Raw genomic sequence first — 72,089 nt, 5'->3', positions numbered from 1 at the left:
GCTTGAAAACATAGACAGCTTTGAACTGTTTTTTCAAGAGTCTAGTCTTGGAGTTTCCGCAGCCAAATATATTAAGGTACTTAGAAATTTTGAAAAAATAGTCCATGGTTTTTTTGGAAAATCATTAGGCTCCATATATGTTAAAGAATTAGAGGAGTTCTCTACGAGCCATAGAAATTTATGGGCTACAATTCCTTTGAAGATACACATAGTTGAGCAACATGTTATCGAATTTATCGGCATGAAAGGTGGAGTCTTCGGTATGATAAATAACTTTTAAATTTGATAAAAAATAATTTATAATCTTAGTAATTAAATACTCAATGTCAACAGTTGAATCGTAAAGTTTGCATAATTTACGACGAATATTTATTAAATAAACTTGCATTTTTTTTGTACTTCTCCAATTCTATAGGCTTAGGTTACTGGACCAAACAAGCTCTCGAATCCATTCATCAGGATTTCAAACAGTTTTGGCGAATAAGAAAAGTTGGAGAGCACAACCGAAACAATATAAAGGCGCTAAAAAACGCGATTGTTGCTTACAACTACAAGCACTTAAAGTAGCCTTCTATTTGCAGGAATTTTTTTTGAACAACAAAATTCCTGGGCACTCCTCTAAAATATGCGATTGTTGCGGTAGTGGTGTAGTGGTAGAGCGCTCGCTTCATGAGCGAGAGGCTCCGAGTTCAATCCCTACCACTTCCCCGGTAGTACCGCGCTCAACTTGTTTCTCCGCGCAGCGGCCTTGTTCATCAAGGTTCGTGTTTCGGATGTATAGAGTTGAGAGAGGGTTATAACTACAATTAAGTAGCCTCCTCGTCTGTAGTGGTCTTCTGGGCCTTGGGGAGGTGAATTAACAAAAACAAAAAACAAAACAAAAATTTCTCACTAGGCCCCCACTAAATAAAGTTGTCGTTTATATTTTTTGAATGAGGAAATGTTCTCTAATGAAAATCAAAAAAAAATTTCTGGGGATGTGTTGCAAGGTCTTAGAGTATGTTCCTATGCACCGTGATACGCTGATGTAAGTTTTATACTTTGGTGAGAAATAAACCAAAAGCTTGTTTTCGACAAATCGAGGTTTACTTTGTCGGCAGTTTTTAAAGACTGTTTTCACTGAAAGTTTTTGTCTTTATCAGTGACTGAAATAATTATTTTCTAATTTTTATGGCCGGTTTTCACTGATTTTTTTGTTGTTGTTGTTGTTGATAACAAGAAAAAATTAATAAACGGGGGAGGGGGAGGTCTTAATAAGCTTGGGGTGGGTAGGAAAATTTTCCGAAAATTAATAAACGTCCCTCCTTCTTTTTTTTATTAAGGACTCGAGAGTACCAAACTTGCTATGCCACTAGGGCTCTTAGAGAAAATGTTTAATCCAATATATTTGAGTGGGATAGTCAGATTAGTAACAAGTAATTTTATTAGTAGGAACCCTGATATTTTGTTATATGCAGCAACAACATTTTTAAAGTTCTTAGAAAATACTTGGTGATTGATGTCTTTATATTTTGAATTTTAATATACTTTTAACATCACATCACACACATAAAGTAATATTATCAATATTATTTACTGATCTTGAAAAATAGATGTTTAAGGCATTCAAGTGGGAATTTTTGTTGCTTGGCAACGTTACCTTTCTTGTTAGTGAATGACATCTTTTTATGTAGTTTCATTTGAATCTTTACTATTCAGTACCTTTCATTATAGACACTTTATGAGGTTTTGAACTCTAGCTTTTTATTTATTTTTTGAATAAGCTCAAGTTCATACATTATTTTTTATTCATCCTTTTATTTCATGTTTGTAGTACAAGTAAATTTTAAATAAAAATTAAATAGAATAGCAAGGTAAAAACATTTTCGCATTTTTTGCATAAGTTGTGGTATTTCCACGAAAGCTTTTTGCTCATTGCTCATTAGAGAAATCTTCAAACTTTTGTTGTTTCGCTAGAAGGTTTCCTTTTTTCATTATAAGCCTAATAAAAATCATCCAATAAAATAAAATAAAACAAATCAAAGTCAAGAGAACAATCACGTGAAAAATTAAAAGAAAATGTCTATTAATTATTGGTTAATTGGTTAAATCATTTCTACACTGCTGAAAAAAAGGATCAAAATTTGCAAACTTTAATTTTAAATGATTCAAATGGAGCTGAAAAAATTACATAGTTACTAATTGCCACCAAGGAAAGATTACATTTCGGTATTATAAGATTCAGCCAAACCACCACAAGCCACCACAGGCAAACAATTTAAAGCAACCTCAAGCAAGAGATTTTTGCTGAAAGTCTCATTTATGTTTTTATATTAAGTCATAAATACTAAAAATTCAAAAAATTATAGTTTTTAAATAAAGTGACACTTTGATTTAGTCAGAATAGTTTAAATAACGTATTTCGTTGACTCATAAATCCTAAGCCATGGTCAATGTCTTAGGCAATCAGCCTAATACTGGTCCAAATACCAGTCTTAATCTTTATTCTTTGAATACCGCTCTTTCAGAAACCAAATAAGAAAACTTTTTTAAACATTAAACATGTTACCAGTTTTGGATTGAGCCATAAATATAAAAAACCAAAGATATGGAGTTGTTGAACAGAGTGAATCCAACCCAAGTGATACCACTGGTGGATATTATACAAAGGTCGTATAATATGTTAACAATTAAAATGAAAATAAAAATTGGATGTAATTTTAATAATTAGTATTTTTATTTAAAGAATGGTAATTACGGACTAGTAAAATATATAACCTACCGGTTAATTGATGAAATAATAAGTAAATTAATTAAGTATACGAATTTTTTTTTAAATATAAAATGTTAACATTGTCATTTAAAAAAAAAGTTAATATAGAAGACCAGAAAAAGTTTTGAAACATAAAAATAATTCAAATTGATAGGTTATCTGCACAAGCCGAAACTCTCAGTCAATATATGTATTTTGCATATCTACACTCCTTGCATGTTTTACCTATTTAAGTCAGTTGATGTATGTGCATTTACTGCATGTTCTACCTATTTAAAGTTATTATCAAAGGTTCAAATGATTCAAGATAATTTTATTCAATTTAGTAATTGTTTTTTATCAATTTTACTGTGCAAAAATAACTTAAATTAATAATCAAAACTTCCTGAATAAAAAAGTACTGATTCTTTTGTTAAAAGTACTGATCATTTATTATTGTTTGATAACAATTGTAGTTTTCATTCATAATAACAAAATAATGTTTCTCATTTGTTTATTGTTTCCTCAAATTACAATAAACGTTAATAAAAAATAAATAATAATAAAGTAATAATAAAAAATACATTGCTACAATATTCATTGCTAATTTAACCTTTGTATTTGACACAAGAAATTAATGAAATTCCTTTTATTTACTTAGTTATTGTATTTGACAAAAGTGAAATCAGTAAATTGAAAAATGAAATGAAATTAGTAAATTATTTTTTTTTACTAAGTTATTGTATTTAACAAAAGAGATTGACGATTTAAAAGTTTGAAAACTTTCTTTAAAAGTTAAAATCAGTAAATTAATTAGAATGAGTAGGTAGCTCATTTTTTTATTGATAACATTCAAGTCTAAAATTTTAAAAGAATGGTTCAACCCGACATTTCAAATTTCTTTGTTTAATGCCTCTCGAGCCTCTTTTGAGAAAATATCAGTTGAATGTTTTAAGGATTTACGTATCTAAACTTTGTACTTCAGAAATTTGTAAACATAAGGTACAACATACCAATTATAGAAAGTGAGAATTAAATCAGCGGTTTCTATGCAGTAATTCTGAAATATTTTAGGGTCAATATAACTAGGCTCGTAACCAGAACAGATGGTCTTTAGAATATAGGAAGTTATGTATTTTGCTGCAGAGCAGTAACCCTAACCCTAACCCTGACTAAATAGAAAAACACAATGCGAACCTCTCTTACGTCAGCTTGGAGCTTTAAATATTTATAAGCTTAATATTCATCAAGTAATGTTATTTATGTTTAAAGCAAAATTTGGGTTTTCTCCGGTAACATTTCAATCCTACTTTAATGAAATCTCCCATAAATATCCAACCAAATTTTCAGTGAATAACTTTGTGGTTCCCATAAACCTTCTTAAATTAAGTTCGTACCAAACTCAATATCGGGGACCTTTAGTTTGGAAAAAATTTCTTCCAATATTTAGTAAAAAACAAAACTTCGTTTTAAACTGCACTTTGCAAAGTTTTAAGGATGATTCAAAACGGTATTTACTGAACATGGAATTCGATATATTAGATTTCAAATACCTTTTTTGAAAACAATTTAAAGGTTTGGACTGAATCGCTTGAAAATAAATTAAATCTTTATCACTTTCTTTAGCTTTTATTAAAATTGTTTCTAACCATTAGTAAAAAAGATAACGAAAATAAAATTGTCTTTTTCGTTCATATTTTTGATGATATTAAATAATAAGCCCAAATACTTATGTTTACATATATTGCTTTTTTTTTTTTATTTGATTTAATTTTGTTTTTGTATTTATACTGTCTTTTTGTCTTTTATCATTTATTGTGCATGTAATTTTTTGTGTGACGGGGCTTGGTGATAAGACAACCTGTCTTCTTCTTGCTCCGGCCAGTATTTTTCTTTTATTGTAATCTCTTTTTTGTAATATTCATCAACGGCAAAATAAATAAATAATAAAAAAAATAAAAAAAATAATACCTTAATATCATTATTAGTATATTAGGGGGGGGGGGGCATTTTTTGGTTTATAATTTGTGATTAGAGGATTTATGATTATGAATTGTGATTAGAGGAAACACTTTATAATACTTTAGTAGATTTAGACTTTGTTGAGGGAACACTTTTGTTGTTAGTTTGTCAACCAGTCATAGTTTTTCTGTCACTGCAACTCCCACATTTAAAGGTATGAAGTATTATTACAGGGCCTTGAAGCACAAAGATTTTTCTCTAAATAACATTTGTATTTATATGCATTTTCTCTAATTACATGACTAAACTATGAGCAGGCAAGCCAAAAAATCATAAAACCTTTTAAGTTATTTTTTTTAGAATATTGGTCTTACACAGTCTTAAACTATGTGAGTATGAAACTATGTCATTTAATGATAAACAATTTTATTAAAACAACTTTTGAACAGTTTCCCTAATTGATTTTAGTTGTCAAACAACATATTGTGTTAAATATATATAACTAAAAAAATTAAACTGATAAATTATTGTCAAAGTATCTACGGACGAGGAGGGGGCGGGTTTGATTACCCTCATCTATGGATCTGCCCTAGGAGTAGAGATGTCTAAAATGTTCAAAAGGTAAGAAAAATAATTTTTTATACCTCAAACTCTTATTTTAAAGCTTTATTTATTTCTATCTATTTTTATTTATATATATTCATCGGTTACAGGGCCGGATTAGGACATTTTTAGGCCTGGGGCTGTAAGTATAGGAAGGCCTAATGTGGCGGTAAGGTAAAAATGAGGCTAAACCCGGGGGTCAGTGGGCCGGAGGCCCCAAGCCGGGGGGGGGGTGGGGGCCCCCAGACCCCTTAAGTAGGAGGGTGAGGGGGGCAGCTGCCCCCAGAATTTTTTTTTCAGTCTTGCTAATAAAAGGACACAATCTAGGTATGTTTTAGAGCATTTTTTTAATAATTTTTTACCAACTGGTTAGGTACAGCTACACCCCTTTGGCCCAGACACCCATATATATGTAAACTGACAAAAGGTCTTGAATCATGACTTAAGAAAGCAACTGCTGAGCTGTAGGTATATTTACTATTGAGACAGTGGAGTACGTGTATCAAATTGATAATGTGTTCACCTCCAATAAAGGAAGAAAATACCAATAATATTGGTATTTAAATGAAAAAATTAAAAAAATAAAAATAAACAATATTTCAAATACACAAAAATTCATTCTATAGGGATAAATGTCACAAAACGTTCAACTGGTCCTTTAGAAGTCATGTAACGGAATATAATGGTAAGCTGATCTACATGTGAAATATCTGGTGTTGAGTCAACACTAACTGCAAAGTATTTTGCTTCTTTAATCTCAGTTAAAATGTGGTTTAAAACGTCACGACTTAACACATGAATAAATTCATCACATATAGTTGATGACAGATATGACACATGACCTCGGCCTTTGTTTGCTCTTTTCTGAATATGTTCTGCAAGCAATGCACAGTGGGCCAGGTGGTGGACAAAACCTCAAAAATGAAAGTTTATTATTTCAAAAATCATATTATAAAACATAATCGCAATACTCTACTGACTAATTAAAACATTTGTTTGAGTTTAATAGTATCTTTCAAAACCACAAAAATCAATTGCGGTTCCATGTATAATAATTTTATTTATTTTTTTTAAAAAGCGCGATTTTTTTTTATTTTTGTGTATATCTTTTGTTAACAGTAATTTTAAAAAAAATACGTGTATGCGCAATTAGTTTATTTATTTTAACTATTAAATTGTATAGCTTTATGAAAAAAATAAATAGAAAAAATCATTGTTTATAAAACATTTGTAAACTGGCTTTATTATAAAAAGGTAAGTTTATAACATTTAATACTTTTATTTCGTACAAAAAGTGTCAGATAAGTTAGGGAACCTACGAGAACCTATATCGAGTGCTTGAGCTAGTAAATGCTACATGTCTATAACCTATTAGAACTGTATACATCGCCCATTATTTCCCATTTTGAGTTTATTTGATACTTTAAAAATACGAGTTTCAAATCGTATTATTCGCTTGAAATCGAAATACTTATTTGAAACGTCGTGTTTTTTATTCAACCAAACAATAACAGATGTTATTTTTCTCCAATACAATTCAATGCACATTGTATTGTTTGAATAATACTTTTTTTGTTTTTTACTTTAGTTATAATATGAAAATTGGTGAGATTCACACACTTATAAGACAAAACAAACTACTTCCTAATGATAAATCATTTTTTTCATCAGTATTAACTCTCCTATCTTCAGTAGATATTACACTAAACGATTGTGAGTGTAAAAACTTTATAAAAGTATATCGTAAAAAGTGGATAGCTGCAAATAATGATGCAAATTACTTTGAAAAAAGCAATGAAAAATGGTTAGCTCAAGATTTTCAGTTTACGTACATTACGCTAAATTCTACAGTTAATGACGTTGGAAGACCTTGTTGCTCTTTTAAAAACTCATGCAACAAAACAAAAAAGAGAAAGCTTAACAATGTTATTAACAGTTTATCTGGCTCTGAATTACTTCATGCAACAAAATAAAAATTTAGAAATGAGTTTAAGTACGAGACTGCTAGAAAAATTGCCGAAATTTCAGATGAAAAACCAGTTAAAAATCTTATGAATAACACACCGGATGAAGGTCTAGCATTGGTTGTTGATGGTGGTTTATCAAAATCAACATACCAGTTTTTACGAAATGGCGCAGAAGAAAAAGGCTGCCACATTTATCCTTTATATAATGATATACGGTTTTCAAAATCTAAATGTTATCCCAAAAACGTTTATGTAGATGAGTATGCCGTAAACATACCGCCAAAAGACCTTCTTATGCACACTCTTGAAAGACTGTGTGACGTACAAGCTCCTGTGCTAATAACAATGTTAGAAGAACTAACTAAACTGAAATTTAGATGCAAAGCTGGGTTTGATGGTGCTACAGGGCAAAGCGTTTACAAGCAGGTTAGCCATAATGAAAACATTGAACGAAATCTAAAAAATGAAGAGTGCTTATTTATGACTTGCATAGTACCATTAGAACTCAGCGGATTTTATAATAATAAAAACGTAGTAGTGTGGAGAAACGAAAAGCCGTCATCAACTGCATATTGTCGACCCGTTAGATTTTCTTTTCAAAAGGAAACTAAGAATGTTGTGGAAGAAGAAAAAAAAACTATTGATTCCGAAATTGAGAACTGTGATGTTATTAACATTACTTTTGCTGGGAAAGAATTAGCTGTAAAATGTTTTATTGAGCTGACCATGGTAGATGGTAAAATTCAAACAATTTTATCAACTATGACAAACTCGACACAGTGTTGTCCAGTTTGTGGTTTATCTCCAAAAAACATAAATAACTAGGAGAAAGTTATGAATTTAGACACCAATAATTTAGAATTTAAATATGGTTTATCTAGTTTACAAGCTTGGATAAACTTTTTTGAACTAATACTTCATGTTAGATATAAAAAGGAAACCGGAAAATGGCAGGCTAGAGCCGTAGCTGATAAATTAGCGGTAGAGCAAGTAAAGTGCCGAATTCAGACCGATTTTATGAACCAATTAGGATTGGTTGTGGATTTTCCGAAAAGTGGAGGTTCGGGTAAGTCAAATTTTGTATTATATAAAATATATATTATATATCCATATAATATAAATCTATATATAATATATATATTATCGCTATCCATATGTTGGCATGATAAAAACCCATCTGCACTTTTGCTGAAATACTCACGCAGGTCGTCGGTTATAATCCACTCAGCCACATCGGTGTTGACAGTGTGGGTCGTCAGTGCGGACATAGATGGAAACATAAATAACTTGAATGTTCTCAAAACATCTTTATGCGGAAAGATAATTTAAAAAATATTTGCGAATACCAAAATTCCGCCAAATATACGAAGATAGAGATATAGTATATCTCTATTCATTTATTTATTCACAACGCCTCCGCAGCTCTCAATAAATTGATTTAAAAAAACTGAGAAACATAGGAATATTTATCTGGTTCTCTAAAAAAAAAAAAAAAAAAAGTAAAAAAAAAGTCACGGGCCTTAGGGCCTATTTTTTTTATAAGGGCCTGGGGCTGCAGCCCCATCCGCCCCCGCCTTAATACGGTCATGATCGGTTAGGAGAGAGGCATGAACTTCTTAGTTAAAATTTTGTGGTGCTTTGAGACAAGACCGTTAGGCCTTCTTAGGGCACCTAAAACAAAGATTAAAAATGATAATTAAAAAAATCATGAATAGCTTTAGATGTAGAACGTAATGATGAATGCACATTATATACACAGCATTTTCTGGATTTAATGTGAATAATTATGTACAAATGAGTGTCTTATAGCACAGTATGAACATAAGAGAACCTCCAGCTTTCATCGTAATTGGTATCCTACATTAACATCCACACTACGTTTAAGCCAGGATATTTTAAGTTAAAGTATCCTTATACTTAGAACCGCTCCCAGCTTACACGGGGCCTGATCCAAAGTTAAAGTTTTTGAGCGGAGCGACCAGTTTATGCTAACATTTCTTTAAAGCTTGATACTTGTTTTTTTCATCGATTGTAAATGATTGTTATTTTTAGTTCCATTAAAGGATTATCATTTTTAATTTTAATATACAGAATTAATAATTTGTTATTTATCACGGTCTACTTTAAAAAATTATTAATAAATTTAAAATATAAAAAGATAATTTTAAATAATTAAAAAGAACTTTCACTCAGATAAAACACAAATTCTTAACAAAGCAGAATAATTAAAAGGGACAGGGTTATTCATAAATGAAGACTACGCGAAGGAAACAATCGAACATCATATGAAACTTAGTCAAAATGGGTAATGAAACAATAGGTTTTGAAACGCTGCGTTTGAATATTTTTAAAACCGTGAATAAATTTTTACCGCTTAATCATTATGACGGTAATAGTTTTTTAACCAAAAAATGCTTTGATTCTCCATAAATCGATATCAAAATTTTAGATCCGAGCTTCAAACTTTTAAAGATAAATTTACTGTAACAGACATAAACATTAAAAGTTTAATAATAAATATAGACAAACCAAAAAACTTTCTCCTTGAATGCAAACATACTTTTAGTATGACTGGTCTAACAGAAACTTGGTGTTCTGACGAAGCAGCTAGGACAATTTATGACATTAAAATTTCAAACTTTAAACTATTTTCCTATAAAAGAGCAATTAAAAAAAGGGGAGGAGGAGCTATAACCGGAAGGAGGAGGAGCTATAACCGGAATGATCAAAACATTAAGTTTAGAAAAGATCAATCAAATTCTTATAGCTATAGCGAGGTCTTTACAATGTGATGTTATGGTGATAGTAAGGTCCTTACAATGTGATGTCATGGCGATAGTGAGGTCCTTACAATAGAAATTAGTAGCACAGCCTCAATGAACTTTCTAGTTTTCACTTTTTATAGACTACCCTATAGTGATATTATTAAATTTCTAAATTACATAAAACATATTTTTATAAAAAATAAGAAACATAAATATTTTAAAGTAAAACGAACATGTCATCACTCATTTACTATCATCAAAAAAACAACCAGGGAAACTTTTAATTCCATTATGCTATTGACAATATAATAACAAACTCATTAAATTTTAATTCTATGAGTTCAATAATAGTTTAAAAAATATACATTATATATATTTTTTCTTTGTTTCAGGTTGCTACAAAATTGATCATTCAAAGTTCGTATGTTTTAAGAGTATTGTCAATAAGCCTTCTATTTAAAAATTTATGTACTTGCTATCAATGTTGAATTGGGAAGAGGTGTACCAAGATTGTAACCTTGGAAACACAAACTTTGCTTACAACAAATTTATAGATACTTTCTGCTCACAATCACAAGAGAGAAATTCAAAGAAAAAAAAATATATAAGTAAAATATCTAAATTTTGATCACAAAAGAAATAAGAAAATCTTAAAACAAAAACAAAAACTTTACGTAAAATGTCTAAAAAATTGAACTGAATCCATATTATCTCTTTACAAACAAAAATTTATTTGAAAAAATTAAAACTAAATCTAAAGAAATTATTATTTCAGACAAATAAAAAAATTAAATGAAGACGTAAAAAAAAAAAAAAAAAAAAGGAATATTAAGAACAAAATAATTTAAAATGATTAAAAAAGAAAGTTAAACTCAAAAAAAATGCATTTGAGAATAACGACTTATGAAAAAATTTATATGAAAAGAGTGATGTCTCTAACAAGATTTCATATATACTCAACACCTTTTCTTGACAACATTGGTGCTGATCTTGCACTTAGAATTCAACGTCCGAAAATTTCATTTAAAAATTTTACTTTACGATCTCTCACTGCTCAATAAACTTCAACGAATTAAAACAAGACAAACTAAAAACAGCTATCAAATCGCTCAAAAGAACCAAATACCCAGGTATTGATGACATCTCTTGTAATGTAGTATATGTAGTACTAGATTTTTTTGGGGAGATACGTAACCCTATTTTCCAAATACTCAACTTATCACTTAAAACAGGTATCGTACTGGAAAAAATGAAATTTTTTAAATTGTATCATTATACAAATCAGGAGATAGTCTTTAAGTAATTCAATCTCAATTCTGTATTTAAAAAACTTCTTGAAAATAAATCCATAATAGAGTATATAACTACTTAAATTCTAACAAAATTATAAGTAAAAGTCAATGCGGTTGCCGAAAACGACACTCAACAGAGAATGCAATACTTGATATTGCCAACAGGATAAACAAATCATTTAACAATAAAAAAGTTATATAGGGAACTTTATAAACTTTCCAAAGGCGTTTGACACCTTTTCGTTCATAAAGTTTTACAAAATAAAAAGTGAAAAAGTATGGTATATAAAATCTTTAAACAGTTCAAAAACTTCCTTCCAGACAACAGTTTGTAGATGAAAATAACAACTCAAATTTAATAAAAACTAGATGTGGTCTCAAGGTTACGTACTTGCTTCGCTTTTTTTTTCTAATTTATATTAACGATCTTCCAAATGCATTTAATACAATCATGTTTCCAGATGAAACAAACTTTTCCTATTTCTTAACAATAATCGAAAACATATTTAAAGGAACAAATATTGAGCTAAAAAAACGAAACGTATGATTTAAGACAAATAAATTATCACTAAATATAGAAAAAAACTAAATATATACTAATAAACACAATGTAAAGATACACCCATTTTTTCCAACAAGTAATATAGAAAACGTAACTATTGAAGAACTCAGAATACCAAATTTTCAGGGGTTTTGATTAATGAAAATATCACTTAGAAAACCCATATTAGTTATATAAACACACAAATATCTAAGAATATAGGTTTACTCTACGAAGCAAGAACATTGTTGTCGAATGTACGAAGCAAGAACATTGTTGTCACAAAATAATTTTAAACATATTTACTTTTCTTTTATACATAGCTATCTAATGTATGCCAATATAGCATGGGGCAGTACTCACAAGTCAAAGCTAGAACCGTTGTATACACGTCAAAAATATGCCTCAAAACTAGTGTGTAACAAAGACAAGTTTACTCACGCTCATCCTTTATTGGAACAAATAAAAGCACTAAATATCTTTCAAATAAACATTTATCAAAATATACTGTTCATGTCTAAAAACAAACTAGATTGGTGCCAGAGCATTTTACGATTAACTTCTTTGAAAAAAATTTGAACAAATATAATAATAATAGCAACAGGAAAATTTAAATTACCATTAAAAACAAAAAAAAACTTTCAAGATTCTTGATTTCATATCGAGGTTACTATTTATAAAATAAAATACTAACATATTTAACAACCAAATAAAGTTTGATAAATTTGAATAATGAAAACTCTTCTGAAAACAAAATTAAAAAATCTAATTATTAAATTAAACAAATATAAGGAATTTTTTAAAACTATGTTCATTCAAAACAAAAATCTAAACAATAACCAAAATGTAATCTAACATTAAAAAAAAAAAAAAACAGTTTTTATGAAAAAATTTTCTAAAACAAAATTTACATCAATTACAAAACGAGCTCACTTTGTAATTGATGTAAATACTGTTGATGTGTAATACACGTCTAGTATAAAGGTACTCGATGACAAGACTGATCTCAGTCTTGTAGGGGCTCCCTATAACTATGTATAAGTAATTCCATGGAACTTTTTTTTCTCTTTTATAAAAAGTATAATATTTATAACATTTTCTTTTTTTAGTTTTAAATCTAAAGAAGACTTTCTTTTAAATAAAAGAGTATCGGACCAAACCAAAACCCAAAATACCAAACAAAAACCAAACAAAAACCAAAACCCTCAGTTAATGTATCTCAGTTAATGTACCGTAGTTGATTGAAAATTAACTACGTCTAAATCTTGCTTAATTGACGTGAACACTCCGCCAACGGAGTAGTTACAGCCTGTAACGGACTGTTACGACTGTAAAAGTCTACGTGCAGTGCACTTTCTGCGCTTTGAGTTTATCTGGTTCAAATGCTTTATTTAGTTGGTGCACAAAAGCGTGCAGCAACAAAAAAAAACTGAAAAAATTAAAAATGAAACCTTTGAGCACTAACTAAAAAAAATTAGAATAATATCGAAAAGGTCAAAAACTGCGTGACGTAATTTAATAACTAAGGACTTCTTGAGGCACCTGAATAAAATTAAGAAAAAAATGAAAAAAAAAATGGAGCTTTATATGTTTATATTATGCTGTTATCGTATCATCTTATTATATTTATATCATTTTATATCGATGTTGTCTACAGTTGTTTCTTGGATACTTAATTTGTATATTTTTGACTTTATGCAAACAAAATTATATATTTAATATTTATAAATTGTATATTTTAGACTTTATGCCTAAAAAAAACTAAAATATTGTTACTTTTAACCCCTTTTTAAATAAAATTAAAAGAAATGATTTATTACTTATTGTTTCCGCAAGGATTTTATTACATTAAATTTAATAAACACTTTTAATAAAAAATTTAACAAAAATTTAATTTTATGACATTTTAAAAAATGTAAAATATGCACCACTCCAATGACAGAAAGAATAAAATAAATACAAACAACTTTAATCTTATTAACTTCCTTTGAAATAATTTGTTTTTAATAATAATTTAAAGAATAAACTATTTTATTCTTAGCAAAAAACGCAAATATAACTATTAATAACTTTTTTTAAATTTTATAATTCTATTTGTAAGAAATAACTTGGATAAAGACATGTAAAACATTGCGTAAAAACTCATTAACTGTCGAATACAAGACTTATCACACTTTTGAGTTTTATGGTACATTAGCGTTCCATTATATATTTATTTTCATTAGTTTCCCATTATATATAATTCTAGTAATGAACGTATTTGTATACTTTCTCTGAAAAAGTTTTTAATCTTAAACGATGGAAAATTTATTCAGACGGGCCTGATATGTAAAACTATGTAAAAATAAATATAGTAAAGTGTATAGTAAAGTATTAAAAGGTTGAAACTTAAACAAAATCATATTTGTTTAATATAAAAGGGTAACATCTTAAACAAGACAATATTTTTTTCATCTCCAGAAAACAAATTTTCAACAAACAATGGTGAAATTAAATAAGTAAAAAAAAGGCTATTTCTTTGGAGAGTTCATTTAATATCTTGGCATAATGATTGATTGAAATCTTTTGTAGAATTTCCAATTGGTGAGCTTCGTAAAAAACTGGAGCTAACGGGATTTAAGAATTTGGCATTATATTAAATTATAAGTATAAAATACCTTTTTACTTTTCATTAATTTTAAATTAGTACCGTAAAAACCCCTCCGGATGGTTTAAGTTGCATGACTAGCTCAATATAAAGAATTTTGAAATAATTTTTTTAAATAAATAAACTTAATAACAAGACCAATCAAACGATATAAAAAATATTATTTTTGCAATATAAATCTATCTTTTATTTTTAAAAAATATTGTTTTTATCCGGAATTAGGTGTTTATGTCCCTAATTCCGGATGCGTATAAAAAACAGAAAAACACATACACAAATAATAACAACATTAAAATAATTATTTTAATCCATTAAAAAAATGAAATCGTTTAATAAAAAAAGAATATATATTATTTTATACACATTCGTTACAAATAAGTTCCGTGGTTGGACGATAATCAAAGACACATTCAATGCATGACCAATTTGAACACTGCTCACACGCAAGCCATTGGTTATCTAAGTTATTTGTCCAATTAATTTCGCAAGAATAACATAGAAGATCATCAGATACTAAAATATTATTTGAAGCTTGAAGAAAATGAGGGTCTCCTAATCGATTCTTTGTCTTTATATCTTTTTTACCTGGTATTTTAGACGACTGACTTTGTCTCATTTTTTTTTTTCTTCTCTTTTCTGTGCATTTTTCGCTTTTTGAGTAGCAGTGGAAATCTTTTTTTGTTCTCTAGTAAATTTCTTTGCAGCTTGTTCATCCAATTTTTGTTTTTTTGATGCTTGTTCAGCTTCATCGTAAGCTATGGCATCCGCCAAAGTCATATTATAATTAGCTGGTCGCTTTATTCTCTCACCTTTTTGAACTCTTTTATTTAGAGTTGGTGTCAATTGATCTCCAAGCATATTTAACACTGATTTGTTTATATTTTTTCCCACTTGTTGAACAGCATTATTCATCATTAAGTAGCAAATCTTTTAAGCAAAAATTCACGATTTAGAATTCTTGACGGTGTGTTAGGTGTATTGGTAGCATTTCCCATAACTAATGGACTAGATACTGTTGAAGAATCAAATAAATTTTCAATATTGTTGTTTTCGACAGCTTGAAACACAGCACCAATGGAAGTCTTTTTAGAAGAAATTTGCGAACGATCGATTGGAAATATACCAGTATTTTTGAAACCACTCTGTGCATTTTCAGGTTTAAACCCACCGTTTTGGATGAGATCCTTAAACATGGCTGGAAAATGTCGATTAGTCAGGCTTTGAAAGTGATTTTTAGTCAAATAACTTTCAACAATTCTCTTCCAAGTGCCTTTTACTGTTTTAAAAACGCCCACATCTAGTGGCTGTAAAAAATGGCTGGTATGAGCCGGCAAACGCCAAAGTAAAATAGAATTTTCTAAAGCTTTTTTTTTCAACTCTAAGCTTACATGTGAAGCATGGCCATCAGGTACCAGAACTTTAAATCCTGAAAGTTTGTTTGCGTGAGGCAAGAAAACTGTTTTAAACCACGACAAAAAATGTTCGGATTCCATCCAGCCTGAACTACTACCGTTATAATAAACATTCTGGGCACCGCCTTTGATCAAATTGCAAACCAGACTCATCACAGTTAAATATTTTAAACGGCTTATCGTCTAAATTATGTTCATTATATGCTATTGCTAATTGCTCAAACCAATTGTCAATTATAGCTGGTTGTGTGGCCACAGCTCTAATAGTTTGCATACCGCTTACTTTTCTTGGGCAAGTTTCTTTACGATATTTATTCATGAAACCGGAGTACCATTTTCTAATCGGTTTGCCGTCTTTAAATAGACTACCCTGGTTTGATTCTTTTAAATAGTTTTCAACAACAATAAACACGTCTTTTCTATTCAAGCCGAAGCCTATATCACTCATAAATTTAAATAAATCAACAATAATAGCTTCAGTGATGTTGCTCATCTTTCTTGGCGCTCCTCGATTATTAGATGATCCTTTTGTTCTGTCAAAAAGTGTAGATTCTGCCACATTATAACACTTAGCAGCTTGTACGTATGACATTTTTTTTTCAGTAATAGCTTGAATAGCTAGCTGGATTCGACTCTCTCGCTCTTCTTTTTGTTTAAAATTATCCATATTCTTTAATTCAATTAACACAAATGCGTTAACTTTATGGGTGCTAAATAAAAAAGCTGTACCTGGATTAGTGTCAATTATTTTTTCCCTGGTGGCTATTTTATTTTTTATTACTTTCATGAACATAATATATTATATTATGTGCATGAAAGTGATAAAAAATAAAATAGTCAATTGCAATTAACTGTATCCGGGACTCAAAAGTGAATTTGTTTATTGCTGCTGGCTAATTTGTTTGTTATTTTTTTTAGGTACATAAGATTATGATTACCTCTATCCGGAATTAGGTGTCTTTTTTTTTGGGCTGGTAGCAAATTTGTTTTTCATTTTTTCAATCATTTCAAAAGGTAATTTAATTTTTTTTTTTGGCTAAAATAATCAGCATAAAATTCTGCACAAAATAGTGTTTTTACTTTTTTAATTTTTTTGTTGCAAGTCAAAGTTATTTTTTTCCTTTTTTTTGAAATGACTAATGATTGCATTAGTTTATATAATTTTTTTTTTATATTTTTCGATTTGTCTGGTAAAGACGTTTATTAGTTAAAAAAAATTATTCATAAATTCATTATTTTAAGAGAGTTATGAAACTTTTTACTAAAACCATCCGGAATTAGGTTACATCCGGAATTAGGGGTTTTACGGTAACTGTAGCAATAACAATTTGCTGTCATTTCACCGTCATCCATTTAACGTCATTCATTCAACGTCAATCCATTCAACGTCAATCAATTAATATAATTTTCATTTTAACTCAGAGTTCTTAAACTTCAACAAGTTAAATTTGTTAAACTTTTGTTTTTGACTCTCCAAGTAAAAATTTACTTTTCATTACAATCTCTTTTGCAGAAAGTAGACTAACGCATACATACTATATCATTTTTATTTATTTATTATTTATTTATATAACTTTATCTAACATTGGTAGATTTTAAATAAACTAAAAATAAACTTTAATGTTTATCAGTGAATTATCAGGGAAAAGGAACGGAACAAGATGTATGTATTGTGGATGGGTTCAAAAAACTACTAAAAACTGCAAACTACAACTTCGCACACCTTTTTCTATTTACCTTTTTTTCTATCCTCTTTTATTCATTTTTAACAAAACGAGAAGAAGAAGAAGAAGAAGAAGAAGAAGATATTATTATTTCTAACTGTTTAACTAACTATATTATGTCATATTAAAATATTCTCTTGTTCATTTATTGTTATTACTGACAGTTATTATTATAATCTTTTTTTTTTTGTTTGCTTTCCTTCTTTTTAATATATATGCAAGTTGTAGTTTTTACATACTTACTTTCTTATGAGTGCACTTTATGTCTCTGTGCTTCCTAATAGTTATACTTAAATTGGTCTCGTTTGATCAGACTTCAAAGTTTATATTATAATAAAATGTCATACTTGTAATTATTATTATATTATTAATATAAACACACACACACATTTATTTTTTATTTTTGTAAATGATTAAGAAAGGAACTAATAAATCATAAGGTAAAATACTTATCAATAGCTAAGTAAGAAATAAATCATTAATCATCAGATAAGAGGCTTATCAATCATCGGAAAAGAAATTATCTATCATCAATTAAAATTTTTTCTTTCTTTTACTATTAATTTGCAATAATCTCAGAGAATGACTGATAAATCGACTCTAAAAATAAAAAAATAATCATTTAACAGTTATTGATACAGTCTTAACAATTGTTGATACAAATAAACAAATAATTTTCATTCGTATTAATAACATTAAAATGTTTCTAGTTAAAGATTTTCATAAAAAAAATAAAGTAGTTTTATGTAAGTAAACAAAAAATAGTAATTAGGTAATGATATGATGACGTAACTAATTGTATAAGTATACCTGCTACCATGGTAGCTGAGAGCTGGTACTAACTCTCAGCATATATTATAACATAAATTAGCACAAACCTTCCTTCTCACATATCAAATTTAATGATAAAATTTTTTGTTTTATCAATTATGTAAATTGTCAAAAAACTATTTATTAGTTTTTTAAAATTTTTTTTTTTGTTTTGTTTAAAAAAAAAATATTTAATTTTAAATTTTGTTATATTAGAAATATCTGAATAACAAAATTTCTTATTTAAATAACATATAGTAATATTAACATTTAATTTTATTCATTATTTAAACTTTTCTCAGTATAAAATTTAAAACAATAAGACAAAAGAAACTATTAATCCCCAAAACAAGACATCATTACAGCATCTTGTTAAATTTCTATCTGGTGCTGAACAAGTATTTTTTGCCTAAACGTTATAGAATATTTCTTTCCGCATTTCAAAAATTGATATAATGCTTAACATCAGCAAAATAAATCTCATTTAATATCTGCAAAATCAACTTATTTATTGATTATCAACTTCTACAAAACCATCAATAAATAATCCCAGACTAGTACTACGTACCAGTCCCAGACTACTTCTATAGACCAGTCCCAGACTAATTTTTTAATTGTTGAAAAACCTAACACACAGCGCTAAGATATAGAAGTAACGAGTTTTATACGCATCTACAACTGTTCTTATATTTTTCTAAGAATGAGAAATGGATCTAGATTTAAGCGGATACGTCTTTAAGACATACTTTAAACATCCTTAAGACATTCAACAAGCATTCTGAGCACGCTGGGTTAATATGAATTCTTACTTCAAAAGCAGAAGTTGAAAAAACATTAGATTATATTTTTGGAGTCAAACCACACCCATTACAGTGTATGAAAATGTACTCTTAATGAGAAATAATTTTTTTTTTCAATTTCTATTACTATTGTTTATAGAAAATATAAGCAATAGCAATAAGCCGATAAGAAAATTGAACAAAAATAACTAATGCAACTATAATGCATTAGAAAGAAGTAGACAAACTCAGTCTTAACACCAAGCCACTGAACACAAAAGTATCAATGTTAAAAATACAAAAACAACGTAACTTTCTTAAATTACAAAACTTGCTTTACGTTAGATCACAGAGTAATATATCAAAAAAATGTAAATATAAATACTAATGCATTTTGCTTTTAAAATTTTGAGTTTAAAATAATAAAAAAGCAAATAAAAAAGAAAATTTGCAGTAGATCTAATTAGGCACTTTGAGTAGTTTAATGGAGTTTTGCTCATCGATTGCTTACAAAACCAATAGAGGCATATGCTATAAGTGGCCAGCCGATAACTTTCCAACATGTGATATGCCTTTAAATGATATATGATTTGTCGATAACTTTCCAGCATTTGATACAGCCTCTAAAAGTGGCTTGTCATCGACTAGTCACATTCAGAGGCTGCTTCCAGTGGTGCACTAAATAACCGATGAGCAAAACTACAATTGACCGCTCAAAAAGTCAGTTATAGTTTTGCTCATCGTTTAATGCCTATAGTCCTAGTGCCTAGGTCAACTAAAATATATGGAATTTTGGATAGCATTATAAACATTATTTTAATATTATAACATATTTATTCTTTAGAATAAAATTCATTCTACAAAAACACAATGTATATAAATAATATACAAATTAAATAACAATATATAATGAAAATATAAAAATAAATAAAATAATAAAAAAATGTTCACGTGGTTTCTCTTAATTAAAAGCTTTAGTAAAAATTAAATTTTTCATTTATCAAAATTTTTATTTAATTTTATTTTTAAACTAAAGGAACAATAAGTTTTTAACTTAATATTCCATAGCGCATTCTATAGTTTCAATAGAATTCAATCGCGTATTCCATAGTTTCAATAGTATTCAATTGCGTATTCCATAGTTTAGGATTGCCATAATATAAAGTTGTAGAGTATGTTTTATTTCAATTTAATTATTAGCTCAAAATCGTATTGAGCAAAATTAAGTTTTATAAGATGTGCGCAATTTTTTTATCAACTTTAAAAATAAAAAATTTCAAGCATTAAAACTAGAACTTATAAAACAGCAAAGATATTGCTTCCTGTGAGTCCTCCTGTGTGTCCTGTCATTTTTGAAAACCGTCTCATTTCTTTCGGTACTTACCGTTTTATGATGTGAAAATTTTATCTTTTTTTAAATTGACTTTAATAATTTTATTGATGTTTTTATTTAAGGATATCCCTCTTAACCCTATATACATATTTTAAAATAACATTTTTGTTTTTCATTACGTCATTGTAAATATTACGTTGGACACTTTTTAACACTTGCTTTTAAAATCACAAGTAATCTGGGACTAAGTTTTAACCAATAGATTAAAAAAATATATCAGAAAATGTAACATAAATTTCTCGTTTAAGTGCGTGCGATAAATTCAGACAAAATATGCTATAAACGTGAATTTTTTAACTTTTTGTTAGCTAAATAAATGCGTCGCAAGTTGACAAGTTAAAGCCATATGTCAAGTAACTGTTTTGAGAGAATAAACCAAAACTATAAAAAATATAAAACAGAAAGTTTTTATTTAAAAAAAAACAATGTTGATATTATTAATTTTTTATTAATATTATTATTTTTGATATCGTCGATAAACGCGCTAACGTGCAATACGAAACAGCCGTGAACGCCTATAATAGCACATTTGTGTTAAAGAATAACGCATACCAATCAAAGAAAAAAATGTTTACATGAGATCACGTGGGTTTGTGTGCGGTCTCTTGAGAGAAAAATCAGCGTGTTTTATAAATATTGAAGTATTTGATAATGCCTATAAAATCAAGTTTTGGAAACTATAACACGGTACTAAAAGTAAAAATTTTAAGCGAAATAAAACACCAAAAAAAAAAGCTACTAAAAAACAAAATAATTTAGCAAAACATAAAACTTATGAAAAGAATAATAGAATATCAACTTATCGGCAAGTATAATAAAGGAGTGATAACGTTTCAACTTATCGACGAGTGTTTACGTAAACTTCTCGTAACTACTTTTAATAGATTTATTTTTTTAGCTGCTAAGTTTCAATTGCATAACAAAAATATCCGCCAAATAAAGTTTCACTCAAAAATGTTTTTTGGATTTTAGATAAATTGGTAATTTATTTTTTCAGTTATCTAAAAGCAATTATAGCAGAGACTTTTTTATCGGTCTGTTATCTACCAAAAGACGTTATCTACCAAAAGACGCTATCTACTATAGCCGCCGTTTTAATACACTGTTGAAACTGGATATTTATGCGAAAAAATTTGATGTATGCAAATCTATTTAGCTTACTTAAGATATTTAAGGCTTTACCCATCAATTTGATATTTTTGAAATGTTTATTTAAAAACTGTTACGGACAACATTTGCTTCCATAATTTTAGGGTTTGTTCTATAAATGTTTCTTCCACAATATTTCTTAAAGTAGTTATAATTTTTTCATAAATATCACGTACTGATTGATATACTTTATGTTGTTTAATAAATAAGTTGATTGAAAGATTTTAGTTTGCATAAGCTGTTTATTAAGTTTTATGAGTTTTTTATAATTTTTTTTTACTTTTTTTATCAGCTTAATTTTAATTTTTCTAAACATTTTTTATTTAGCAAATGTTTTTAACGAAATGAAATTATTTAAAAAAAAATTTTTTAACATTGAAAACAAACACGAAAAGAACAAAGAAAAAAATCAGACAAACAACAAGCAATTCTTAGAAAACCGCGACGTATGGCAACGGCAACTTTACAACGAATACGTGTCATCGGACAGCAGCGACAGCGAAAGCCCTTCAGATTTTCGAATATCTACTCAAAATCAACGCAAAGCCGACATTCGTGGAAAAATAGTTTTTGATTTTGAACTAAGTAAACAATCATGTTACCAAAACCAAGTAAATCCGCCGCATAAAACTTGTTACCATCGCAAAGTAGAAAGTTATCCGAACACGGCCGTTGCTTATGCAAAGAGTGGTCATGCAACTATAAAAAAAACACAGTCCTTTAATAAAAACGACCGAAATATGAAAAATTCTTATGAAGAGTATACTTCAAATAAAAAATGTTTTAACGATAACTCATTTAGTCAAAATATAGGAAAAGGAGGAAACACGACAAAATTATCCGAAGATCAATTATCGTTTAAACTTGTGTGTTATGACTTTAAAGCAATAGAGGAAAGCGATTTAACTGTTCACATTGGGCAATGGGTGCGCGTAATAGATAAATCAGACTCAGATTGGTGGTTGGTTAGAAGTGGCGCTGGAGATGAGGGTTATGTACCTAGTAACTTTCTTATAGACGTACCTATACTACCAAATAGAAAATTATTTTCTGAACCAAAGGTAAATGATATAGAACCAAATAACTCTACTTCAACTAATGAAATAAATAGTTCTGCTTTTGTTTTTAAAAAATGTACACCAAAAGTAGCAACTATTGTTCCCAGGACAATGACACCAAACGCTTATACACCGCCTAAAGTTCAAGCAGTAAACAGCATAGATTCGCATAAAAACACCATTGAAAAAGATTTGATTATAAATCAATTGAAAGAAGAGTATAGAGGATTTATTAAAAGTAATTCAGATCTTTCGCAACTTCAAAATTTCAACGAATATAAAACCAAAGCTTCTTCCTTGTTCTCTGCAACAAAGCCAGAATGGAGGCGGTCTTTTTCTGGAAACCAAAAAAAGGTTCGCTTTTTAGATTCTAACATTCATTTTGATAAGTGTTCTTTCAACAACAACTACAGAGAACTTGTGGAATGTGCCACATGGTGCTAAATTATTTCGGTAAATATCGCATGAAATGTGTAAATATGCTTTATTGTTTATATATAATTTATGTAAATAAAGTTTAAATTGTATTTTAGCAAATTTATAAAAAATGTTTGTTTAGTGTACTAAACTTTTTTAAGTGTTTATAATTGTTTTTTTACCTTATAACCTTAATTGAATGAAAGAGACCGGAATAATTTAAAGTTTTGATCAAAGTTAGAGAAATTTTTCTTTGATTATATTTTCGGACTGTTGAGTAAGAATCGATCAAAGAAATAGATCAAACTTTTTCTTTGATAATGTTTTAGGACTGTTGAGGAGAAATCTATCAAAATGAAAGAAATTGTTTTTTGATAATGTTTTAGGACTGTTGAGAAGCAACTGATCAAGACACAAATACTGCAACCGGCGACGAGGGATCGATTCATCTGGAGCGATAATGTTTTTGCGAGTACCTTTATGTTATATTTTAGAGTATTTAGTTCTGGTTATACGCGCATTGCCTATGGTTGTTGTTAATTAAAAGTTATATTGTTTATAAATTATTCTTTGCTTTAAAAATTAAAAAGTGTGCACACATTGACTGACTTGAACAGGTAGAACTTGCAGGGAGTGTACTTATATCAACTGACTAAATAGGTGGAACATGCAGGAAATGTACACCTATCAACTGACTTAAACAAGTAATACATGCAGGGAGTGTACATACATTGACTAAGTAAATAGGTAGAACATGCAGGGAGTGTACATTCATCAACTGACTCAAATAGATAGAACAGATAGGGAGTGTAGGGGAAAGGCGCCTATGATGGCATTGTGCCTATGATGGCATACCGGTCATATTTCCATTAAAATTGGTTTATATCCTATGCGCATGCGCAAAATTTTACAATGCTGGTGTGTAGCATGAAATGGTAAATTAGGATGGTTTCGAGTAATTTCTGGCTTTTCTGAGGGAAGACTCTAAGGTTAAATGAAATCATTAAGTTACCCTCGATCCTAACTAGCCCCATCCTCCCCTATGCCATCATAGGAGCAGTGGTTGCCTATGATGGCATACTTGTGCTTTTTTTTACAATAAGAATAACTTATAAAAAAAATAAAACTGATGAAAACTCTCAGGGTAATTATTGTTCTAGATGTAACAAGGAATGTATCCATATCAAAACTTTTATTATTGGTCTTCAGGATACTGAATAATGAAGCTTCAAAGTTAAGTATGCCATCATAGGCGCCTTTCCCCTATATACATCGACTGACTTAAATAAGTAGAGCATACAGGGAGTGTACATACATCGACTAAGGGTTTCGGTTTGGGCAGGCAATAAGTTAAAAAAAAAAATTTGTTAAAAAATGTTTTAAGAAATCAAAGCAAACACATATTTTGTTATATTCGGGTTATCAATTTACACAAAATTTCAATCATTGAAATAGGTTTTTGATTCTATCATCTACCTACTTTTTCATTAAATGGTATTTCGAGGTCTTTTAGGTTAGTGTTAGGAAAATAAAATTTAAATTAGGATATACTTCTTGCTTTCGTAATTTTGCGTTAGTATTGTTTACTTTAAAGTAAACAATACCAACGCAATTTTGTTTACAATATTGAATCTTGTAATGAATTGTTTATTTGTTTATGCAATATTTTTTAGAATATTTTAAAGTGTGTTGACAATATTAAGTTGTCAACACTCTAACAATATTGGGTAATATTGGGTGAATTATTTTTAAAATCATTATGAATCAATATTATGATTAAATTGGCGTCAATAATGTTAAAATTTAAAGGTTAAAGTTAAGAACAGAAAAAATAAATAGATAAATAAAAATATAAAACTGGTTTATTAGAATAAACTATTAGTAAAACCACATTAACCAGATTATATTGAAAGACAATATTGAAAGGTGCATTTTATTATAGATGAGCCTTTCGATGCAACTTTTGACACCATTTTGCAACTTTTTTTTATTTGACACCATTTAATTAAATTAAAATACTTTTCTGACTTATAACTTATTACTTTGTTTATATTCAAAGTTTATCACAAAAATGATATCCATTTTATTTAACCCAAAAATAATTAGTCTGTTATAAGTTCTCGATCGCACAGAGAGAACCAATTAAACTTTAATAAATTATTTCTTTCTTTAATAAGTTAGAAAGTATTCAAAAGCAGTTGATAAAGTAGGGTAGGGTGGGGTAATGTGGGTCTACGGGGTAATCTGGGTCTAATTCATATTTATCTGTTAGAAAGTTAGAAAGAAAAATAGAAATTTTTACCACGTTGTTATAACATATTAGGCTAATTAATTTTAAAATATAACCTTGCTATGCTGTTAGATTTCTTTCTCAATCAATCACCTGAACGTTATACCCTAAATCTCCAAGATTACAAACAATAAGATCAGCTATGCGAGAAGCTTTAAGGTCACTCATATGTCCTAATGTATCTGCTGAAGCAGCAGCTATAATAGAACAACAAAAACAAAAAAGGAAGAGAGTATAAGCAAAATGTGAAGAACTTCTTACAAAAGAGAAAGTCAAACGGCAGTTACTCGAGGAAGAAAAAGTTAGAGAGGAAAAAAACTAAGTTAAAAAAAAATATACAAAAATACTATTACCTCTATTGAAGTATCAAAGAAATACCCAAAAAGGTCTAAGAAGTGCCCAAAATGGTACGAATGTTACCTTACACGTCACGAATGTTACCTTAAAAGTGCAGCTTACAAGTCACGAATGTTACCTTAAAAGTGCAGTGATCAAAAAAATAGTAATTTTTTATAAAACACTTTATTAAAGCATTATTATTTCTGTTTTAAATCACCATTTTTTTACTTTTATTTGTCCGAGTTTTTAATTTTTATTGTTATGCTGTGTATGTATGCACTTTCTTTTTCAATAAAAATACCCTAAGACTACTTTTTTAAATAAAACCTTGTATATATACTATAAAAAAGGTGCGTGCATATAGAATGTATGTCAGATTTTTCATGAGCAGTAGTATTTTAAACCAGAACAACCAACATTTTATGTAGACCCACATTACCCCACTACGTGGAGTAATGTGGGTCTATATAGGCATCTTCAAATAAAGGCTCCCTAGACCTATTTATAGTATCTTAAGTGATAGTTTTTTGTTAAATTTGTTTAGTAGAATGTCCAATCATGATTTTAAGACATCTTTTGTCAGAAAGCCGATACCTGAACATTGTTTTTTTTTTTAACTCAAAGTCAGAAATAGGTAAAAATAGGCTCAGATTACCCCACACTACCTTACAACAAATCTAAATATATATGTATATATATGTATATATATATATATATATATATATATATATATATATATATATATATATATATATATATATATATATATATATATATATATATATATATATATATATATATATATATATATATATGTATGTATATATATTTTAATTCTGATTTACTCCCGACAAGGCTGCAATCAACCGCTATTAAGATAAGCGAAGCTAGAAATAATAGAATAGAGTTATAGAGCAAGAAAAAGATTTACAGAAGACTTGAAAAGTTGAAGGTTGTATGCGTCAGAAAAACGTGAAAATGGGAGAGAAGGTTGAAATTCGGGGCAAAAAATTAGACGGCTAAAACATTTTAGTGCATGCAGGAACAGATACAGTAAAAAAATGAGACTTTGCTGAGTGACGAGTCGAGCGAGAATGAGTTTTAGTTGATGGAACTAGATATGATAGCTCCTTTGAACAACAACTATGATAGTATTTTACGACAATGGGAAAGAGGCTGAAGCTTAGCAGATAGAGTGGATCCAACTACGTTTACAATGCATTTTTTGACCTTGTCTATATGAGAAAGAGCTTCTTATATGACAACAGTATTCCATACAGGGAAGAATAAAATATTTGTAGAAGTAGAGAATGGAATCAGGAGTAAAAAAATAGCGTGAACGATAAAGAGAGGCAACTTTTGTGGATGCTTATCTAGCTATCGATTGTACGTATGGTTTCTATGAAAGGTCAGTAGTAAACGATAATCCAAGAAGACGTAAAGAAGAGGACTAAGTGAGAGGGTTGCTATTCATTAATATAGGAATGTCAACAATTTGCAGTAAATAACTGAGCTTTGTTGGAGTTAAAATTTACAAGCCGCTGCGTGTCAAGACAGGAGTATAAAGTTGAGTCATCAGCAAAAAGAACTACTTTAGATGCAAGGTTGTCGGGAAGATTAATAATTTAGATAAGAAACAAAACAGAACCAAGGATAGAACCTTGAGGTACCCCGGAAGTTACTGGAAAAAAAAATCATATAAATTGTGAAAACTTGTGAAATTATATAAATACCTCGGATGTAAATTTGATTTAACGCTTTCTTTTAAAAATTTATTTTAAGGATAGTTATAGAAAAGCGTGCAGTCGTTCAAAATTGCTGAATAAATTAAAGATCTTCCTTCCTGCAAAGGCAGTTCTCCAGATTTATCAACAAATGATTGCTCCAATATTAACATACAATTCCAACATCAATTTTAATTTTACAGCAACACACAAAGCCAAACTAAGTTCATTTGACAGAAGAGCAAAAGATATAATTGGTAGCCATCACAGTCTAAGGGAAATTGAGAAAATCATCAAAAATGATTCTTGCTTATTTCTAAAAAAGTGTTTAAATAATGAGCATTATCAAAAATTTACTAATCACTTCGAAACCATTAAACATAAGAAATGTAGCATACAGGAATATTATTGAGACTTCCAAAAATAAAACTCGAAATGACGAAAAACACTTTTTACTTTTCACGAGCATAAAAACTTTTGAACGAATTTCGAACCTTCGAATATTAGAAAACCTTTTAACGAATTACCTTCGAACATTAGAAAACCTTTTAACGAATTACCTTCGAACATTAGAAAACCTTTTAACGAATTACCTTTGAACATTAGAAATACGGCAGAACTAACATTGTTTGAAAAAAAATCTAAACAACAACTTTTTTTAAAGCAGCATTGACACATACTTTACCCATTTTAATACGTTTATTCTTTTTGTTTTTTCGGATAATTATAATATCTGTTTTTTTGTTGTTGTTTTTTTTGTTCTTTATTACATCTTAAACAACATGTCATTATAAAATATAAAGTTTACAAGATTACAAGATAAGAATAAATAGTAAATGACAATAAAAAATTTACAAAATTAGATCGATAAAAAAAAATTAAAGAACGCGGGGACTCGTAGAAGACCGTTAGGTTTTGTCGTCGAGAACCGCATAACATAAACGTGATAATTTCTCTTAATATTAGTAAAGATAAACAAGATAATTACAAATTTTTTCTTTACAGAAAAGTTCATTAAAGTAATTTAAATCTGATGCATATACTATATATCCAAAAATAAAAAAAATTGCATAAAAGTCTAAGTGTATATATAAATTTTTAAAATTTTTTTGATTAATAGAAGATAAAAAGGGGATATATATATATATATATATATATATATATATATATATATATATCGATATATATTTATATATTCCCTTTTTATCTTATATTAATCAAAATAATTTTAAAAGCTTATATATATATATATATCTATATATATATCTATATATCTATATATCTATATATATATATATATATATATATATATATATATATATATATATATATATATATATATATATATATATATATATATATATATATATATATATATATATATATACATATTGAGAGTATATTACCAAATCATCGATTGTAAAAATTAATTGTTTAAGATTTCGTTTAAATGAGTTCCATTGTTCAATAAAACCTGCAGAAAAAATTTTTTAAGCTATTATGTTCCATAAAAATGGTCCGCGAAAAGCAATGCAAAACTTATTATAATTTGTTTGAAAATATGGCTGCTTAATAAAATTATGATTGCGTAGAATGTATTTATTTTTATCTTTTGATAAATACAAATTATGAAAAGAAACCAGGAAAGAATTGATTTTACATAAAAACATAAAACATAGTACATTATAAACATTAAGTTAATATATATTTAGTGCATTCATTTTTTCTTAATAGAGGTTTTGCATGGGTAAAACGTTCACCAAAATTTATTAAACGTGCTATGTGCTTCTGATAACAATGAAGAGGTTCAAGTTTGCTTTTATAAGTACTAGCGCATACAATATTTGCATAATTAATATGGCTGTGAATAAAAGAGAAATATAATTGAGTTAGAATTTTCTTATTTAAACAATTTCTTACCTAATAAAATTCATATACTTTTTGAAGTTTTGTTGCATAAATTTTCAATGCGAATTTTTCAAGTAAGGTTATCATCAATATAAACACCTAAAAATTTTGTAACATTTACTCTGTTTATTTCGACATTATTAATGAAAAGAGATGACATTTTGTTTGGAATTAATTTTTTTTTTTGAAGGTGGATGAAAGAAAATCTAATTATTCTTTTTAATGTTAAGCGATAAGTTGTTTGATTTTAACCAATAATGCTTCAAGTTTTAGTTTTTAAACAGGACACATGTTGACAACAGTTTTTATAACTGATAGTGTATAAAAATAAAAAATAAAAATAAAATATCATTTTAATTTAATTTAATAACAGAAAGAAAACTGATCGGACAAAAATTGGAAGGGTCAGATTGTTCTCCTGAATTTTTGAAGATTTTTGCAACAGCAAATGCCATTTTCTAGCAGGCAAGGTTCAGACTAAACTAGAGTCTAGCTTCTTAGACAAGATACGAGATTTAGTAAACTGAGAATAATGGAGCAAAGCATCAGACAGCACTTAATATTGATTTCTTGCAATAATAAATAGTCGTTTGTTCTCAAGAGAATTTTTTTTTGCAAAAGATAAAAGAAATGGTAGCGATAAGATATAGCAGCTCAAGATCAAGCTGCTCAAGAAGATGAAAAATATGGAGTAGAATAAGGCTTGACTTGAAACCAACGAGAAGGAAAAAAAACTTCCATTGAGTGTGATGAGCATTAATGCCATGAGTGTGATGATAATTAATGTCACCATTACCAACAATATTGTCAGAAGGGTAAAGAGAGAAAGCATGGTCAATCTGATCAGAAATTACATCGAAAAGAGTGCAGTCTTGGGAAGCAGAATAACTATAAAGAACAAAGAGAAAGGTGATAGAGTAAAGAGGTACTAAGCGGAAGCACATGAAAAATTGGTCGAAGGATTCGAACCTGATTTCAGGACAAATAGGTGAATTGATGCGTATGTATTCATCCCAGCCAAGCATGTGACTATTGGAGTCTTTGCAAATCAAAGGATAGGACCTATTAACACTAAGAACTGAAAAAGGAATAGCAGAATTTAAATTGGCCTCACTAAAAGCAAGCAAGTCTGGTGAATTTTGCAATAGTTAAGATTCAACTGATGGAAGGTTACTTCGCAGACCACGAATAATTGTAAAAGATATATTTTAAAAGTTAGGTGGTGGGGATGGTTTTTTATGTTTAATATTTTGTATTACTTTTGGTATGGTTTAAGTTTAAAGAAGTGGACTCTTTTGTAGATAGAGCACAGCCTCCTAAGAAATGAGCAATGCAATTGTCTCACCCCTGTTAATTAAACTTAAGTTGTAACATAGGGCTCCTTATATTGCCTCGACAATGCGCACCAAAAGCATTATCAGGGTCACAATTGATGTGCAGCATGGCACTGTTAATACTCTTATATTTTGCAGCTGTTGATGGAATCAGCCTCTCTGAGAGCTACCACAGAGTTCGGGAAACCTTAGTACCAGCCAGTCTAAGAACCATTAAACTGAGTTTTAGAACTTACCCTTATTAGGAGATAACAGGAAGAGTTGTATCATTTACAATTTACAACTATCATTTAAAATAGAAGGAGACGTTAATTTCCAAGTTAAATCCTCTTCTGCAGTACTCGGTGATAAGAGGATTTATCGGAGCACTTTAAATACCACATTAAAAAAAAGGTTACACCATTTGGGTGACTAGAGGGAGGTGGGACTCTACACTTTTAGTATATGAGTTGATAATATAAATTAGTTTCGTCTAATTTTTATTATAAACTCATATAATTTATATGATAAACTCATATATTTTAAACTCATATAAATTAGCTTCATTAAATTTATTTTAAGAAAAATTCTTATAAATTTTCATTATTATTTTTTATCTCTGCCTTCAAGTTTAAATAGCATTCAGTCCACAACCAGTTTACTACTGTGTAAAAGTTTAAATAAAGTGGACCAACTTTAGCTGCTGAAAATTATTTATATTATGAAAAAAAAAATACATTTAATATAATATACTCAACCAATTTGTCTCATTTAAACCAATTTATCTCATTTAAACCAGTTTATCTCATTTTAAGTCATTATAATGAAACAAAGAGCTAATTTTTTTTTTAACCATAATATTTTTATTTTCCTTAATGTTCCTTATAATATAATCCTTATTTTTTTGTCAATCAAATCTTTCTGAAGTTTTTTTATCTTATAAGTACTTTGTGTTTGCATAAGTAAATAGAATAGAAAACTTTTCTTAGTTCTTTCTTCTAAAGCAGTCGACGGATACCCGGACATCCGGGTACCCATCCGTTGGTTACTGCCCAGGTAGCATTATCAAATAAGGGTTACCCGTCATTTGATTAGTTCAAAATTCATTTAATTTCTTTTTAAAGGTTCAAATCTTTATTTGTAGTATGGCAGCTTAACAATATAAACTTAGTATTTGAAAGAAGATCTTTGAGAACTTTTAAAAAATTTCAGTAGTTATGATTTCTTTGTCAACATCAGTCTGAAAACATTAAAATAACAATTTTATTATTTCTTAATGATTATTATTATTCCTATGTACAATGTTTTTATATACGTTACTCAGAACTTCTCAAATTTATTTATTAATTTTTCTCTCGGACAAAACTCATTCAAAACCTCCAAGATAGAAAATACAATTTCGTATTTTTAGTGCATAAGTTTAAGCGCATTCCTGCAACTCCAGTGCCATCAGAATATTCTTCCTCTATTACTGGGCAATTGGCGGCCTGCACCTTGTTAGTATTTCTACACGGTAACTGGGACTTATGTAGCCTTGGCAGCTAAAATAAAATAAAACTAAATAAGTGGAAAAAAAAAAACTTTAAATAAATGACATTATTAAATGAAAAGATTTTATTGACTTTTTAGAAGTCTTTTATAAAAAATATATTTTTACAATTTTTGACAGCCTTACATTCTCTTACTGTTTTGTTGAATTATTAAAGTTAACAAAGATAGTATAGCTTAGTTAGGAGCTTTAATATGCTGTAAAACATAAAATATTTAATTCAGCTTTATCACTATTTGTTCACAATTTTTGCTTTTATTAACAAATCATAAACATAAATACAATATATCTAGGTTGAACTTCTTAATTGGAATTAAAACTCTAACTAAAATTCTCTATTGCAATTGTAGATTGCGAGTGGTAATGACAACAGCACCCAGCAAATACAAACAAGAAGTTTGTATTTGCTGGGTGAAATTCTTATGATTAATTTTATAATAACTGTAGTTTTATTGCAACCAGGAAGTTTAGCGTAGTATTAGCGAAGTTTAGCGTAGCATGAGCATAGCATTAGTGTAGCATTAGCAACATTATTTTTCAAAAAAATATTCGTAAAAAAAGAAATTCTTCAGAATTAAGATAATTTTAGCTCATGATTTGATTTTATAGTTTTTTTAAAAATATATCTTCTCATGTCTGCATTTATATTTTTTTGTTTAGTAAATTCTCTAGATTTAATAATGATTTTAAATTTATTTTGCAAAACAGCATACAATTTTTGGAAATATTATTATAAACGGGTGGAGTTTATAGAATAGAACAGTTTAATTTAAAATAAATATTTTTTCCTTTCGTTGCTAAATATATTATGACACCATTTTCTCTTTCGAGTATTTTTTTTATGTTATAAAGATTAGTTGTGATTGGTGTAACGATTCGACTCATTTCAGTTGGGTGATTTTCAGTTTTGAGAACGTATTTTTTGAAGATTCGCATATATATATATATATATATTATATATATATATATATATATATATATATATATATATATATATATATATATATATATATATATATATATAATTTATTTATATACACATATAAAATTTACTACGGATTCGACACTCTTTCTTAATAAAGTATTAAAAAAATCTTAAACACAATAGACAGAGATAAATACCGGCAAATAGTGTTTTCATTAATTGAATAGCAAATAGGGAATAGTAATTTGTTAAATTTTAGTACCGGAGTTTAACGAATATTCGCTATTCAACTTCGTTTAACGAGTTTCACCGGTGCTTACTAAAAGGTTTGTTTATTGTTTTGTGTACATTTTGTTTTAAAATGTACACAAAAAGCAATTTTGAAGATATATAGTTATTATCTAGAAAAATAAACATACCTAATCTTTATTTAAGTTACTTACGCAACATATTTAAACTACATGTATGTAATGTATGTGGGTATGTTAAAAACAAACGCAGACTAATTTCAATCTTTCTTAATAAATAAAACAACGTTCTTCCTTATAAGTAAATAAACCAGTTTTCCGAAGACATTTTGCTATGTACAAAATTTATAAAATTAAATATTAGTATTTTTATTGTAAATTTGATTAGCATATTGTTTTTTCAGGAAAAACCTACAAGAACTATTTTAAAACCATGTTTAACTTTTATTTTAAAACCATGTTTAACTTTTATTTTAAAACCATGTTTAACTTTTATTTTAAAACCATGTTTAACTTTTATTTTAAAACCATGTTTAACTTTTATTTTAAAACCATGTTTAACTTTTATTTTAAAACCATGTTTAACTTTTATTTTAAAACCATGTTTAACTTTTATTTTAAAACCATGTTTAACTTTTATTTTAAAACCATGTTTAACTTTTATTTTAAAACCATGTTTAACTTTTATTTTAAAACCATGTTTAACTTTTCTGAAGAATCTGTTGCTAATCTTTTACAAATAGCGTCAAGAAAAAAAGTTGTATAAAAAAAAACATAAAATCATGAAATTCAAGCCACGTCTGCACCAAGTCAAATTCAAACAGATGCTGAACTCTTTTGAAGAAATGGGATAACTCTCCAATTGAACGATTTCTAATTTTTTAATATTGTCAATTTGTAAATTTAAATTGAATATGTTTTGTTGTGCTCACAAGAATTTTCAGTAGACTTCTAATTTAAAGATTAATGAACTACTCTGCCTGATTAACCTTTCTCGAAACATCTCAAATGCTCTTTTCTCAAAAATGTTAGTATAAACGATGCTTATTAAGCGTTAACTTTTTGTTGTTGATAGAAAATAGGAGTAATATGATACTGAATAATGAAAAAAATGAAAAATATTTTTCAAACACAGTATACATTTTTCTGCGCAAAATTTGACTTCAAAAAGGTGAGCTTTGAGTTTTAAATATTTAGATAAACTCAATATTTACCAAGTGAATATTAGATACTATTTATCTTTAAAGTATATATAGTAATCTTGGAGCTGCAATGACTTCTCTTTTGAGGTCGCATTTTGTGTTTACTTAGAAGTAGAAGTTAGTAGAGAATTATGAGTAGGTTCGACACCAAAATTCTTATTCATTAGGTTGTTTGTTTGGTTAAACAAAATTGCATATCATCAATATTAAGGCCATTTTTACACGTACCAACTCTTTCAGCAGCTGAATGACAAAAAAAAAAAAAAAAAATATGTAAAAAAAAAAACCGTTAAAACGAAATCAGTTTTTTTTTTATGAATATGTACACTAGTTTTTAGTAACGTTACCAGGATAAAATCCTAGTTGGGCAACTAAAAAAAATCATGAAATTTTCTATGCTAGCTTAAGAAAAATACCCAGCAAATATTTCGACGTAAATATAACGTCGAAATGTCGATTTCTACGTCGGGATTACGTAGAAATCTGACAACTAAATACCGGCTGTTTTCGACTTTGAAAATCGAATATGATTTAACGTCTAAATGCTGTTAAGTTTCGACGTCACGTACATGGTAATATTTAAACTTAGAATAACGTAAAATTATTACGCATGGATGTTAAACATTGACGTCGCAATTTGGTTTAACGTTAAACGCCGCATTCTTGTTAAAAGTGTAAGTAGAAACAACGTTGAAATTATTTGCTGTATGGATTTAAAAACACGAATTTAGTCTTATTAAACTAAAAGTTAAATAACGACTTATAAGTTCTTATGATACCTTTGTTAAACTATACTTTGGAGTTATAATTACCAAAAAATATACTGAAAATAAAATAAATTTAAAGAATTATATATTGACTAAAAATATAAATGCATTAAAGGGTATAAAACAGGTATTAAAAAAAAAATACAGGTATAATAACAGCTATATAAAAAAAACGTTACATAAACGTTTCAAATTGTTTTTATAAAACATTTTTTTCAGTGAATTTACGTCCACCTCTTCTCTTTGGCGCATGTTTAAGGAGCTTTGAAATGGCATCGTCGACATCCTTTTCATTGCAATTGTTTAAATTAAGAGCGTTTGCTACAAAAAAGCATCTTTTTATTTTCAACAATTTAACAACTAAATTAGAAAATCGGACTAAAGTTTTCTGTTTACCAGCACTGTTGACTTTTAAGGTTGTTTATTTTATGGTTTTATCACCTCCTTAGTCCAAGTTTATAAACAGTATAAAATATATATGCAACATACAAACATATATACATATTTGTGTGTGTATATATTTTGCAAACCAGAAGTTCCTGATAGTTCAGTTTGAGTGTTTTGATTTTTGGAACCTAATGATAAAATAAATATATAATTAAATATGAGAATTAATAAATGACAAATTAAAAAAATAATTAATTAGAACTAAGTTAAGTTTTCTGACACAGAGTATTATCACTACTTGACACAATCATATCAGGTGAAGATGGAGGTGGACATGAGCCTCTTTTGTTATTTCCATTTTGTATAATTATCCTTTTTTTATGTGTTCATTTTTTTTTCAAAGGTGGTGCGGAAGGAGTTCTTACTGCAGACCTTTTTCTTACAATAAAATAAAGCAAAAAATGATATATAAGTAGGTATGTAAAATACTTTTTGAAATATATGAATCCAGTCTTCTCCGTTTAGCCAGCGCTTTCGCCCTCAAGTCTTTTTGCGCTTGCCCACACGCCCGCAAAAACTTTCGAGAGCATAAAAAAGCGCTTGCCAACAAAATAAAAGCGTTTTGTTTTAAATTACAACAAAAAATATTTTGTTCATTTGTTCAACTTTTATGAAAGATGCTTTTTTTTAATAGTTTTTTTAAAAATCATTTTATCTAGTATTTATTCAAAGCATTTTTTTCGCTATTTTTATTTTAATTTAAACAACAGAAAAAACGAATTTTTTAAATCGCGCAGGCTAACTTAAAAAAGACCATCCAGCAAGCGCTTTTTGTGCATTGCCATTAAATTTCAAACAGAAAAGACTGTGAATTCATTATTTACTTTGATGTCTTAAAAATTCTTGAACATTATCGGTTATTTCAGCTTCATCTGAATTTAAATCAGTAGTGAACTCATGTTCTTCGCAAATATTTTTATCATCTAAACAGATTTTTAAACACAACAGCAATATTCTTAAACTATATTCGAACCTCTGTTTCAAACAAAATACTTATACCCATAAGTCTTTTCTTAAAGTAAATTAATTAAATTAATTAGCTCTAAAATGAAAAGATAAATTATTTAACAAAAAAATAAATAAGCAAGCTGTCTACATGATGAAAACTTAATTTTTAACAATTTAAATTTTAGGCAATCATTTGTAGGTTGGTCTTTCTTATAAAAGGCTTTTATAACATTTACACCTGAAGGCCACCATACAAAATCACCAACTACCCAAATAATAAATTATATTATCTATATCACAAACTTTCACGACATTACATACATATTTTCCACAATTTTTTATTTCTCTAATAAAAGCAACTTTTTTTGTTAAGAGAAAACAATAGTCCTTCGATCTAGTTTAGATTGTAGTAAAAAACCTCTGTTTAAAACTGCATTTATCTTTTATTTTATCAAATTCTGCTAGTCTATTTGTCACTTGCACAACAGGATTGCTAGCTTTTTTAACATAACTTTTGAGTTCTTACGTGTAGTTTTCAAATTTAAAACATAATACACATCATTGAGAGAGTAATTGAAGTTACTAACAACTTCATTCAAAAAAGAGCCCATAAACATTGTAAAGAACAAATGTATCTCCATATATTAAAAAAGCATTACAAAATAATTTAACAACTTCTTCTGTAATCAAGATGCTTTGATCTTCTTTCATCATTTGAATCCAACATTATACTTAATCCAATGCTGAGAGAAAGAAAATACTTATAAATGGATGGCGATATAATATCTTTTATAATTAAAGGACCAGTATAGAGAAAAAATTGTCTGTATTCTGTAGCTTTCCACCTGTCCATTTCTAACAATGTCCTAGGTTGGAGAGCAAACTTTTTTGGTAGATACCCATGTAACACAGTTAGTTTTTTAGAGATCTGCGATATTTGCCCAAATGATAATTTACTATGCTGAGGACCACTTTTAAAAAACTTTAATGTGTTTCACAACCCCCAAGCATACCAAATGCCAAGAGAAAAATCTGTTACACAGTTTATGCCGCAATCTATTAAAGGTGTTGAGGCTTTCTTATGATCCGGATATGTGGCAGAAAATTTCAGATTTGTCCGAATCTCATGTGTAGCATTAGAATCAAAAACAACTCTCCCACACCAAGATCATGCATCTTTTGCATGAATGGTATGCTGAATGACTTACAATTGACTTAAAGAATGATCTGGCAGGAGACATGCAACCCGGTGGGCACAGGACGTAAAAAAGACGTCTTTTAAACGTCTATTGAACGTTTTGGGCGTCTTTTGAACGTTCAAAAGACGTCTTATTTAGGTCCTGTGCCCACTGGGAAAACACTTTAAATTAACTTTTATTTATTTTTCGTTAAAATTAAATCTATGATGTAAAAGATTAATAACTTCCATTTTAAAATCATGCAAATAGTCATTCAAATATGTCAGCTTTGAGCTTCCACAAAAAAGTGCCACAATAAATACATCATACTTACCAAATTTAGCTAAAATAGGCCACAAGTAAGGTGCGAAAATCTTTGGGAAGGGTAGAGTGACCATTATATCTTAAAATAATCAAAATTTCATTAACACAGTCAATCTCTAATTAAAAAAGGTCAAGTTGGACAACTAATTTCTTAAATTTACAATTCATTATTTCACAGTACATTATTTAGAGGACAGTTACTAACAATTAAAACCGAACCTAACAATCAAAAAATAACATAAAAAAATAATAATAATTTTAAATGTGAATATAACAAGGCAACCCTTGCAATCAGGAAAAACGAGGTCAGCGATAATTTGACGACCTCAAACATTTTATTGCAAAATGCCGACCCTAATTCCGTAGGTTGACAATGACAGTAGCAATACTAATAATAATAACAATAATAATAAGAGTAATACTAATAATACTAACAAAAATAATAACAATTACAATAATAATGACAATAATAATACTATTATTATTATCATAATCATAATTATTTAATAATGTATATAATATAAACATATAAATATATGTATATATATAAATATGTATGCATATTTAAATGTATATATATATATATATATATATATATATATAATATATATATATATATATATATATATATATATATATATATATATATATATACATATATTTGCCTTTGTTGAATCTTTTAAATAAGTTGGTCATATAATTAAAAATGACCTAATGGATGATTTTGATAAAACCAAGGAAGTGAAGGGTCTTTACACAAGTACAAATATTCTAATTAGACGTTTTTATTTATGCTCTACCAGAGTAAAGTTTAAATTGTTTAAGTCATAATGCATTTGTTTATATGGTGCTCCTCTGTGGTAAAAGTATAGTGATAAAACAATGGCATGGATTCAGTATTGCTACAACAAATGTGCTAAAACGTTTTTTGGTTACAACAAGTATAATAGTATATCTCGCATGCTTTTAGAGCACAGATAAACAATAGACATGCTTTTTGTAATCAGTTGATAGCTTGTACCTTCATGAATAATTCCATGCATTTACTTAATCAAGTTTTAAAATAATATTTTTCTTCTAAAAACTATGACTGTTGTCTGAAATATATAAACATATATATATATATATATATATATATATATATATATATATATATATATATATATATATATATATATATATATATATATATGTATATATATATATATATGTATATATATATATATATATATATATATATATATATATATATATATATATATACAACCCTCAGAATTAGGAAAAATGAAGTCGGCAATAATTTGCCGACCTCAATCTTTTTGAGGTGGCATCAGTTCGACAAAAATTATTTGATACAAAGGTCTGACCATAAAACATAGAAACAAGGTCGGCAATATTTTGCTGACCTCAAACAATATAAGGTTGGCAGTTAGGCCAGCATTGCCAAATGCCGACCCTAATTCTGAGGGTTGTATATATATATATATATATATATATATATATATATATATATATATATATATATATATATATATATATATATATATATATATACATATATATATATATATACACTAGGCAGGTCCATTTTTAGGGGTCGGAAAAACTATAACTTTGCCACTTTATTTTCCCATTCTACGTTGATATACAAGGCTATTTCAAAAAAAGTTTTAAAAATATTTCAATTTTCCTGACCTCCCTGAGGGTTTGAATATTTTAAAAAAAGTCATTTTTGACCAATTATTCGTTAAATTGCTGTCTTAATTGGATCAAAGACCAACAAAACTAGTAATTTTTTTTTTGGGTGAGTTGGCTCTACTATTAGGAAGGTTCGTATAAAATTTGAGCTCGAAATATTTAAAATTTCTCGAGATAACACATTTTGAAATATGACCTGGTTTCTTTTAAAGACCTGGTTTTTACTATGTTTTTAATTGTATATTTATCTAAATACTCTTAAATATTCATTAAAAAACTTAATAAAATTTGCATTTAATAAGTTTGTTAAATAAGTAATCCAAATATTGTACTTAATAAAGATAAAAAATAAAAGTAAACTGTTAAAAATGTAAAATACTTTGACTAAAGGTTTTACAAACACGTTTTGTAAATAATATACATAAAAATTCAGTTAAATTTTTCTTATAAAAACTTTTCTTACAATTTATTAAGTATTTCTTTGGACCAGTTACATTTATAAAATGGAAAATTAACTCTGTGTTCCTTCAAAACCAGTAAAATATCTTGTAACTTTTCCTCTTTAATTGTTGAATCGATAAAGTCTTTTACCAATTTAATAGCTCTTTCACAACAGTCATTGACACAGACTAATCTCTTTATAAACCTTTGCATATTTTTATAATCAGAATCATGAGTCCACAAATCAGGTGGACTCTCTAACCACTTTGATAAGTAAGGAACTATTTTAAATATTAGCCAAGAATTTTGACCAACGTAATCATTAAGTTCTGAATTTTCATTTATTTCTACAGGCTTAAACTTTTTAAGTTTAAAGACTTCAGGTAAATTTGTTTTTAATAACTGCTGAGCAACTTTTTCTTTAACTTTATTGTCAAGACTTTTATCAAATAAACAAAAAACAACTGTTTCTTCAGAAAGATAATGACTGTGTCTAAGATAGCTTGAAATAAAAGCTTGAGGGACATCAGCATCAAAATCTTTCATTTTTATCATCTCTTTAACCGTACACAAATCATTATGAGCAGCAGAAGCAATTTGACTTGATTGAAGAAAGTTTTTTGCATAAACTGAAGCTACATATATTGCAGCCTTTGAAAATACTATTTCTTCCTCAAGGGTTAAAAACTTTATGATTGGTTGAGTAAGCTTCATTGCCAAAATGTATAAAGCATCTGCCATAAATCTAGCTTCATGTTCAGCAGCTGGTTTGTGTATAATAAATCCAGGAACTGCCTCCCTTCCTTCCAGAAAAACAATGACATATTGACACAGATGTTTATAATCATTTCTGGGGAAAGTATGAAGTTCCAAAGCTTTCTTGCAAAAAGATAAACTTTTTTTAGCCATATCTTCTAATGGAGTTCCACTAACTTTGCACCACGGAAACTTTGATAACTGATCCATATTTTTTTGAACATTTTCATAATTCATTGGCCAAGCAGCTTTGAATCTTGTGTAAATAGATTTTGATGGACCTTTGCTTTCTGTTTTAGTGATTGCATTTATTGCATGTAAAATATGTCGTTCTTGAGAATGTTTTCTACAAAGAAGCCTTAACAGAGGTCGATTTAAAAGTTCTCCTAAAATACTTATACAACCCTTATTACAACCAGTGTTACATGCTGTTGTGTCAGCACAAATTCCAATTATAAAGCTTTCAATTCCAAACTTTTTTATAACATTAAAACATGCCAATGCTTGATCATATCCTTTTCCTGATTGACATTCAACTATGCCTAGCAGCTCATCCTGTTGCTTTCCATTTGTATTTAAATCCCAGTCTGGACTTGTAACAACAATAGCTAGACGTTCATTTACTTCAGAAATATAGTTTTCATTTAAAGCTGTAACTTTTTTTGTATCAATGTGCAAAATTAAATTACTATTTTTACATTTTTCTTTTATTTTTTCTTTAATTAATTCTGATTCACTTAAATATAAATCTTTTCTTATTTTTTCTACTTTTGTCTTTGAAAGTTTTACTTCATTAAGATTGATATTTCCAGATCTTAAAAATAATGCTAATAATCCTGTCTGTACTCCAACAGAAATTCCAAAACGCCCACAAAATATTGACGTTTTTTTGATAAGTTCATCAATATCTACTGTTACTGTCACTTTATTTCGTTTTATGTTAGTTGATTGTTTTTCAATTATCATTGATTGTTTATCATTATCAAAATTTTCTAACAAAAATAACTCTTGATTTCCATTAATACAATTGCTATTTGATGAAAATTGTTTTAACTTCGAGTTTTTTGTGGTAGATTCCTCCATTTGCTCAAACTCCTTTGCTTTCCTTTTGCGAAACTCTCTGTTGGAATAAACTTTTTGATATATTTTGTCTATTTTGTCAATTACCATTGTTCTTGCAGTTTTTTGGTCTTCATAAAACAAAATATCGCATTCTTTTGCATCTTTTGATCGAATTCTATCTTTTTCAATTATTTCATAAAGTTTTGGGTGCCCTATGTCAAACAATTCTTTTTCTAATGCCAAAAAACTATTTTCATGTAGCTTTTGTGTTTCCGTTTTTTTTTGAACGATATGAACCAGTTTCTTGTGATGATATATTAATTTGGAAACATTTTCCCTAAAATAAATTAACAAATTTTTATTTGTCATTTAGCTTAAATTTTTATATCAATAATTATCAATAATTATGTAATAAACTATAAATATTATTTAAAACGATAGCTACCTAATACTTCTACAACTAATGTGTGGTATACCACCCATAAGCCACGGTTTTCTAAGAGCAGAAACAACGCATTTGGGCTGACATGTTTTATCATTACAAAGCAGCTCGTGATTTATATCAAGAGGGCAAGATATAATTTCGGTGTGTTTTTTATTTTTATTGAAATTTAGTAATCTGCAGCAGTGATAAAAATATCTTAAAACGTCGCCTTTCGTAGGCAAACTTCTGCAATCAATTTCGTGGGTTTGTCCTAATAAATATATTTCAGTATTTGAACGTGTTGATATTGCCATTTTAAATTTAAAAAGTTACAAACGCAGCGCAGTTTCATTAAATAAATTATTGCGCGCTGTGTTTATACCTCCGCATAAGTCTGGTAGTGCAAATTAAAAAAAAAAAAATTCACTAAAAATGTACTAAATATAAAATATTCAAACCCCTAGGGAGGTCAGGAAATTTGAAATTTTTCAAAATTTTTTTCAGAGAAAGTCTTGCATACCAACGTAGAATGGGAAAATAAAGTGGCAAAGTTATAGTTTTTTCGACCCCTAAAAACGGACCTGCCTAATATACACACACACCACACACATATAGAGATATATACATCTATATATATATATATATATATATATATGTATATATATATAATATATATATATATATATATATATATATATATATATATATATATATATATATATATATATATATATATTATATATATATATATATATATATATATATGTATATATATATATATATATATATATATATATATATATATATATATATATATATATATATATATATATATATATACACACACACATATATATATTTAAATACAAATATATATATATATAAATATATTTGTAAACATATAGTATATGTTTACAAATATATTTATGTATATGATATACATATATAAATAATTTTAAACTGTATTCTTCAAAATACAGTGCTCAATGTTCTTAAAAAAAATAGAACAATAATATATTAGTAAAAAATCACCTAACAAAAATTTTCGTTAGCTGATTTTCTACTAATATATATATATATATATATATATATATATATATATATATATATATATATATATATATATATATTATATATATATATATATATATATATATATATATATATATATATATATATATATATATATATATATATATATATATATATATATATATATATATATTTATATATATATAATATATACAATTCCATTTTTCATACTATAAACCCTGTCAGAATTTCTATAATACTCTAAATGCTGCTTTAATGACATTTCATCCATAACAAGACTGACATTACGATCAAGTGGACTCATTGCATTAGCATACAACTTCAATAAAGAAAACAATCGAGTAGAATACCCTTCTTGAAGATCTGAAAATACGTGAGACAAAAATAATAATAAACAGGTTTGACTTGGTAAACAGAATATTGTTCGCAAGACAATAAAAGTTTGAGGACTATGAAACAGAATTCGTTAGCTGCTAACCCTAACCCTAACCCTAACTTTGTCACTAACTGCCCAGCCTTTTCCTTTATTGACTCGTTTACTTAGTTCTAACTGACGTCTAAAAAAACTAACTTGTATAGGAGATAAGTATTTCCTGGATAAATTTAAAATATGTTTTATAGACCCATCACAGTTTTTTAGGGTTTTTTGTTTGGATTTTAGGTATCAAACTTATTTACGTAGTCTAGAATTTTAGACTCGCAATATTAATAGTAACCTTTGAAGTTTGTTGAAATAATATATGAGTTTTTTTTCGGCTGTAGGAAAACGAAAAAATGACATATCTTTACAGTTTTTTCCACTCTTATTTCCACAGTTTATAGCCGCAGAAAATGATGGCATTGTTATAACTAAGATCAAAATTCTTTTCGGTACATACTAAAATAACTATTCGCTACTTAATATTATAACTCTGAGGTCCGGCGGGACATCTCCGAATGCAATTTCGATCAATTAACAGAGTTTCGCGAAGTGTATCCACTTCGGCTTTCGAATAATAAATATAATTTCGCTACAATAAATAAAATATTTATTAAAGAGCGGTGATAATCCTATAAGAAATTTCGTATTGACGGCCTGTTGCGTACATTAAACACTTGATAAACGCAAAAATTTAAATAATAATATGTTTAAAGACATTCCTCAAAACAAAAGTGTATACATTCAGATCAAGATAATAAAGGCTAAATTATTTATGGTGCTGGTAGGTTGTTTAGCCTCAAGAATGGAAATTTTCATAAATAAATGGTTGTTTTATATTTTAAAATATCAAATATATGGTAGAAATCACTTTAACGAACCGTTTTATTTCCATATCAAATAAGTAACTATGGCTGAGATTGAAACATTTAAATTTCAAGAAACCCATATAAATATTTTGTATGCACTAATTTTAGTTGCCTTTTCATGGAGTGTTGGTTGGTTTGGATTTAGCTGGTCATGGGTTATTGGATTTTTCATTTTTGTTTTATTGTGGAAAAATAATCTGAGAGAGAAAAATCTGTGTTATTCTCTCATGCAAATTATCTACAACAACAATAATAAAGATATTCAAAAAAATGATCAAGATCTCATCAGCAAAAACAAAATAAGAAGTGCACCTTCGTGGGTTTGTTTTTCTTGATTATTTTTTTTGTTAATTTTTATTCTTACATTTATATACTTTTATTCACTGATTATTAAATGAATTTTAAAATACAAAAATATTTTAAAAAATTCAAAGAACAATTCCAAAATTAATTAAAATTTTTGATTTTTTCTTTTTAAGAAAGGCATTTAAAGCATTTAAAGGACAAGAAAACTTTTTTTTTTATCGCGTTTATTACTCTTTAATGGAGTCTATGCTATTTAGTAGGTACATAAAATTTTTAAACTAGTTCAATATTAAAATGTTATTTATGATTAGAAAAGCCTTTAATACAGTATTTTCAAGGTGTAAAATTGTTGAAATCAAACAATTTCACAAAATATTTCGTGATTTTAAATAACAAGTTTTTGTTATATAGATTTGTTAAAGAAATTTTAACAAATTTAGTTTTTATTAGTAAAAACTGTTATAACTCAAAATGTCAGCATTTTACAAATACTTTTTAACCCTTTGCTTTTAATGTGTTGTAATTATTAAGATCTATTAATAGAGTAATTATGAAATTGTTTAAGTCTAAATTCTGTATTTGAAAAAGATATTTCCTTATAAATTATTTCTGAAAACAATCTTATACTTAACATAATCTTTTGTTTGTTATCAAAATTTATTTATTTTAATTTTTACTTATTTAATGTAATATTTTTAATTAAGTTTATAAACAATTTATAGATCGATTTTATCAGTTACCAATACAATATTTGTAAACGTAATTTATATTCATTAATGTATTATGTTAAAAGAACTTAACATAATATTAATTTTTTATATATAAAATTCATCACATAAAACAAAAATTATTATGCAATTAAAAAAAGTTAGTTAATTTTGTATAATATAAGAAATATATAATTAGTTCAATAATATAATATGAAAATTAATAATTTGAAGTTATTTAATATTATAAACTGAATTTTTCATAATAGCTTTAACAAAATGATATACCAGTGACTTAGAAAAAGATTATTATTAATTTTATTCTTTCATAATGGCATTTTTATAAAAACTGACTTTTTATTTGTGAATTCAATCAGTTATTCCAATCTCATCAAAAACATTTGTTTTTTAATTTGTGTTCTTTTATAATTTTTTGTTTTTGTTTTGTTGTTGTTGCATTAAATGCTTTTCTTTTATAAATAACTTTGCGAATTTGGCCATATTGTCATTAATGTTATTGTTTTTTTTCTGGGTATTTCACACCAAGAATTAAAAAAAAAATCTCTCTGCTATTCAAATTTGTGTTTGAAATGAAAAAAAAAATTTTTTTTTTTGTTTAGTCATTCTATTATAACTTTATATTGTAACTATGTTATATTTATTTTCACATATTTATTGTAGCATAAAATAAATTATATAAAGTTGACAGGCAAAATAATCTGAATCTCAAACTTTGTTTTTATATGTTTTTGTATAATTATTATTTTTTATATGGTGTCATGATTTGTATAATGTAGTATTATAGCATATAGAATTTTTTAATTTATCTAGTTGATATCTGAAAACAGAAAGAAAAAAAAGGAAGTGGTTATATTCATGACAAAGTTATATTTTGCAAGAGCCATGAATTGCTTATGTAAACCACTTTCGCTAAGCTAAAGCTCTTGCTATAAAACTATGGGTTAACTTGAAAATATTTTCCAAAGCAAATTAATTATTGAAAACTATTGATAATATTTGCTCTTCTAATTTTTGAAAAAGCACACATCAGCATAGAAAACCTTAGTTTTCTCGCTTTAAGCGCTTTTTTTACAAATAATTTTTTTCAACACAAAAAAGTCTTTATAAATAAAAAAAAGAAGTTCACAAAAATACTTATGGTTTTAAAGCAATAAAACAAAAATTGTTTTCATTGTCATAATAGTTCTATCATTACCTCGCTATCATTACCTCGCTATTATTACCTCGCTATCATTGTTACACTATACATTATGGGCTCCCATTGCGGCAGCCCATAATGTATTTTGAAAAAAAATCTTTCTCATTTTTATACTTGCTTTAAAATTATTTTTATATCTTAATAACTATATATTTAAAATAAAAACGCTGTATTGATGTCTGACACGTTTAAAGTTTATACGAAGATAAGAAATTAAATCGGCATGAAAGGAATGAATAATGCATGTAGACTGCATCTGTAAAAGTGTGAATTGGAAATATTTAAGTTTTATAATTAGTAAATTGTTTTGCATTTTTTCTAACTTATTTCTATTGATCATTTGCTATTTAGTTGAATTTATGCCATAATGAAATTAATTGTGGTAATTCTTATCCTACAATTATTGAAAGACTAGACAGTATAAATTAACTAAAAATGATTTATTTTACCATCAGAAATCATATTTTGTTTTTAACAATCTCTAAAATTTGCATAAAAATAAACGTAAACGTTTTTTATAGTTGTAGTTACTTTTTTAAAGGTATACATTTAAGCCACCTACATTACCTTTTACATTTAAGCCACCCACATTACCTTTCACATTTAAGCCACCCACATTACCTTTCACATTTAAGCCACCCACATTACCTTTCACATTTAAGCCACCCACATTACCTTTCACATTTAAGCCACCCAAGAATTTGATATATCATCAAAGGGATGTGGTTCTAAACTGCAAATCAAAAAGTTTTTGTTTTTGTCCAATAATCTTCTGGTCAAAAGTTTTGTTTTTGTTTTAAGAAATGTTATAAAGTTGCTACAGTTTGAAAACTAAACGTTTTTTAGATAAACTAATTTAGGATTACAATTGAATTCTAAAACTACAAAGTATTCTTTTAATATTTTTTCATTTATACTTTAAAGTTGTAGAAAATTCTTGGAGCATTTGAATAAGTAGTCTGTTATAGAAAGTTCAAAAGGACTTCTTTCATATAAATTAAACCATCTACTTCTTCTTCTTTTTTTGTTTTTGTTTCGTTCTAGTAATATTATGTAAACAATAATTTTTTTTAAAATAGCAATAGCCATTTATTTTTCTAGCAAAAATTAGCAAATTGTAAAAAGTTCTGTAAGCTTTGATTTGCTACTTTTTTTAAATAAGTTTTGCTTTTTTTTGTCAGCAAATGTCATTATATATTCAAAAAAGTCTAGACTTTGGAGGACTTCACAGAATTATTTTTTTTAAAGTTAAAACTAAATTATTTTTATTAAAGATTATTTTTTAAATTTTATAAGAAATAGCACTTTAGAATCTTTTTATCAATATTATTATTTTTTAGTAAACTAATTTATGTAGCCTAAAGTAATAAATCCCTAAAAAGTAATACAAAAGCAACATGCAATTGTTAATTTCACTTTTAAAGAAGAACTATTATATTATATATAAATAACTAATATATATATATAAATAATACATTTAATATATACACATATTAAATGTATTATTTATATATATATATATATATATATATATATATATATATATATATATATATATATATATATATATATATATATATATATATATATATATATATATATATATATTAAATGTTATTATTGTTACTTTATATAATTAGATAAGAAATGTAATAATAATGATAATAATAATAATAGTTATAACAATACAATATAACTATTTGTTGTTATACTATAGAACTATATATTAAATATTTTCACTTTTAAATATGAACTATTAAAGATATATTATAAATATTATTAGTTTTGTTTGTATATATTATAAGTTAATAATATTGCTCTATATAGTTAGATAAGAATATAATAGTAATAATAACAACAATAATAATAATAATTATACTAATAATAATAGTAATAATAATAATAGTAATAATAATAATAGTAATAATAATAACATCAATAATAATAATAATAATAAGTGTACAAGTGTTGTTCAGATTAAGGAAATAAATTGAAGTCAAAAGCCAACTCAAAATAGAAATAACAAATAAAAATCAAACAATAACTTTAAGTTTTTTTTTTTAATTATAAAAATAAAAATTTTAAAAGTTTTTTGTAACAAAGCAATTGCCATCTGCTGAAGTTTTCTCTTGTTAAATTAATTTTTAGTTCAATTTTTTTGAAACATGGCTAGTAAAGACTTTGTAAGAAATTTTATGAGGGAAATTTATAGTTATTTGAGATTATTTTTGTTGTATATGAAGTTTTGAGTTAAAAGTAGAATTGGAATAACAAATTTTTTTGACTTTAGGCATTTTTTCCAGATGTTGAAAGAGCAGAATGGCTGAATCAGGTTTGTTATTAAATGGTTTGAATCTGCTGGTTTAAAAATTATTGTTATTTTTTAATTGCATTTTTTGATATGATAAAAAAGGGTCTGGTCTTTTATTTCAAAAATATTTTTTTTAGATGATAAAGCAGTTCTGGCCTTTTATTTCAAAAATAATGGAAGATTTTTTAAAAACAAAAGTAGAACCTGAGATGAAAATGAAACTTCCATCAACAATCAAGTCTCTTAAATTCAGTAAAACTGATTTGGGAAACAGAGTAAGAAAAGGACAATTATAAGCAATTAAAATTTTAAATAAATAGAATAAAATAACAAAAAGGTTTTTTATACTTTATTAGCCAATCAGACTTGGTGGTATAAAGGTATACTCAGAACATGTACCTCCAAATCAAATTATTGCTGATATGGAATTAATGTAAGATGTTTTTTCAAAATATCAATCAACTTTTAAAAGTGAAAATTAAAAAATGAAGTCATATATGCACCATGCCCCTCAACCACCATACATCTTTACCATACATGTATCTTAACCATACACTATTATTCCCTTTCACGATATATACTCCTTTACCTTTTTTGCATCACCATACATTTTAACACCTTTATCATGCAGCTTTACTTTCACCATGCACCTTCCTCCTTTTTTTTTGAATGTTGAAAAATTTTTGCTTTGGATTTTTTATAATTGTTTCATTCAAAATAGATATGCTGGGGATGCGTTGATAGAACTAGCACTGGACAATGGTATTTCTGGTGGTATATCAGATATTCAAGTATGTGTTTTTTTTTTTGTTTTTTTTTAACTTATTAGAGAAACCAAACATAGTTTTTTTTTTACTGATTACATATTTTTTACACTTATGTTGTTAACTTTCTACTTTAAATTACACTTAATGATTCCTGCCCCCTCATTTAAATTAAATATATTTCTTTTTCAAATTAAATATATTTCTTTTTCAAATTAAATACATTTATTTTTCAAATTAAATATATTTATTTTTCAAATTAAATTTATTTATTTTTAGTTTTAGTATTTGTTTAATTTTTTTTTGTAAATTTTATTTCTTTCAGTCATCTGAAAATTAAAAACAGGAGTATAAGAATTTAAAAACATGGAACTACTTATGAATTAGTTAAATTTCTCTTGTCGTATTCTCAGTGTTTTAATCAATTATTTTATATATATATAAATATATATATATGCACGCTATAGTAGCTATTTATATAGTATATAAATATCTATATATGCTATATATCTTTCTTTATAGGCTATAGTAGATGAATATATATATATATATATATATATATATATATATATATATATATAAAAGGTTTATGTAAAGCAAAATAAGCTACTTATAAGTCTATCCTTTATAAGTATTATTGAATAACAATCATATATACTACTTATGAATAATGTTTATAGAAAAGCAAATTTGTTGTTGTTTTAGATTCATGGAACAATGCGTGTTGAAATAACTCCTTTACTGTCAAAACTCCCATTGATTGGTGGAATTTCATTATATTTTATTGAGACTCCTGTTAGTTATTATTTAATTGAATTTAATTAAGAGTTAATTATTAAATTGAAATATGAAATTTTTAAAATTTAGATTTTTATAAAATATCCTATATTATAAAAATTTAAGTTTAAAAAATTTTTATTTATATTTTTAGGAGTTGAATTACAATTTTACCAATTTGTTAAATATTCTTGATGTACCTGGAATCAGGTAAGATTTGCTTAAAAATTTGTTGAAGAAAAAAAAAATCCATTTCAAATTTAAAAGTTCAAATCCTTAATCAGGATTCAAAATAATAAATAGTTCTCTTCCCTTCTGTCCATTAATGTTGTCTGATATTTATTTTATAGAAAATAATATGTTATAGCAATCTAGTTAAAATAGTAACTGATTGTTTTTTTATACTTAATATATGATTAATTTTTTTTTTATTAATAAGAACATGGCTTCAGAAAGCAGTTTGTTAGCCAGCCTATTATTTTTGTTTAAAAAAGGAATCATTTTAAACCTATTGAGAAATAATAGACTTTATTATTTATTTATTGAGAAATTTTTTTATTAAAAGTAATAAATAATAGTAATTAAATAAACTTTTTTCTATCAAAATTAAAATTAAAAAAATAGCTTTTAACAATGCTTTTATAAACTTTTGTTTTATTTATTATAAAACTTTATTAAAACAATTTTCGATTTATATTTTCTTAAATCATTCTAAAAATTAATAAATAATTTATACTTACAATCTTTTATTAAATCATTCTAAATATAAATTAGTTTTTAAATTATATTTTAACACAGGGTTATGAGGTTGAACTAATCAGAAAAAAAAAGTTACATTTTGTAATTTAAAAAAATATATATAAGTAATTTTAAATAAAAAAATTTGAAAATAGTTTTAGCATAACCAAATAAATAATATTGATTAAAACTTCATGTTAGTGCTATGTAAGATTTCTGGCAGCTATTTTGAGCCTTATCTTATCAATCTTGTTTTTTTTTAATATTGTTTAAAATATGTTTCAATATTGATTAAAATATGTTTATTGTTTCAGCCAAATTGTTAATAGTTTACTAAAAGAAGCTTTGGAAAGTTTTGTTGTTTTTCCAAATCGTGTAAAGATTCCAATTGGCAATCCAACAGATATTGAAACTTTCAGGTTTTATTATCCAAAGGTATTTGTTTTATAAATTCAAAGTTTTTTTTTTTTGAAATTTAAAGGTATATATTATCTAAATACTAAAGAGTATATATTTTAAATGCGTAAAAAAAAGGGTACATGTTATCTAAATGCAGAAAAAATTTTCTTATAATGCAAAGGAGTATATTCACTAGTGAATGTAGTTTAATACATCCATAGGAACATATTCTCCAAATTATAAATCATTTAATTAAAGTTATAAATCATTTAATTACAAAGCTATATATTTTCTAAATGAAAATAAAAATTATTTGTAATGCAAAGGAGTGTATTCACTTAATTTAAAAGGATATATTCTCCAAATCCAAAAGTATATATTTAGATGCAAAGGTCTATATTAATGATATTATGGTGAGGCAGACTATAGGAAAAAAAAATTATATATATATATTGATGTATATATATCAATTATGCGGTAGTTGGGTAGTGGTAGAGCGCTTGCCTCATAAACGAGAAGTTCTGAGTTTGATCCCCATCACATCCCTGGTAATACCGCGCTCAACTTGTTGCTCCGCGCAGCAGTCTTGTTTATCAAGGTTCATGTTTTAGAGTTATAGAGTTGAGAATGAAACTAGAGAGTAAAACAGCAATACTCGAAGAAAAGAACCGAAGAATATATGAAATAGAAAGTCTAAATAAAATAAGCTTAAAAAATTAATATTAAAAAAAGAATATTGTTGTTAAAAAAATACTATACCTAAATATTTTACTTTTTTTGTTTTCTTATTTTTAGGGCATTTGTTATTTTCCACTACCAAAATTGATACAAGTCGAGGAAAAAAGTAGATTAGAGTATAACAAAAAAAGTTTTTTTTTTATATACAATTTTTTTGCGACTTTTTTCAGTCAGTATTTTATTCAGTCAGTTTTCAGTCAGGAAATATTTTATAATTTGCGCTAGAAACATGGACAATTTTTAAATTTGTTTTTCAAATGTCTTTGCTAAACTTTACTCTTTTTATCAATGCACAGGAAAGTGAGAAAACTAACTGCTATTTATTTGTAAAAAAAGATTTTTTTTTTTTAACAAGTTTTTCATGTAAAAAATGAAATGATGCTCCAAAATTCTGTGGTCTAGTGCATTGTTAGTTTACTAAACTTTTTTAACAAAAATTCTTAGGAGCCTATTTAAAACAGTTTTAAAGTTTTTAAATACGTTTTTTTAAACAGAGCAATCGTTATGTTCATTATCTCTAGTGATTCGTTTTAACATTGGAAATTGGGCAAATGCGGTAAATACATTTATTAAAGAAACTATGTTATTCTTTTATTTAAGTTATTCTGTCATTACAAGATTTAAAAAAATTAACAAAACTTCTTACAGTTCTAGCGTACATAGCAAATTAGTTTCTTAATAATATGGACTGATAAAAATTGTGAATAAATTGCATATCAAAACTTTTAATTGTAGTTATATCGTTATAAAAGGTAATGTTTTTTTCAACAACAACTCTAAAAAAAAGAAAACAAAAATTATTAGTTTATTTAATTTAACTTGATATTTCGTTACAATTTTGTTTCCTTTTTTTTTCTTAGAAAGTATGTTTTGCTTTTTGCCGCGAATTATTGAAACGCTTTATAAGTTTAAAGATGCAAACTGCCATAATCAGTTTGTCTAAAAAAATTACTTTAATTGTGAAGCAAGGCTTGCGACTGCATGTGCTTGTTCATTTACGTAAAATATATATATATATACATATATATATATATATATATATATATATATATATATATATATATATGTATATATATATATATATATATATGTATATATATATATATATATATATGTATATATATATATATATGTATGTATATATATATGTATATATATATATATATATATATATATATGTATATATATATGTATATATATATGTATATATATATCCTTATCTCATAGTCAAGAGACTTTTATGGTAAAAAAAGTCTCTTTTGACAACAATTTTGCTTCTTCGACAATCAAGCTACAGTTTATTGTCGTCGAAAAGTCAAAGCAACTAAATTAATGTAAAAGTACATTAAATTGTATTGTTTTTTAAAAAACCGCAATATTGACTAGAAAGTTTTTTTTATTTAATAGTGTTTTTGTTTTATTAAAAAATATTTTTAAAACATGCGCAAAGTGTTGCTATATCGACTATCTTATAGCCTGACTTGCAACGGAGTGCTGCTTCATCAACTATCTTATAGCCTGACTCGCAATGGAGTGCTGCTACATTGATTATCTTATAGCCTGACTCGCAACGGAGTGCTGCTAAATCGACTATCTTATAGCCGGATTCACAACGGATTGCCGCTACATCAACTGAGAGTTTGGTTAGGGCAGGCAATCTATCAAATTTTTTTTTTTAATTTTTCACTTCCCCAAGGCTGAGAGGGCCACTATAGTTGAGGAAGCTACTTTTTATAGTTACAACCCTCTCTCAACTTTATAACTCCAAAACACGAATTTCGCCGCTGTGCGGAGAAACAAGTTGTACAAATAATTAAAAAAAAACTCTTTCTGGTCTTCAAAATAATTTTAAAAAAACAAACCAAAAACTGACCTAGCAATGATAAAATTAAAAACAACCATGCAATATATATATATATATATATTTATACAGGCCTTGTTATGAGATTTTGTGTAACAAAAACACTAAATGTAACTTTAAGACCGTTTTGTTATTTACATCGTTACAAGTTAAATAGTGTCATTAGTGCGTTTTAAAGTACCCCTTGTAATTAAATTTAATTTTAAACCACTTTAAAAATCAGTTAAACTAATATAACAAAAATTACTGGTAAAATCTAAGTTCGGTATTATATTTTTAGATTACATTTTCCTTATAATTTATTTCTAAAAACAATCTTATTCTTAACATAATCTTTTGTTTCTTTATCACAACTTATTTATTTATTTTTAGGTGTATTTAATATTTATTTAATATTTAATATAATATTTTTAAGAAAGATTATGAACAATTTATAGATAGATTTTAGTTACCAATAAGATATTTGTATTTTTGTAAATATAATTTAAGTTCATAAATAAATTACTTCAAAAAAACTTTATATGAATTATTGAATTAATAAGAAACAAAACATTTATATGCATTTTAAAAAAAAATTTCACTAATTCTCTTAAGCACAAAAATTTTTTTTTTGCTTTAACATATTTTAATCTACAATGAAGAGATTTATGTTTACATAATGAATTAATTAACAGATGAGATGATAAGAAATAAATTTCTTTTATGAATATTGCAAAACTATTTTACATTCCTTTAGACTAAATTTTAGTTTTAAAATCATATTTAATTCAAAGTCTTAATTTAAAAAAAAATTATATAAAAAATTCAGTTTTTTTAACAAAAAAATTTACCATTGTGGTTGAATGCTTTTTTTACAACCTAATATTTTCCAAATAAACATCACATAAAGAATAATTAAAAGATAATTTAAATACTCTAAAACTGCTGAATGCGTATGCAAATCACCATTTCGTACGTCAAATACGAGCTGCGTAATGCTTCTTAATGAGGCCAATATATATATATATATATATATATATATATATATATATATATATATATATATATATATATATATATATATATATATATATATATATATATATATATATATATATATATTTATATTTATATATTTATATATATATTTATATATTTATATATATATATATATATACATATGTATGTATATATGTATGTATATATACATTTATGTATTTATATATACATATACATATGTATGTATATATGTATGTATATATACATTTATATATTTATATATATATATACATATACATGTGAAATATATTTCAATAGGGGAGGGGGCTAACAGTGGCTGGTGAACTTTAGTTCAAATAAAACTCAATTTTTTTCAGCCAATCGTTATCGCAATAATAATCTTCCTATATTTATGAACGGTAATGTACTCGATGAGTCATCTACCCTTCATCTTCTAGGATTAACTCTCACTTCCGATCTTTCTTGGAAACTATATATCAAATCAATTGCAAAATTAGCATCTTCTAAGGGTGCATCTCTTTATCGTGTCTGCCACTTTCTTACTCAGGACTCTATTCTTTATTTCTATAAATCTCAAATCCGGCTTTGTATGGAATACTGTTGCCATATCTGGGGTGGATCTTCTAATGATGGTCTTTCTCTTTTAGATAAGGTTTAAAAACACATTGTAAACATAGTTGGACTTGCTCTTGCAGCCAACCTTCAATCATTATCACATCGTTTAATGTTGCTTCTCTTTCTTTTTTCTACAAATACTAAATGGGCACTGCTAAAGAGCTAGCGTCTCTTGTGCCATCTACTAAGTCTCATCCTTTTTCTGTGACTGTTCCTAAATGCTCTAAAAACTCTTATTCGTTTAGTTTTTTTCCTCGAACATCATTTCTTTGCCAATAGATATCTTGCTCTACAATCTTCATCTTTTCTCTTCCAGTAACTTCCAATTTTAGTTTATGGTTGCTTGCTTTGTTAAAAACGAAGATGTTAAAAAAAATAAAAAAAAAAACTGAAAGAACTAAATGAACTAAATGAATTTTAAAAAGCACAGTTTGTTACAACAAAATTTATAGTTTGTTTGATTGTCATTAATTTCACATATGGCTGGTTGACTGTTCCTTAAATAAAATCAAGTAATTTACTAGAAACTTTTAACTTCCACATTTATTAGCAACCTTGAAAAATGTTTTAAATATATTGAAATAAAAAAATCAAAAGTTCAATTTTTTGCATGAAACAGGAAATGTAAAATATATTACCCGGTTTCCCAGGAGATTTTCGTTTAAAAAATCATTTCTTAAATATGTTGATAAATTAAATTAAAACAACAAATGTTATTTTATTTCAATATTGTATATATATACAAAATTTGTATATACATATATTGAGAAAAATTAATTTTCCTTAAATAAGTAAATATTTTTTGAACTTATTTGGTTAGGAAATAACTTTTTAAAATTGTGAGGCAGTCTAGAGATAAGTCACTAAGCGAAGATCTGCGTTTTGTGCAGTAATTAGGCGACAATGAAAATACTCTCTCACTTTCTATTGAGGTGGTTTGTATGCAAGTTAGGGCGTCATGTTTACCTAAAGCCTGTACAGTTGTTTTGGTTGGTTGAAGAGCGTGTAAAATATTTTTCAAAAGTGAAATGTAAATATCCTTAAACAGCTTTCACACTTTCAATTTCAGTTCTCACTATAAAAACTAGAATCGTTTTTCTAAATAATCAATGTGACAAACATTGAGATTTTCATTTCTTTTATAGATAATGTCCATTAGGGTGGGTCGTACTTTTAAAATTTTGGATATGGGAGCGCGCGCAACTTTTTTTTCATGTACTAGGGTATTAGAAGAGACGTGAATAATTTTTTTTTTCTTAAAAAGTTCATCTAGTGTGGGCGCAGGGCGTTTGAAAAATGTCAGTTTTACAAAAATCTTATCATATTGGCATTTTTCGGCCTTTTTTATATTAGCCAAAGGAAAGGCAATTATTAAAAAACAATCAGACATAATATAGACATAAAAAAATATATATTCGGTGCTACTTTTTTAATGCTATACAAACACGATAGACGTAAGAAAAGTTGGCTACCATTATGGATTTTACAAAAAAATTCTACTTATAAATTTTAAAAATGAGAGCGTGCATGATATTTTTTTATGTATTAGGATATTAGAAAAGACGTGAATAATTTTTTTTTCCTAAAAAGTTCATCTATTGTGGGCGCAGGGCATTTAAAAAACGATATGCATTTTACTAAAAATGCATCAAATTAGCACTTTTCTGTCCTTTTATTTAAGCCTATGGAGTTGCAATCATCAAAAAACAACCAGGTATAATATAGACATTAAAATAAAACATAATTTGGGGTGCTACTCTTCATAAAGTCATAAATAAAATATATAAAATGTCATCTAAAAGATACAATATATTTAAAGTTCAACTTATTTACTGTGATCATAAATAATCAAAGCGAAACATCAAAAAATTAATATTGCTTAAATTAATTTAAATAGATCTTTTTTTGATTGGTTCACGGGCATGATTTCTTGAAGTGCTAATGTTGCTCTTATGAACCCATCTCTTCTATCTTTTCCAAATACCGATTGAGAAGCTCATGTGACTTCTTGGACACATCGTTCAATAGCTTGCCCATGAACAGGAAAACAAGGTACATACATCGGAATATCATTGTATTTTAAAAGTTCATCCTTTGACAATAAACATGTAAGTAAAGGTTCGTGTACATCCAAGCTCCAATCAATTAGATCAAAAAGTGATTCAGCATTTTCATTATGTATATGATGTTTTCTACTTCTTACACTAGTGTTTCCGTATTTTAAATCTCCTCTTAATTTTAAAATTGTTTCAACTGCAAATTGTCTTTCTGTTTTTTCTAGACTACATAACAACGTTTGAAGAACATTTTCACTATGAGCATTCCATGAAGAAGATAAAACGTAGGGCATTACAATGTCTTTAACTTTAAGTCTTTGATGACAAAGAAGTTTTAACTGCTTGAGTATATGATTAGGCCCTTCAGTCCTCTTCCACTTTACTTTGATTTCAAACCAAAGTGGCGCATAAACACCAACAATAAACTCCACCAGAAGTTGCAGATTATATGTTTCTTCAACTGAAAGTACGATTTCGGAGCACCAAAGTAAACATATTCTATTTGCAAAATTTAACCATCTTGCATGCGAATGTGGACCAATTTCTTTACTTTTAAGATTTTCCGGAAAAACCCCAGCGTTAATTGCATGGGTAATTTTATAAAGATACTTTTGATCATCTGATAGCGACTTTACAACTTCAGAGTCAAGTTCTATTATTGCATTAGGAAATTCAATTTTTACTATGCTATCTTTGACTTTGAAGCTAGTTGCCTTACCTATAAGTTTTCCAATAGAACCAGAAAAATTATTTTTAGGCGTAGTTTTTCCATCAAGCTGAATCATTAGATGTCGGAGAGGTAGTTCATTTGTATGAAGAGCACAAATTATCCACATTAATTTTTTATCCAATTTATGTTCAAGGAAATGGATAACACCTCCTTTCCAACCAGTGTTTAAATTTGTTGAGTCTGCACCAATGGCAACTAAATTGTCTCCGACATCATGATTCACAGTCCGATCGTAAATATTATCAGCTATTTGCTCAGCTGCAGTCTCTACTCTTTCTTCAGAATTGTTAGTGAAATGAAATTGGTATTTTCCTCCAGGTTCAGAACAAACTGAATAATGTTCTTCTTTTTTTTCCGATGGGTGTAATTTTCCATCTTCTTCTTCTCTCATGTACTTAGTCAAATCTTTTCGTCCATCAAAAAATATACATTGAATATTATCATTCATTGCTACTTTTTCAGCTCTACCTCGGATTTCTTTCATTAACTTAGTCTTACTTCGTTTTATTTTGTTGTGATCAACGAAAATATCAGTATTTTTCTTTAAAAAATTTGCATCTTTTGCAGAAGCTAAAGTAGCAGTAGCTATGGCTGCTGCAGCTCTGTTAGATACCCCATACCTAATAGCTGCTTGAGAAACCCTAGTAATATCTAAGTAATTTTTTTTCAAACTGAAGTCAACTTTTTCTGTATTATCTGCATTTTTGTTGCCAATGTCCGAATCGTCTGTTGTTTGAAATTCTACTGCTAAAGGAGAAAATAAATTATGTTAAACAATTTTAATGAAAAAAATTTATAATCAATTTATACTCAACTTTTTAATTCACAGTTTAAACAAAAATTGACAAAAATATTTTTAGTATTTTAGCATTTACTTGCATCCTCACTAAGTGTTCCAGGTATTCTAGAGTCTGATTCTTTTCTACCTAAACATCTTGTTAACCGATGTGTCTCTGGTATATCAACTAATCCTATTTGTAAAGAACTTTTGTTACCAATTTTATTTCTTTGAGCTTGTAGGAAAAATAGTTCTTGCAAAGGTATCTTTGCTACTTTTGGACATATGCAAGTTACATGAGCTTTAAAAAGACAACCATTGCATCCATTTTCATTACAGCTAAAGATGTTGCACTTACATTTCGTCAAGTCAAATAACTTATCAAGCTTGTCCGTATACATATTTCTTTTTTTTGTAGTTCTCGGTTTTCTAATGTCTTTTGCAATCTTCGATTCAAGGACAAATTTATCGACTGCGTATTTTTCTGAGACCAACGGGATTGTAGAATTTGCTGACATCCAAATACTTTTTATTTTAATAAATATTTGTATACACATACATCTTGTATTCAAATGTGTAACTGATCTATCACGCAACAAAATTCCATACCGTAAACTATCTCTCAGCGTAGGCAGCTCTGATAAACAAAGTTTGAGTCCATTACCCAATAGCTCATGCAATTTAGGGCATTTAACATTGTTTGAGCTCGAGTAGAAATAGCCATTTGTAGCAATGAAATTGATGTTATGTTTGTTAAGAAATATTGGTACTTTTTGTAGTAGGTAAAAAAACGACCTTTATAAATATGTTATAAATTTGTTAATTACATTTTTATTACAATATTTAGGATGCCAAAGTGATCATAAATAAATAAAACTTGTTTAAATCGCAAATCGTCAGGAAACTATTATCTTAGTAATTATCCTACAAATAAGCTATTGGAACTTTATAAAAATAAAAAATCCTACACCATTTCCTGTATTTAAATAATTTTAATGGTTTTTAATAATAATGGAAGGGAGGATATAAGTCCAAAGCCCACAAAGTTTGATGACTATGTTTCATGATTCACCTCATTTTATACTAGTAGCATTACGCACATTGAAAATAACAACAACAAGTTTTGTATACTAATTTTTTTTAAAGTTTTTCTTAAAACTGTCGTTTTTTAAACGCCCTGCGCCTACAATAAATGAACTTTTTAGGAAAAAAAAATTATTCACGTCTTTTCTAATATCCTAACACATTAAAAAAATTTTACGCGCGCTCCCATTTCTAAAATTTATAAGTAGATATTTTTTGTAAAATCCATAATGGTAGCCAACTTTTCTTACGTCTATCGTGTTTGTATAGCATTAAGAAAAGTAGCACCGAATATATATATAATTTTTTATGTCTATATTATGTCTTATTGTTTTTTAATAATTGCCTTTCCTTTGGCTAATATAAAAAAGGCCGAAAAATGCCAATATAATAAGATTTTTGTAAAACTGACATTTTTCAAATGCCCTGCGCCCACACTAGATGAACTTTTTAAGAGAAAAAAAATTATTCATGTCTCTTCTAATACCCTAATACATAAAAAAAATGTTGCGCGCGCTCCTATATCCAAAATTTTAAAAGTACGACCCACCCTAATCTCCATTACAGCCAAATGTATGCCATGGTTATAACATAGTTGGTGTATAAAATCAGAATCTCCCAAAATATGATCATTACTACAGTTGCGTCAGTGGTTGATGCAACAACATCTGAAAAAATGATTGCAAACTCTGATTTTTCTTTAACCAGATTAATTGTTTTTCTTTAATGAAGTTATTTGTTGGCTGTGTGGTCTATTCATCAAAAGTAAGACTAAATGTTCCACCTTTATTTTCTTGTGAATTTATTTTAACAATAAGTTCATTTTTTGCCATAGCATGATATTCATGAGTATCATCATGTTGTTTTTATAATCATTTAAGTTTTTTAATGTTATGAACATATTGCAAGTGTCTTATTATCCACTGGTTGATGAGCCTTAAATCATGTTTTACAAGCCGCTAGGGTTTAATAGAAAAATTATGATTTAATTTTTAAATAGCTTTGTAGACATTAATATATTTTTATTTTGAATGAATAATTATCCTAATATGATAAAATGTATACACATATAGTTCTTTGTTTTAAATTTTGTGAAATTATGGTAATTTTCCCATGTAACGGGAAATATTAACAAAAAATTCATGGGAAGAACTCTATGCAAAGGAATATTTGCATTGAGAGTTCTTCCCATATAGCAATGTTTCCATCTAGCAATAAGTATAAATATAACTAAACATTGGTTTTGTAGTTGTTTTTTTTATTGAAGAACTGAAAATAGTTTTTCAAGTTTTACATATATATATTTAGATTTCAGCTTTAATAAATTAATTATATTCCAATTTTAAATTTTTTTATAAACAGAGATTGTCTTTTATTTGATGCACCCTATGAAACATATTTGATGTAACAGAAATAAATAAAAAAACAATAACATGCACTTTTACGAGTCAACAGTTTTAATGCAACATGTATTTGGTAATTGATTAACATTTTAATGTATTATACATGTAGGGAGTATTAAAGATTGACATTTTGGAAGCAAAGAATCTTATCGGGAAAGACACAAATTTATTTAAAGATAAAACATCTGATCCTTATGTTCTCACAAAGGGTAATCTTTTCATGATTTATTTAATTAGGTTTTGTTCTTTATTTTATTGTGGTTTGTTTGGAATGTTGGTATGTTTTTGTCATTTTTTGCAGATAAAAATAATAAGTTGAAAGGTTGATTTAAGTAAGTTTGACTTATAGCATAACTTGAATGTTCACTGATTAATAATTCTATATATTCCAATTCATTATATAATAAAATAGATAAACTCAAAATTATATATTTAATAAAATAGATGAACTGTATAAAATTTTTGTGTAGAAATAAAATAAATACTACTTTAACTTCTTCCAACAATTAAAAGAAACTTATATATAAACTTATATAAGAATATTATATTAAAGAATATTATATATTAAAAGAATCTTATTATAGGATGATTAATAAAAAAATATGCTAAATAAGTTTTTACCTATATTGTTTCAAATGTTTTGTAACTGATAATCAGGTACCCAAATAAATTAGAATATTCTTTTACATGTATTGCGTTTTAATTGAGTTAACAATTTCAAACAAGTTTCTAAATTAGTTTTATGAGATTGTTATGAGAGCCGAAAATTTAAATCTATTAATATATTGTAGTTAAATTTTCTATTATAATTGTGTTGTAGTTGTTGCATTTTCTATTATAACTGTTATAACAAAATCTTTCTCTTTAAATATATAATTATGTCTACATATATAAACACAAAAATATACATATTATATATGATATTCATCTAGTGTTGTATTATATTATTTTTTTAGTGGGATCAAAAGTTGTTCATAAAACTTCTGTAATACAAAAATCTCTTAATCCAAAATGGAACAAAGAATCAGTTTCGGTATGTTTTCAGTCTTCGTAATAATTTTCTTCTTTCTCCTAAAGTTTTTAAACTCATTATATAATTCCACTTTTTTTATGTGTAGATATTCATTCAAATTGTAATTGGAAAAAAAATAAAATTTGAGCTGTATGATTCTGATACCATAAAAGATGATGAGATAGGAAGGTAACTGAGTTTAAGTTTCGTGAATCAAATTTACTAAAATTAATGGTGGAAGATTGCCTAAAGTAAAGGTGCTAGATTAATTGGTATTTTAAATTAATTGATTTACAGTTAATTTTTTAAAAGTTAATCGATTAATTGATTATTTTTTGATTAATTCAAAACAATTTTAAAAAGGTAAACGTTAATTGTTATGATTTTGTTTCTCTTTTTTTTTTATTAGATCTTAAAAAACATTAGTTTAATAATTATACAAGTCATTTGTTCTTAACTTAGTAACAAATAAACCAGAAGCACTAAAACCTTTTTTCTGCTTTTATGCAAAATGGAGGAAAAGCTTAGCATATAATTTTAAAGCATATCATTAAATCAAAATTTATTGATGTGATAACATTCAAATTAAGTTATTTATCCTTTTCTTTTATATATATATATAATTGTAGTGAGAACCCTCTCTCAACATTATAACTTTGAAACCCAAATGTTAACAAACAAGGCCCTGTGCAAAAAAAAACAAGTTTTATTAAGGTATTTTAAAAGATTACCTGGTAATTCTGAATCTGATTGAAAGTCATTTGGATTTTGTAAATAGCAAGGTAAACCAGCCAACCAAACAACCATTGTAACCATGGTAACCATTGTAATTTCTTTTTTCAGCAATATCTCAGAAACTACAGTAAATAGTTTTTAAAATTTTTTTGTTTGTTCTCTAAGATCTTTTAGTGAAAAACAAAATAGTTTTATCAAATTATCATATAGCACTTATCTCTACAACATGAAGAGTCTAAACAATATAAGAGATGTGCTTTATTTCTTGTTCTGATAAAATCAAATCTGTTCTGGTTTTATTCACAAAAGTTTTTTTATTTTGATTAAAACAAAAGAATAAATGTATACCAAGAAAAACAAAAGACTAATTGTTTACCAAGAAAAACTTTATTTTAGTTGAAGCTCACCTCCGTTTTGTTGTCGGCCAAAAAGTCAGCATATTATACATCTCAATTTACAGACTTGATAATTTATTCAAGCGCGTTTTATTCCTAAGAGTTTCTGTACACAACGTCATTGATTTTTTTGTTTGTTTACATAATCGCCTTTTATACAAACAAAAAAAACAATGACATCGGAGAAGGCAAGCCTCAACTAAAATAAAAAAGTTAGTTTTTCTTGGTATGCATTTATTCTTTTGTTTTAATCAAAAAAATTTAGCCCAAGCATTTTTTTTAATCATTCTCTTTAATTTGAACAAAACATGTTTCGGAGGTTTGGGATCCCTTTAAAAAGTTGAGAGATGGTTGTAAACACAGTTTACAACCAACAAAAAAAAGAAAAATTAGTCTCCTTGGCTAAAGTGTTGGGGGCTGGAAAGGGTGTAACGCACGATCAGTAACACACCAAAAGATGTTGGTGATCAAGTTCAGACCAAAATTATTTAACTTTTTAATAACAATATTAACCGCTCTTTTTGAAGGCATTTAAACATTTACTTTAATGAATCCAAGACCATGTTAAAATTTATCTGAACAAAATATACATTAGAAACCTTACAGTTTCACCTCAAATTCACTCCTTAGAAGAAGTGAAAAATCTTTCTCCAGTTAATTTTTTGTTTGTTGAAGATCTTGAGCCATTTTCAACTTTATTGAGCTTGTATATAGCAGCTTGTATATAGTTTATAGCAGTTGCCTTTATAATATGTTGATATCAGGGATTTTAAATCCTTGATCTTTCCAGCTATCTTTAACATTTATACTATTGGCCAAAGTTGAAAAGGTATATGATCTACAGCTGTTAGATGAACTAATACTTCTTCATTCTTGTTAACTATTTTATTACAGTAGGCAGCAATAGTTGACTATATTTTTTGTCAATAAAATTTTTGATTTGTCAAAAATTTGGTTTGAATATTGATTTTGTCAAAATCAATATTCAGATGCAAAAAATGTTTTAAATATTAGTTAAAATGTTTGCATATAAATATTAGTTTTGTTTTACTCAAAAAAAAAAAATTCTTCCAAACCTTAAAACAGTTTTCTCCAGATAATATTGTAAATGGCTGTCAGGCTACTGACTCACTTGTAAATGTGTTACTTGTTTACATTTCACACTGGTACAGAAAAAATGAAAATGGTTTTTGTTATTTTTAAAAAAAAAGCTAAATTGTTGTAACTAAATGTAAATAAAAAGAATTATAACAATCTTATATTTTTAAAACAAAAATCATTTGTTAGTTAAACAATTTAATGATTCATTTTTATTAATCAATAATCGATTAATTAAATACTTACCAACCTTAACTTTAATCTTAGATTTAACAAATTCTAAACTATATTTTGAACAAAAAACTGGAACTGATCAGGTGATTAATCCACTGGGCAGTTTATCATTGATTGTTGCTGCTTAGTTTCATTTCTTCAAGAGAGTCGACAACAAGTTGTACTACATGGCATTTGTTGGTAGTGAACTCTATATTAGGTACCAACAGTTTTTGGTATTTAGTTGCTTCAAGTCGGAGTAGATAGTTTATTTGAAAATAACAGTTGACTCAAAAATAAAAAAAATCTAAATTTAACTAGTCGCAATCTTATTTGAAAAACAAAATGTATATAAAAAAACTTTTTAAAAATAACATTTTAAAAATGGACTTAAAAGTAAAAAATAACTATATCCATTAAACAAGTACTATCTTCTGGTAGGTAATGGCGCATTCTTTGCATTTCTTTGATGGCACATTTGTTGTATGGCTTCTTTCCTGTCCGTACACCGCATTCTAGTTCTTCGATGCGTAGTCCATCCAATGATCAAACTCAGCTAAGAGCTACATAAGATTGGCCATAGGCAAATAGTTTTTTTGTTAGGCAGTTAGTAGTAGGCAAATAGATTTTTTATTTAGCAATGTGTCTGCCACTATCTTTTTCTGTTTCAGCTGCCGTTTTCTTGTCTTAACATATTGTTATCTTTGTTTTTTAAGCCGAGATGCTCGTTACTCAGCTGATTCATTTGCTCTAGGTTGAGATTTCCGTTCTCTTTCTTGAGCACCAACACTTGTTTTTAAAATTCATTAGTTTGTGATTGTGTGAAATTGATTTGGTGTTTGACTGATTGATCGTTTATTAAAAAGGATAAAAGGAGGATGAAGCACTAATTCCTAATACATTTTCCCATTTTGACATATGCTTGACAAACTGTAGTAAGTCAAGCACATGCCAAAGTGTAGATTTGTTGTAAACAATGTAAGTGTAGATCTGTAATGTAGATTTGTACTGAACTGGATAACAAATCCATTGAAATGAAATGTCAAAATTTATTTAGAAACAAGTCATTTGTATAATTTATTTGATTATTAAAAGTATTTATTTATACGCTTTAATTTTATACAAAAGTATATTGTGCAGAAATTTTTCAAATGATTTCATTATGTCAGTAAATATTATTTTAATATGTAACCTTAATGATTTACTTCAGCATATATCTTATGTTTCAAGTACATAAAAGCATCCCTAAAAAAAAAGCTATACTGTGGCAGAATTATGAATTGCTAGACAACGTTTTGTAATTATTTTATGGGGAATACCTTCCATGATTTAAAGTTTATGTGAGAGAGAATGAATGAATTAAACAGTAAACAGAGACTAATCTAACCTTGTATATTTCTTAATGCACATTCCCATATTGCGAATGTTTTATTTAAATGGGTATTGCAAATGCTGTGTCAAAATAACGTATTTGCCATAGTTAATTATTGTTTTGATAATTTTGAAGTCTTTTCTGTGAACTAGCATAGCTGGTTATTGTTTTGACAATTTTGAAGTCTTTTCTGTGAACTAGCATTAGTTTTTATTAAGTCTTGCAGCTCTAATGGTTTGGAAACAAATAGACAAAATCATTGAGAATATCTAAAACTTTTTGGTTGAAATAGCAGATTGAATTTATGTTTCTGAAAACTGTACAGTTAAACTAAATGGATTTAAATATTGTGGCAACATTTTGACAATATTCATCAGCATGACAGTATAATAGTATTTAAACTGATATGTAATAGTTTTCACTTCTGAAAAGTATAAATATGTGGAAGTTGACAAAATTAAAAAGAAAGTATAAATATTTGGATGTTGTCAAATAAAATAAAAAAATTCTACCTAATCAAAAAGAATATATAACATTAAATCTAAAAATTGTTCATTAGTAGAGCGTTGGTTGGTGTTAGAAGAGTTCTTTCATTTTAGATCAACAATCTTTTGAGTCTTTTTATATATATTTTTTAGTACAACGTTAAGCTTAGAAAAAATTGTTGGTTCTAGCTTTACTGATTTGGTAAGTGTGTTATAATTGTGTTATTTTTATAATTGTGTTATTTATATTTATAAAAATTGTATTATAAGTATTTCTAAATATCTTTTAGTGGCTTTCTCTTGATAATTCTACAACAAGTGCTCTTCATATTAATTGTGGTTGGTTTAATTTGAGTAATAATGTCGACGATTTAAAAAAAGTAATGTTTTTATTTTTTAACAGCATGGATATGAGTTTATAAAATCTATATCTTTGTTGTTAAATATTTTAAAATTGATCTGTATATTTTTCCTAATTAATTTTTACTTAACATTTTTGAAGTTTTAAGACAAGTATGAGATAGAGATAAGTTCCATCGTGTCAATTGAAATATTGTACTCAACTTGTTCTTCTGTGTACTAGCCTTGTTCATTAAAGTTTTGTTTTTCTGTGCACTAGTCTTGTTTATTAAGGTTTTGTTTTTCTGTGCAAGCCTTGTTCATTAAGGTTTTGTTTTTCTGTTCACAAGGTTCATGCTTCAAAGTTATAGAGTTTAGAGAGAGATGTAAAAAAAATTATGAGAAAAAAAAATTAAATAAATGTGTAGTTTTATAGAGTGTAGTGGTCTCGTAAGCTTTAGGAAAATCAATATATTAAAAAAAAACGAGAGTAGGTAAAAAAATGACAAATATTTGACTTAAAACCCCAAAGTATTTTTATGGGAGTTCCCATCTCTGATAAATATGCATATAATATATGCGCATATTTGTTCAAGATAAATAAAGTTTATAGATATAGAAACTTGTATTTATATAAATTTTAGGTGTAAAAAGTTGTATAATCTTTTAAATATACAATTATATTATGCATATTTATCAGCGAAAGTCCTAAAATTGACTTCAGGTTTAGAGTCAAATATTTTTTACCTGGGCTCTTAAGTCTTTTATTTATTTATTTACTTATTGCAATAAACCTAGGATTTCTTCTGAATATAATGTGTGTATATAAAAGTATTTAGAATCTGGATATTTGCAGATCCTATATAATTACATGATAACAACAGATCTGCATCCTTATTCATTTCTTCACTTCTCTTTGTTAAGCTTAATGGAGCTTTTGTCTGAAATTTCATTACAATATTTCGAAGTAATGAAATGTCGAAAACTTTATTTAAATTTGTTTAAATAAAACTGACACAAAAATAAAACATTTTAAACAAATTATATTTTTAAAGAATTTTTTTATTAAAGTATTTAAAAAGAAATTTTTAATTGACGCTCAGTTAAGATTAATGAAGAGATGAGAATACGGCCTATGATGTGTAGTGGTTAAAAAAATTGTTTGAAATATTTTACAGTTTATTATAAATTACTTTCTTTGCTTAGTTACTATTGATTTGTTATAATAAATTTATATAGGGAGAAGAATGTTGTTTAGTGGTTCTACTTGATCATGCCAGGAATTTAAATGTATGTTTTTTATTTATTTTTTTTCTATTGGTTTTTTTTAAATCTTCGTTGAATGATAAAACAATTTGATTAAATTTTTCAAAACTCTCTTAGTAATCTTTTAGTGGAATGATAAAGTTGAATTTGATTGTAAACGCTAAAAAAATTTAAAAATTTGTTTTCAAGTAATATTATTTATAAAAGACTTGTTTTCATTCTTTTATTTAGTATACCATTTTATCAGTCTTGTCTTGAAAAAATCTTTGTATTTTTATAAACCTAAAGTATAAATATTTGTATTTACAAAATGCCGATTACATGTATTTATATTTGAATTTATATTTGGGAATCTAGAATTAACGTATAAGTATTTGACCCAAACCCTGGTGATTATTTACCTCCGTGACTAACGGTTTTCTTTAAAGATTTTGTTAGTTATTTCTGAACTTTGAAAAAAAATTCTTTGTTTTGGCCTGCCCTCTTTTTATGTGTTCTATGTGCTAATCGAACTTTATTTAACTGAACCATTTTCAAGTGTAAAAAAGTGTAAATTACTCATTAAAAAAAAAGTTTGAATTCTTGGGTTTTTACCCAATTTTAAAAAATTTTCTTTTTGTAATTGAGTTGTAGAATACTTATATGGATTTGAGTTTAAAATGTGGCGATTCGATATTTTAAATCAGTCAAAATTAGTAAATAAATAACAAAAAAACAGTTCAATAATACCGAATCAATCCAAACTCATGGAAATTAACCGCATTATTCTCAAATATTTTTCGACAACTAACTACTGCAAGTTAATAGTTGTAAAGTGTAGGTGTATATTAATTCAATAATTACTTGTTAGAGATAACTTTTTATATAGGTTGCAAACAAAGATAGCGCTAGTGCATATGTGGAAATAACAGTGAACAACATAACCCTTAAATCAAAGGTTTGATTTTTTTTTTTTTTTTTTTTTTTTTTTTACATTAAAAAATTCTATTTTGTTTTCAATTATCAATTTATACAATTTAAAAGTTTTGATTTAAGACTCAACGCAATACAAATCATCCAGTGTGGGAGGAGACGTTTTCATTTTTTCTCGGCAATGTTTTCAAGGATATTGTCAAACTCAGAGTATCTTTTTTTTTTTTTAAATTATCTTTAGATAACTGTTATATGTTGCTTACACTATTGAAATATGTTGCTTGCACTATTGCAATACGTTGCTTGCACTATTGCAATTCAAAAATTTTAACGCATAATACGTAATGTACATATTTGCTATGCATTTTATAGTTAGTTAATTCGTAATTTTTATGTTAGGTTTATGATGAGAGCGAAAACAAACCTCTTGGAAAGATTGATTATGCTGTTTCTGCACTTACAGATCTCCCTGACATGCGTCTGAAACAAAACTTTACGCTAAAGAACTCTTTTGAAAATTCACAGATATTCATGTCTCTTGAGTTGAAGGTATCTTTATCTGCGCATTTTATTTTTGTTTGTATTATTACTATTATAATAATAATAATTATTATGCCTAATATTTTAGGGTTATTACTTTTTATAAATTTTTATTTTGTTCAGGCATTGGTTCCTCCGGTTTCCTCAAAATAAGTAAAATCGTTTAACCAAGGGTTATTATAGTTAAGTTATGGTTATAAAAGAAACATTTTTTAATAATCAGAAGTTTAACCTTTCGAACGATATCGAGTATATAGAAAGTTTTTGTTATTAGAATCTATTCATTTAGAATCTATTCAAACGTTATTGTTTGCAATCCTTTTTCGAATTCTTTAGAAGTTTTTCAGATTACGATAGTTTTTATCCGATGACGTTATTATTATAGTATTTTATTTTTGGGGTGTTTTTTTGTGTATAACCTTTGTTAAATGCAAGGAGTACAGAGGAAGGTGGAAAAACAGTCTACTTAAAAAATAGTTTGTTGAAAACTGGCGAGCTATCTAGAAGAATGTTTCTGAAAATGAAGTTTTTCTTTATTCAAAAATTATTTATGCAATTTTTATTTATTTATTATAAGCGTATAAGTACGTTTGTATAATTATATTTACGTGTGCGTAGGTGTGTGTGTACACGCACACGTTTTTAAATGCTTTTTTATTTAATCACTATAATTATTGATATAAATATTGTATCTATGTATATAAAAATGAATCTGTATGTTTACCATGCATTATATCAATCATCCGATCTCAAGACCACAGGTCCAAGACCATTGGAAAAAGATTTCTGCAAACCCGTGTTAAGGTTACGACCATATGCTAAGCTTAAAATTTTAGTCACTTGCACAAAAAAACTTTCGAAACACGCTATAGTAAATATATTTAATGTTTTTTTTAAATATGTTCAGTTAATTGCACTTGAATGTTCTTTTTTTATTAATATTCAAATTGTTAATTGTGCATACATTTTTATGATTAACGTGAAAAATAAGCGTGTCGGCTGAGGAGCAAATTTCTGAAATTTAAGTTTAAATTCAATAAAGTAACTAATTAGATTAAAAATTGAAAAGTTATTAAATAAAAATTAAACTTTTAATTTGTGTTA

The 72,089-nt window shown here is 26.9% G+C and overlaps 3 protein-coding genes across 5 annotated transcripts; 2 read left to right on the top strand and 1 right to left on the bottom strand.

Annotated features, from left to right (window-relative positions):
* The first annotated feature begins 21,635 nt into the window (after positions 1-21,635).
* LOC136086756 (uncharacterized) lies at positions 21,636-23,410 on the top strand. The gene is made up of 2 exons (XM_065809201.1): positions 21,636-21,764; positions 22,103-23,410. The coding sequence occupies exon 2, from the start codon at positions 22,120-22,122 to the stop codon at positions 23,275-23,277; it is 1,158 nt and encodes a 385-aa protein (XP_065665273.1). The 5' UTR covers positions 21,636-21,764; positions 22,103-22,119; the 3' UTR covers positions 23,278-23,410.
* Positions 23,411-40,475: 17,065 nt separating this feature from the next.
* Positions 40,476-43,186, bottom strand: LOC136086755 (uncharacterized). Its single transcript, XM_065809200.1, has 2 exons — positions 42,815-43,186; positions 40,476-42,706 (listed from the first exon to the last, which is right to left on the bottom strand). The coding sequence occupies exons 1-2, from the start codon at positions 43,105-43,107 to the stop codon at positions 40,570-40,572; spliced, it is 2,430 nt and encodes an 809-aa protein (XP_065665272.1). The 5' UTR covers positions 43,108-43,186; the 3' UTR covers positions 40,476-40,569.
* A 1,714-nt stretch (positions 43,187-44,900) lies between these two features.
* Positions 44,901-71,708, top strand: LOC101234557 (extended synaptotagmin-2). 3 transcript variants are annotated; one of them, XM_065809198.1, is made up of 19 exons: positions 44,916-45,048; positions 45,242-45,453; positions 49,656-49,697; positions 49,814-49,951; positions 50,033-50,109; positions 50,398-50,467; positions 51,146-51,235; positions 51,372-51,427; positions 52,270-52,390; positions 62,728-62,827; positions 63,575-63,651; positions 63,737-63,819; positions 68,082-68,130; positions 68,219-68,308; positions 69,507-69,557; positions 70,402-70,470; positions 70,569-70,655; positions 70,845-70,994; positions 71,109-71,708. In XM_065809198.1, the coding sequence occupies exons 2-19, from the start codon at positions 45,361-45,363 to the stop codon at positions 71,136-71,138; spliced, it is 1,473 nt and encodes a 490-aa protein (XP_065665270.1). In that variant the 5' UTR covers positions 44,916-45,048; positions 45,242-45,360; the 3' UTR covers positions 71,139-71,708. The 3 variants fall into 3 exon arrangements, with proteins under 3 accessions (XP_065665269.1, XP_065665270.1, XP_065665271.1); XM_065809197.1 differs by having other exon boundaries at positions 44,901-45,453; XM_065809199.1 differs by lacking the exons at positions 44,916-45,048; positions 45,242-45,453 and adding an exon at positions 49,458-49,548.
* Positions 71,709-72,089: the final 381 nt, after the last annotated feature.

The sequence above is a fragment of the Hydra vulgaris genome, chromosome 11 (genome assembly GCF_038396675.1).
Source record: "Hydra vulgaris chromosome 11, alternate assembly HydraT2T_AEP".
NCBI classification, from domain to species: Eukaryota; Metazoa; Cnidaria; class Hydrozoa; order Anthoathecata; family Hydridae; genus Hydra; species Hydra vulgaris.
The sequence above is the reverse complement of the archived record's forward strand: the minus strand, read 5'-3'. Positions and strand labels throughout refer to the sequence as shown.

Excerpts from the sequence above, each read along its gene's own strand:
- LOC136086755 (XM_065809200.1), bottom strand. The coding sequence starts at position 43,107 with ATGGCAATATCAACACGTTCAAATACTGAAATATATTTATTAGGACAA. Across the intron at positions 42,707-42,814 it reads ATTAGTTGTAGAAGTATTAG|GGAAAATGTTTCCAAATTAA; the intron begins GTAGCTATCGTT and ends AATTTATTTTAG.
- LOC136086756 (XM_065809201.1), top strand. The coding sequence starts at position 22,120 with ATGAAATTATTTAAAAAAAAATTTTTTAACATTGAAAACAAACACGAA.
- LOC101234557 (XM_065809197.1), top strand. The coding sequence starts at position 45,175 with ATGGCTGAGATTGAAACATTTAAATTTCAAGAAACCCATATAAATATT. Across the intron at positions 63,652-63,736 it reads GGAACAAAGAATCAGTTTCG|ATATTCATTCAAATTGTAAT; the intron begins GTATGTTTTCAG and ends TTTTATGTGTAG. Across the intron at positions 63,820-68,081 it reads AAAGATGATGAGATAGGAAG|TACAACGTTAAGCTTAGAAA; the intron begins GTAACTGAGTTT and ends TATATTTTTTAG.